We start from the raw sequence: 72,089 nt of genomic DNA, 5'->3' as shown, positions 1-72,089 counted from the left end.
GTGATCAGCAAAAATCAAGCAACATAGAGCAAGATTCATGGGTTGTCTAGTGAGGGCATAAAGGTCATTTTACCATGATGACTTGCTTAAGAAGATAAAGCAAAAAATATATATTTTAAGTAAATGAAAGAATATGTTAGCATAGTTAATTTTTAAATTTTCATAAGTTTTGAATAAATTTATCAAAAGCAATTAAATATATTCTATCTATTTCTGAGTTAGTGTTATAAGAAGGCTCTAGGAAAACTTTTAAATGTTGACCGTTAACTTTGAAAATGCTACCGTCATCGTCCTGGATGGTGATTGCGCCGTGTGGCAAAGTGTTGATGATGGTGTACGGTCCTTGCCATTTACTTCTTAGTTTTCCTTCACTGAAGAGTTTGACTCGAGAGTTGAACAGAAGAACCTTGTCTCCCTCCTTGAATTCTTTGTATTGGATTCGGTGATCGTGCCATCTCTTTGTTCTTTTCTTGTAGAGCTTGGCACTGTGGTACGCCTTTCTCTCTCCATTTTTCTAGCTCGACAATTTGTTTTTGACGATTTTGGCCGGCTAGCTTCACATTCATGCTCCAACTCTTTATGACCTAGGGAGCTCGGTGTTCAAGCTCAACTGGTAAATGGCAGCTTTCCCCATATATGAGCTAGAACGGCGACATGCTAATAGGAGTTTTATAAGCTGTCCTATATGCCCAAAGTGCATCAGGTAGCTTGTCTTTCCTCCCTTTTCCCATTGCATTGACCATTTTCTGCAGGATATTTTTGATCTATTTATTTGAAGTTTCTTCCTGACCGCTTGTTTGAGGATGGTACAGGGTGGCAATGTTGTGCTTGGCCCCAAGCTCTTTCAGGAAGGCTCTGAAGGTTTTGTCAATGAAGTGGGATCCTCCATGTCTTATCACCATTCGTGGTGTTCCAAAGTGGGGGAAGATTACTTCATGAAACATCTTCCTTGCATGCCAGGCATCAGCAGCTCTACAGGGTAAAGGTTCCACCCATTTTGACAAGTAGTCAACGGCGATGAGGATGTACTCATTGTCATGGGACTTTTGGAATGGCCCCATGAAGTCAATGCCCCAAACATCAAAGATCTCCACTTGTAGGTTGTAGTGGAGGGGCATTGCATTGCGAGCTGTAATGCCACCTTGCAGCTAGCATTTTCGGCACCTTTGGATGAACTCCTTGTTGTCTTCGTACATCGTTGGCCAGAAGAACCCGCATTGTCAGATTTTGGCTTGCATGCGGAATACTCCATAATGGCCTCATTATAGTGTTGTGTGGCACTTCTCGATGATTTGCAATCCTTTCGCCATTGATACACATCTCCTCAATAGGCCATCAGAGCATACCCTGTACAGGTATGGGTCATCCCAAAGGTGATGTCTGCTTTCTGCTTGTAGCTTCCTTTTGTTTTTGCCTAGTGGTATGTATCCTGAAACCATTAAGTTCACAATGTTTGCATACCATGGGTTTGAGTCCGTCACCTTGAGTAGCATGTCGTTGTGTAGGAAGTCATTTATTGGGAGTTCCTACATGTTAGTGACTTGCAAACGCGATAGATGATCGGCGATAGTGTTCTCTACTCCCTTTTTATCTTTTATTTCAAGGTCAAATTCTTGGAGTAAGAGAACCCATCGTATTAATCTTGGTTTAGCGTCATTCTTAGTGAGCAAATATTTAAGTGCAGCATGATCAGTATAAATCATAACTTTTGCACCCACTAAGTAAGACCTAAACTCGTCGATAGCAAAAACGACTGCTAAGAGCTCTTTTTTTGTGGTAGCGTAGTTAAGTTGTGCTCTCGTCAGCATTTTCCTAGCATATGCGATTGCATGAAGCTTCTTATCTTTGGTTTGGCCAAGGACCGCACCAACATCATAGTCACTAGCATCACACATGATCTCGAATGGTAGCGACCAATCGGGTGGTTGGATGATTGGCGCTGAGATGAGTGCTTTCTTGAGAGTGTGGAAAGCATTTAAGCACTCATCTATGAACTCAAAAGGTGCATCCTTAGCTAACAGGTTTGTGAGGGGTCTAGCAATTTGTGAAAATCCTTGATAAACCGCCTATAGAACCCTACATAACCTAGGAAGCTGCGGATCCCTTTTATGTTCACGGGGGTGGTAGTTGCTCAATGATCTCTATCTTGGCCTTATCGACCTCAATCCCCCTCTCGGACACAAGGTGCCCAAGAACGATGCCCTCACGGACCATGAAGTAGCACTTTTCCTAGTTAAGTACTAGGTCCTTCTCTTGGCATCTCTACAAGACTTTGTCTAGATTCTCCAGACAGTGGTTAAACATTTTGCCATAGACTAAAAAGTCATCCACGAAAACCTCTGTTGGCGGTCCTTAACTCCAATTTCTAGCTGCCAACTATCATATAAAAAACTACTAAAGGCCCTATTTGGTATAGCTTATCTGGAAAGCGCTTCCCAGATAAGCTGCACAAATAGAGTAAAAGCGGTGGTCAAAATAAGCTAGTCTGATCCAGCTTCTGCTTTTTAGTACAAATGGGAGATGCGGGAACAAGCGTGGCCAGAATAACCTGCTGAAAAGCGTGGCATTTGGCTATTGATTTTAGCTTATTTTGGCCATAAGCAACTTATATGTTGTACCAAACAGGCCCAAAATAAACACCAAACTTAGAATTAGGACTTATAACTAATCAATTCCACAAGTTTTGGTGATTATTCATTTGCAAAAGGACATGTCGGAATTCCACAAAAATGAGCCTAAAGTATACAAGAAATACAATATTATAGATGTCCGACACAAGCCCAAGGGGGAGGAGGCCCACAACCAGGCAAAATAGGACCCAGAAGAGAGGAGAACATGGACAAACCCAAATCAAATCACCTCATCTCTGTGGAATACCAACAAAGTCCCACTCTAGAAGCCCAAAGGAGGTCACTACCAAAGATGGGCCAATTTGGCCTAGTGGGGGGCGACCGACCCCCCACTGGCTCTGTTCGGCCCGAACTTTGGTCAGTTGGTTCCCACTGCCTCACCAACGTCGGTTGCATGGGTATTCATGAAGGATTTGGTCCGGAGGATGGCGGTTTGCTCAAAATAGGAAGGCATGCAAGGAAACACAACTCCACTCCATCACCACCATCCATCTTATGACGGTTTGATCCAAGGGCTATGGTGGAGAGGCACATGGATCGTTGACATGGCGCATTGAGTGGCCTCCATTCCTCCTCTCAACATATAAATACCCCCTCACTCCCTCTTATTGAAGACAACAACACACAAGAGCAAGAGCACTCCACCTTTGAGCTTCACTCCAAGGGCTTAGGCCCTAGATAGCTAGTAGAGTTGTAAGGGAGAGATGTGAGGGAGAGCTCAGAAGAGCCGGACTTGTCGATGTCTCCCCAACTTGTACCTCAACATGCATCTTCACTTCAATGGGTTCTCCCGCTAACTAAGAGTTCGTGTTTTCTATAGTGAAAAGTCTTTGATTAGTTAAACTTTACTCTTATTTGTTTGCGGGTTCGTCGTCCATCCCTATGGTGGATGCTCTAGTAGAAGGGCCCTGATAAAGACAGATAACCCTTGCCGGCATACTAGAGGAGTAGATAGTGTAGATGTGGTGTCAAGGCTAGAGGCTACCTTTATTTGCCTCGTTCCCCACAGTTGAGGGGTAGGCAACAGGTGGTGGCAGCCCTGTCCGTCCCTTGTAATCCCCCACGTTAGGGTTCGATGTAGAGCTATAGGCTGGCAATTCTTGGTAGACCAAGTATTCACCAGTGCCCAAAGTAAGCAAGTAGAAGTAGAGTTTATCTATCCATAGACCCTATAACCATAGGAATCCATCCCAACCTTTACCAACTCTACCTTGGTGTTGTCCTTGGACGAACTAGCTAAAAGAGTACCTCTGTTCCCTATGAAAAATACAATATCCTAAATACACTACTAGGAATATCCACTTCTATGATAAAAAGATTTCATCACTGAAGAAGCCAAATTCGTCATAATTTCAGTTTTGTGATGAATTTATGACAAAAACCGGTTCGTCATAGAAGTCACGTCACTCTTGCATATCTATGATGATTCTAGAAAATCATCATAGAATTGGATAGATCTATGATGAAAAACTGATCATCATAGCAGTGCTTTGGCATGCATGGCAGGGGGCAGCCACGCTGGCGGTTGCTTCCATTGGAGATGCTTTCCACGTGTACCTGCTATAGTCGGTTGCATTGGAGATGGTTTGGGTACATATCACCTTGTTATTGGACAACGTGGCCATCTCTAGTTCTTGCATGTTTTGGGTTATTAATGGACCACGTGTCGGGTCGCTGTTGTTCCACATGTCTGTTTTCTATTGGCACGCATGTCGTGTTGTGGTTGGGTCACGTGTCATTTCTTCATTGGACCATGTGTCGTATTTTTATTGGTCCACGTGGTCGTTTCATATTCGACCATGTGTCACAGTGCTGTCCATCCGTGTTTTTTTATTCGGGCACATGGCTTGCCCACTTCCTTCCACGTGTCAGATTTTTATTAGCCCACATGTCGTGCCATGGCTATTTCACGTGTCATCCACTAGTTCATCCATGTGTCGCATTTTTATTTGATCACGTGGCCTGCCCAGGTTCTACCACGTGCCCAACAATCAATTCATCATAAAAGTAATTCAAGATTGTCACTGCTGCAAAGATTGACTACATAATTATTCGACGATGTTTACATAATTATGTAGCATGATAATCAAATACAATAAATTACTGTTTCCACATCAGCAGCAACCCGTTGATAGTTTCACCACATCAAACCAACACACAAGTACACACATCAAACCACAAATGTTCACTGCATCAAGCCAACAGAGTTGGCGACTGAGAGTTACCAAAAGAAGAGCTAAAGCACATGATATCATCACATAGCTTATTGTGCTCCTCCTATTGTTGTATCTTGAACTCCTCAAACTCCCTTTCAGTCTTTTCTGTCTTGCTCTTTAGTTCATCCACTTATTCAATGAGGTTAGCAGAATTTTCCTGTTCAGCAACAAGCTATTGCCAAAGCATTCTCTCCGCCGACGTTTCTGTTCTAGCGAAGCTTGTCGGGATACTAGCATTCTTAAAAAAAGGGTGTTGCCACTGACCTAGGAGTGGACCTTGCCATGGGAGAGGCAAAGGACCATGGAAACAACATTAGCACTTATCATTAGTTCATGCCCATCAGCAACAGGTTTTGCTCGCATAGTTTCCATAGCTTCCTATGAAATTCAAGCAGTAAACATTACGTTACAAATAGTGGAAGTGGACTTTAATTAAAACCCCAAGAGATTAGTTCATAACAAGTAACATAGGTTTCATATTGATATGGATTATGAGGTTGTTTGGATCTTGGCCACATATAGCCATGCTGTCGTGAGTTGTGGCGGTGGCAGGGTTTTTGTCCGCCACACTCTTGTGGCTCATTCTCTACTGAGTAAAGTTATGGTAGCCTCATTTAAGTCAGCAACCAAACAGCTACTCCGGCTCCTATGGCGAGCCACAGTTTGTGGTGTGGTGGCCGGTGGCCCTCAACCAAACACCCTCTACATAAGCACAATGCATAGGTATTGATATGGATTACATACTATGAAATTCAAGCAGTAAACAATAGGCTACAGATATGGATTACATAAGCACAATGCACAGGTATTGCAACTTCAAAATTAAATGATGATGCCAAATTTAGGGCCCTTTTGGTTCATAGGACTTCCAAAGAAAAATGTAGTAATCAGTAATCCTATGGAATCAGCACCGTAGAGACCTTGGGTTCAAAGGAAGAAATGGGGGAAGGAAAACCATAGGAAAGTTTCCTATCCTTCAACTTTCATAGGAAAAACAAAGGAAAAAACATCCAGTGAAACCTCATTATATTGGTTTCCTATGTTTTTCCTATACAAAACCAAACACCCCTTCTATCAAAATTTCTTAGTTTTTCATTCCTCTATTTTTAACTTGCATTCCAATCATATTCCTTTATTTTCCTGTTCCTACATTTTTTGATCCTGCGTTCCAAAGGGGGCCTTAGGCTCCTACCAATATTGCTTCTATTAACATCTCACATGAGTTTTTGTTTATACAAAGGCTAGAGTAACAATAAAACACAACCATCACTTACAAATGATTGCAGCTGTATAGCATAGGAGCGAGATCCTGTAGCCTGGTGGCACTTCACTTTTGCACGGTTTTGCTTGTTTTTCTCAGATCCATGAGACAACTTTCCAAGTCATGTTGATTTCAGTCTCTTGGACTGCCTTCCTCTAGGGCTAATATCAGCGTTGCCTTTTGTCCTGCTGGCGGAGCCTCCTCTGTGGCTTCTTCGAACCGAATGCTGAAAATGGAGAAATAAATTTAAGCAGCAAGCATATACAAATTGCATTGCTATCCATACAGCAAAACATTGCATTGCTATCTGCACCCTCCCCACCCCTCGCCCAAACTCAATACAAGGTAGAACAAGCACCTCAACTACAAGGGCCACTGGCCCATCTTGTAAATCTGAATATGTTTCATCTGTATCACCAAATCTCTCAACAACCACCCCTGGTTCTTCCGTCTTCCTATGATTCTTTGTGACTTGTGCATCCCGCTCTCGTTCAAAAGCAGTTAGTGTCTGTTCATCTAGATTACAAAGATATTTATTAACTAAAGTTTCTAGCGAATGTCAACATAACAGAGAGCAAGAGTATGCAAATAAGAACCTAACTAGTAACAATAGCTTATATGGAAGTCATTGATCCAATAAAGCTCATGTCAGCTACACTCAACTATAGGAAATATGCAACCCCATTTCTATCTACATATCCTAGGTTGAACCACTACAATATAGCACACATCATAAAAGAAATTTGGGAACCTCTTCCTCCATGTACCCTGGCTACGCTTCGTCATTGGCACAGCTGTCTTGTCATCGTGGTCGTGGAATTGGTGCGGCCGACGTTGACGAAGGGGTACCAGATTCGGCTCTGGCTAGGGTTTAGATCCGGCTGGTCATGATAGGTGCCGAAGAAGGGGATCCAGATCTGACCTATACCATCATTGAGGCGGTCCTTCCGCCGTCAGATGACCTGGTATCGATGAATCGAAGGGGATCTGGCTCCGGCTAGGGTTTGGAAAGCTATGAGAGAGGGTGCGGCTAGAGAGTGGAGATTGATGAGTTGAGCTGCTGTGCCAATGGCGCCTAGGGTCCAGAGAGGGTGGCAGAGGGGCGGCTGATGGTGACTCCTTGCGCTTTTATGTGGCCATCACAGTACCACAAATGCCCTTGTCTGAAATTGATGGCATTGTAAACCTGATTTCTGAGTGGAGGGCAAAAGACAGATATCTAATTTTTGGTGCGTGTTGGCGGGACTGCTCGGCGCGGTGCGAAATTTTTGCCGAAAATCAAATTTTCGCGCAGGCAGATCTCCCCGTCTGTTCAGGGCCCACCAACACTACAAATTGGAATCCCAAGAAATGGACAAAAGAAACTCAAAAACTTATGGCTACTTTGGAATGGAGGAGAAACAGGAATTTTGAAGGATCCAAATCCTATAGGAAAAAACATATGAAGCTCTTTGGACCTGCAGCTCCGGCAGGAACCACGGCTCCACCGCACGTAAGTCCGCGTCTGAATGGAGGTGGGTGGTGGCTAGGGCTGATGCAGCCCCATGGTGAACGCCATGTGTCACTACCTCTCAGATCTGTGCTGGTAGAGCACGGATGTGCTTAAGGAAGTTCGGCCCCGCTGGCAGCACGGACGCGGCGTTCAGCTGCTCCATGACGGCTGAAAGAGCAAGAACGAAGAAAACCCTACCAATTAATAAGATGTGATGCCACACAAAACAAGAAGATACAGTAATGATAGTGCCTTACCAGCAAGCTACGCCTGCGCTTAACCCGTTGAGGCTTCAGTAGCAGCCATCTCCCTATCGGCTACGGTGAGTGCCATCTCCACAGTGAAGAGGCACGACCACAGCCGCTTCGCCTCCTGGTTCTCTATGCGACGAGCTTGCCTGGTCACATCCAGGTCCCACAACATTATCTCCTCCATTGGATGCTTCTCCACCGCCATGGTTCAAGCTTGAAGAACGAGGTGCTAGGGAGGAGGCGGCGAGCAGGAAAGGTGAGTTCGCAAGGTTACAAGGCAACTGTACTGACTCCCCTATTTTTCCTCTATTTTTATAGCAGGGGACATGCGCAGCCAATTGAGTTCCAGCAGATGCCGGGCGATAGCGGGAGGTAAGGTGAGGGCGCGAGGCCACATCTCCATGATCACTGAGGAGCATGCCTTCTGAGAAATATGCATCGAGGAACGAGGCCCGAAACGGAGCAAGCAGATAGATGTTCATATTTTATTGCACTCACAAGAAAGTTCAAATGCGGCACATTTGATCTTGTCAGACACTATACAGTACAGAGCTGTGAGTAAAACTATTGCCAACCAAGTGCACTCGGTTACAACATTTGTATCATTAGTAGTAGTAGTCATGAGTGGCTTTGATCTTTGTTGAACCCAACTCATCTTATTTTCATGTATTTGATAAGATTTGTTGAACTTGCAAGAACCATTCATCAAAGATAATTTTATTCAAAATTTGGTTTTTTTAATCTGATGCGTGCCTTTGCAAATCAAGAGAAATTGAAGCAAGTCCTGAGTCTAACCCTTGACTGTCGTGACTGCTTGGATTAGGCCGCACTATCTATACTTCATAGGATCACACAAGGTCTGGCCGTCTGAAATCTTCACTATCCGGATAGTGTAATTGATGAACGACGTGCTCCTGCATTCCCGCATAGGCGCGCACGTGGGTGGCGTCAACAGCCGGTTATAGTAGAGGACATTGCCTCAAGGCCCGTCACATTGTTTTCATTTTTAGTTTTTTTATATAGTTAAAAAAATTGATGAATGAAAACAAAATAAAAAGTTATCCTCATAATAAATATATATAGTTATAGTAATAATGTGTGATCTAAAAATAGAAACAAAATAAGAAAAGTGTCTATGATAGTTTGTTTTTAAGAACCAAATAAAATGAAGAGGACTCAGAATAATCTCTCGAATGGAAATGATGAATAGTTGCTCTGTTGTAATTCCTTTCAAGTACCTAGCTTTCAGCCTCGAATTCTCCCGAGTTTTGGATAAGATTGTTTTGACATAAGGGTTTACTCTGAACTTGAAACACGTGGGTAGCATATGCATGATCTAAGTCTAGGTAATTGATGGATATGATATGAGAAGGTCTGAGCTGTTGTTTATCTTGTTCCAAGTGACACTAAAGTTTTGGAGATTTATCTTTTGAAAAACACAAAAATACTACATTATGAATTCCTGTTTGACAAAGCTTGAATTCCTACTAGAGCCATACATGTTATTTAGGCTAGGAAAACTTCTACTCATATATGTTGCTTGCTTTGCATTGAGTTCAGCCCAGTTTTGTTGACCCTTATGAGAGGTTTGTCATGCTCTTAAAATCAAGATCATGTACACACCACCCACATATGCACTACTCCTACACTAGGGGTAGGCGTAAAAACATGCCTTCCATCTAAATCCACCCAAAAATGTTTTACTCCTACACTGGGAGTGAACACAAAAACATGCTTGATCTTGTTGCCATCTCTCTAAAGTTTTGTTGTAGAAAAGAGGCATGGGTCTATGCAAAAGTTATTCATAAAAAAGGGAAGATAAAGAAAAAAAAAGTTGAGAAAAAATAGACAAGTGTCCGAGATATCTAAAATAATGGGTACTTAGATGCCCGCCTAAAAAAAGAGATGAATAAGATAGCCCCTGCTCTCTAGCAATTGTTTCCAAGTTTCAACAGAGAGATAAGCTTTTAAGGAACAAAGTACAATTAGGATTAGCCACCATATATATCCACCATATATTCCACACACATGCACATCTTGATTTGATTATATGACTCAACTCTCTTTGGATCTGAGGTTTGACTTTACAATATATGCATTGCAAGTATGCCCTAACTTTCTCCCAACCTTTGAACTCCACATAAGCCTTAGTGGTAGGAAGAGAAAAAAAGGTATAACATCTTTATTGCCTTGGTGAGGATCCATAAGTACCATATATATTGAGAGACTTGAGAGTGTCAAACAATGGAATCTCTGAGATTTATTTTGAAAATTTATAAAAACTCTGGAATGATGGTTGAACAAAGAATTTGAGACATAGTGCTTGACTTGATCATTCTGTGTTTCAATTGCTCAAGGGCCAAGTGAAGGCTAAGAAGCCCCATGGTTGAAGATAACATGGGTAAGTTTGAAAGTCAGATCAGTTTATTCTAATCCGAAGGAGAATTTTTGATTGAACGCATGTGTACTTTTGAGGCATGAAAGCATTGTAGCAACTCCTGATCCAATTGCTGAGTTTAGCTTTGCTCGGGGACTGACAAAGGTTAAGCTTAGGGGAGCTTGTTGACGGTCACAAACATTAATTATAAACCATCGACATAACCTGTATTTATACTTAATTCCATCACCAAACATAGGTATAGGGGTTTAAACTAATAAATTCCATGAGTTTTGGTGAATCTGTGTTTTCAGTAGGGTTTATCTAGAAAACCATCAAGGTGAACCTACATGTCAGATTTAATCGCGCTTATCCACAGCGAAACAGATTCTAGAAGACTCTAGAAGACTCGAGAGGACTCCACGCTGAAGCAGAGGGGCAAAGGCTGCCAAGTGGGGCTGGCTGGCCCCACCTGCAGGCCGCCTGGCCCCCTGGGCCCACCTGTCAGCCCCTCCTTCAAATGTCGATTCTCCACCACCTCCTAGATTGCATCTATGCCATTCTTTCAAGTCAGTTTGATCCAAGGGTCCAGAATTGATGCTCCATCCCATATATACCAGCCCCTGCCCCCCTCCCTGAAGCCATCATGAAACCCTAATTAATGTTCTCCTCGTTAGGATTAGAGTCAGCTATTAAGAGAAGATTAGTCCTCTTTAGGATCTAGTCTTATAAATAATAGTGAGATAGAGAGTGAGGGAAGAGTTTGGAGGAGTGTTGGCCTGTCGGTGCTCTCTCTATGGCTTGTACCTTGGTGGATCTAAGTTCTATCTAAGCTTGCCTCTGAGATTTCTCTGGTAATCAACTTCTGATTCAAGTAAGCATCTTGTTTATATTGTTCATCAGGTTTGCGACTCTTTTGAGTGCTTTATTATCTTCCTATGGGGAGTAAAGTATTAATCATAAGTGTAAGCGTGGTGCTTAGACTTAGGTTAATCGTAGATGCATCTTGCATTCCGGATCGGTGGTAGCTCATGAGGGTGACTCTTATAGCCTCGTTGAATCCTCTGTAGTCCACCTCCCATTTGTAAGGGCATGTAGGACGCGGTTGCAAAGGAAAGCATCCTCTGCTGGTGTCTTGCTCTAGTAATGTCCCTAGTTGAATAGTAGAAGACATAGCTTACCCAAGTTAGAATTAGAGAACCTTAGTTTTCCTCTCTATGCTCCTATTTATTCTAACCTTGTTGCTACCCTTAGTTAAGTCAGACCTTAGTTAGTCTTACATGTTTCCCTGTGGATACGATACTTAGAATATTTTTGGGTGAAAGCTATGGCGGTATCCGTGCGCTTGCAGATTTATTTCTGTGCGTTAAAATATACCAACAGTAGTCATGGATGCTCTTGCAAATATGTGAACTCTTATGTTAACTTTTGTTGAACTTTGTATTAGGTGAGTTAAACTCTGTTGATCATGGTATAGCTCAGGTCCTTTGGTCATTTTGTAGCTAGTTTCTAGCCCCTGTTGGTTGCTTTTCGCTATAGATTTCTTTCTAGTTGTCTTTGATCTGATCTATAATATGTTAAACATTCATGAGTGCCTTTGATCACTATTGAAGCCAACTCGTGTCTTTCATAAATTTTGTTGACCTTGAAAGAACCATGCAGCGAGGAATTCATCTGAACAAGTCTCACCTCGATCTAATGCACAACACAGGAGCCATAGATGTTGACTTTTACTGCGAACACAAGAAAGTCTGCCCACTGAGTATTTGATCTCATAGGACAGAATAAAGTGTCGTATGGAGTAGCAATCAGTCTGCCCCTCAACTGTCATGGCTTCTTGGATTGGAGTGAAATAAGTACAGAAAATGCCTATCACAACCACACCAGGCATTAAGGTGTCAAGCATGTCATGGTGGCCAAAAGCTCTTTCTCTAGATTCATTTCTTGTGTCCAGCTTTCCTGCCACATTCGCTTCACTCTCATCAGCTGTGCAGGGTCTATAAGAAAGGAGTGTCCCCCTTCCCACATCCGATAGCATTTGCATCAATCGCCTACCTCCTGGCTCCCCCTCAATAGTTTGCATTTTCCCAATTACATTCGATGCTAGTTTGAGGATCTAAATAAAGGTAATGTGCTTGATATCAAACCGTACTATTTGTATGAACTTATTATTGCAGTCCATGCTGGTTTGAGGATCTTGGTTGACATTTATTCTAACTAAAATCATGCTTACAGAAGAAACTAGTTACCATACCATGGATGTTTACTCTACAACAAACGATCACAACTTTTCCCCTAACCACATCTGTCTATGATATTAGACAAAATGATGGTTACCTGTTTCTTGTAAACTGTATGTTCGCCTGATAGTCCGAGCAGCGTAAATTTGAACGGGCCGGACATGTAACTCTTGTACTTAGCTATGAGTAAAACTTTTACCTGATCAGCTGTGCTACAAATAGGACCTGCACTGTCTATGGCTGCATGCATGAAGTAGTAAGGTAGGAGTAGTTGGATTCCTAAAGCGGCAGCTTCAAACACAGCCAAGGGAGTGCAGACGATCAAAACCTATGAAACCATGTAGACATCTCTAGCTAGCTGCTGCCCCTCGGCTATTGCGAGCATGCGACTCCTTGGATTGGACTGCACCATACTTCATCAGATGACAGAAGGTCCGACCATCTAAAATATTCACTACTCAGATACTAGTAATGCTGAACGTGGTGCGCTCGCATCAAAAGCCTATTCTAGCCCTGGCGTCCCTGTTTGTACAAAGCATGGCCTCACTTCCATTGTTTTTTATGGTCACCTCACTCCCATTGTTTCACTCCCCTTGCATTGTGCGAAAGCCTTCACCTCGCACTGCCTCACAAAGTCCCCACCTCTGCCTCTCCATCGGTTGCCATGAAGGCCATCCCCATGAAGTGCTCTAGGTCCTTCTTGAGGAACCATGGGTGGGCTCTAGTCCACATGTCCTCCAATGCACTGTTGCACCCCACTTCGATGCCTGCTCGTACCCTTCTTGACTACTAGTACCCATCGCGGTCCCACACGCCATCTCCTAGGCTACCATTTGTCTCCCCGTCGCCCACAACGATACCGTTGATGCCTCTAGGACCGTTGGTTCCCTCACCACCGACACTCTCGATGCGGTCCACCTCGTTGTCATCGTAGGCCCCGTCGTAGGCCCGCACGCTGTCTCCTAGGCTGGCATTGGTCTCCCCATCACCCACAACGACAGCATTGACTCCACCAGCACTGTGGCTTCTGATGCGGTCCACCTCACCGTCGTTGGTGGCCCCGTCGTGGTCGAGCTCGCCATCACCGGATCCACTCCCAGTGCCCCACCATGGTAGCGGGTCTCCTGCGACATCGCAGTCCCTCTAGCTATATGTCGAGGACATGTCCAAGGGCTCTACGGTGGTGGCCCTGTCATGGTCCTACTCGCCTTCGCTGGATCTGCTCTAGGTGCACCACGGTGGGAGCAGGTGAAGTGATCCTCTGGTTTGACATGGCAGATATGTTTGCTGGTTGTTGCTTAGAGCTATGGGATGGCATGGCTCATTAAATTAATTAGTAGTATCAAGTCATGTAAACATTTGTAGTTAGGACGAGTACACTGCCTGGTGCTCATTACTACTAGGAATTCATGTTAATCATCTGTAGTTAGAACTAGTATGTTTATGTAGTAGTTGCATGACTTTGAGTAGTGTGGCACGTTTCTCCTCTTATTATGGTCGATGAAGGCATGGTTATGTAGTCTTAACTCATATCATTGTTGTACTCCACATATATATATGAAGTCTAGTTTGATGTTATGATATCTTTCTAGTAGCACTGCTCCCCTCTTATCATGCAAGTAGACATGCCTAGCTTTGCAAAACCAACTAAGACCTAGGAATAGGTGCCTAATCTTTTATGCCACCAAAGCACAGTCCAACCATGTTGTATTAGATGAGCCCAGGCCATATATTAGGTGTCCGGCCAGCTCTTTTATCTTGGACATGCAAAATCAATAACCAAAGGATAGTCTAACCCCCTTGTTTTGCCACAGGCCAAACATGCAAAAAAGGGTGCAGAAGCGGAAGGGCAACAAGATGAGTTTGGTGATGGTTTGAACTTAGTTAATTGTGTTATGTATCTGGATGTCAATAATGCTGTGTATCTCAATCTATAATTGGTAGTGTGCTAGTTTATTCAGTGTTTATAACAGTTAGTTCATTTCATCGCAGTGGTGTTCACTGTTCAAAGAAAGCCATTACCTATGCACGCTCATCAAAATCGCATTCCAAAATACATGAAAAGCACTAAAAATAGTTAAAACCGCCATTATATTGATTCCTAATATTTACTATCTGGGTACATGAGGCCATTTGAAACAGACCAAAGGTGCACTACAACGCACCCGCCATTGTACTACTACTAGTTCCTACTACACCTACTGCTACTGTACTAATTAACACGTACTGATCGATGCCGTTGCCCCCGCCGTTGCCGTTGTGGCTGCCCTCCTCATCGTCGTCCTACTCCGACGAGGACTCATCCTCGTCCTTCACGATTGTGTTGGGGGATGGAGCGTTGAGCCTACGCTTCTTGTAGCGCGGCATAGGGGCGAATCCCGGCGGAAATGGTCTTGGTGATGTTATCCACCTCTGTCGGCACCTCCTCCTCCTCCTCCTCCTCGCCATCCTTATCTTCATAGTCGGTGGAATACTTGCCGGATGACCATTGCCCCATTGCTCGCATGATGTTGTAGTCGCCATCGGTGAGTAGGGATCGGAGGAGGTGACATGATGGACTGGTAAGTTGAGTACATATGGGAGAATACCCTAATCGGTGGGGCTCTCTACAGCCTACTGGTCATTTTAAAGAGGAGAGCTGAGTGGTTGCTCTCCCATAGGACACAATGCTCGAGGCTTCGAGGTTGGTTGGCATCCCCCATTTCACATTTTGACTCCTGGGTTTGGAAATAGTGTACATTCAATCCATGCGGTAATCCGAACCGTGTCGTCGTTGCGAGTTCCCACGATAGTTCGCGAAGTGTATTTAAGAACTCCTACTATAACCCTGCTCGGCCGCCTCCCCCGCCTCCTCCTCAATCATTCTAAGTCGATCGCATTGCACCACCTCTCTAGCCCAATGTCTCGCCGCCATCCACATGCCATAGCTCCATCCACATCGGCATTCATGTCACTAATGGCACTCCCTACCGACATGCAAATTGAGATCACCGGCCACCTCGCTGCGGCCACTGATCGGCCCATAGATGACCTACACCGCCTATGGGCGACCTGCTCATCCATGCGCCGCATCTGCGGCCACCCCGCCATCGGTTGGTGTCTGGCACTAGATTGGTTCAGATGCGGGAGGACAGGGGCCGACCCCATCAACTACTACACCCTCCTTGCTAGCCTAACCCAAGTCAACAACCTAGAGGCTTGCTTCCTCAACAGGTTGCAAACCGTATTCATGGAAAAGCATAGCCCCCAGCCATGCCTCGACGATCTCACCCATGCCACCGATGGCGGGCACAATCTGGCGGCCTATCTGGTCACCATATTGCTCTATAGGCACAATGGCGGTGCCGGCAATGACAACACTGTAAGGCGGTGCATGAGACGGGTCGAGGGCAAGGAAGAATCATGGGCGGAGGTGGCGGGCGGCGGTAGCGGACCAACGAGGAGGTGGCTAAGCAACAATGGGTGTGTGTTGTGTCGCCGCCTGGCCATCAAGGTGGTCTACAATACGACGTGGGGACGATTGTCACTACCACCACCGGCATAGGTGCGCGACGATCTTCCTTGCGTTGGTGACGGTTGTGGCGATGCAGACGGATGGAAAGGAAAGGCTATGTATTGCACCGAGGACTGTAGGCTTCGTCAAGAAATTCATTTTTCGAATGGAAATTTGGAATAAGAGACTAGTAATTCACTCTTTTCATGCGAAAGTGAATTACTCCTTCCATCCTGAAATGTAGTGTATTATGGCATTTGAAATTTGTCCTCAAAAATAGTGTATTCTGCACTTTTGATTTCCTGATGCTTTTCCTTTTTTGTTGTTTTGTTTCAATTATATTTGTTTCCTTTAGGGATTCAACGAAAGTACTAGTACGAAACAGGTTTCCTTGTATAACATGAGATGTGTCTAGCTCAGTCAGATTAACAATGCTCGGACTTTCTTGCGTGTGTAGAAAAATTTGAATAGCTATGTGGCTCCTTCGTTAGGCACTAGATCGATGTGAGACTAGATCAGATGAATTCCGTTATGCATGTTTACCACACTACAGATCAGAAAGAGAACTAGAAAGAAACCTACGGGCAAAACCAACCAACAGGGGCTAGAAACTGGCTACCAAATGACCCTTGGTTCAGTAGTAGTAGTAATCACGAGTGGCTTTGACCTGTGTTGAACCCAACTCATCTTATTTTTGTGACTGCTTCAGTCTTCAATCTGTAACTCGTCAGTCTTCAGCCTTTAGTCTACCCCTTAACTATCATGACTGCTTACGTGCTCCTGCATTCCCACACAGACGCGCGTGCATGGGTGGCGTCAGTAGCCTATTGCAGCAGGGACATCGCGGTCATGGCCTGTCGCATTCACATGACGCGGCCAAGCCGCATCACCAAACCATGCAAACTTCTCATTACTCGTTGGTCGTGGGGTGTGGTACTTTGTATTAGGTGGGTTGAACTCTATTGAGCGTGGTATAGCTCAGGTAGTTTGGTTTCTGTTTGTTTTTTTTTGTTGCCTTGGTGTCTTTATCAATCTTTGTTGAACATGCAAGAACCTTGCAGCGAGGAGCAAGTCTCGCCTGAGTCTAATGCTGAGCTGAGTAGCCATTGGTGTTGAAATGTTATTACACACATAAGAAAGTCTGACCTTTGTACATTTCATCACGTCTGACATTATCCTCCATAGGTTTTTCCTTGTTCGGACACGTCTGACATGTAAGAAACTCCTAACTCCCAACATAATGAAGATACATCAAATGCAACATGATAGAACATCAAATGGAACTTTATTTACACCTCTGCTAATGACTCCGAGAACAAGGGAACATAGGGCTAAAGTATAACAGCAAAGATCCTAGGGTATTTGGTTTAGGTGACTAAAAGAGACTAAAGCAATTAAAAAAGACCAGAACGCCCATATTAATTGCCTAGGATCTTTGTTGTTGTCATAGTATTGAGGGGCAAGGGTATCTTTTTTGGCCCTCTACATTTCTGTGTTTGCTTTTGTTCAACTTTGTATTAGGTGGGTTAAACTCTGTAAAACATGGTGTAGATCAGGTCCTTTGGTCATTTGGTAGCTGATTTCTAGCCCCTGTTGGTTGGTTTTGCCTGCAGGTTTCTTTCTGGTTCTCTTTCTGATCTGTAGTATGGTAAACATGCATAACGAAATTCATCTGATCAAGTCTCACGGCGATCAAATGCCTAAAGGAGGAGCCACAAAGCTATTCAAATTTTACTACACACGCAAGAAAGTTCGAGCATAATAAATCTGACCGAGCCGGACACATCTCTTGTTATATAGGGAAACCTGTTTCGTATGAGTACTTCCGTTGAACCCCTAAAGAAAACAAATAAAATTGAAACAAAACAATAGAAAATTAAAAGCTGCAGAATACACTATATTTGAGGAGCTCAAACTACTTCAATAGTACTTTTCAGCGAATGCATAGTGTTTTCCTCTCACAACAAATCAGCATAAGCATCAGCATAAGCTAAATTTCAGTGAATAATTCACTCTCGCATGTAAAGAGTGAACTACTAGTTTCTTATTCTATGTTCCCATGCGAACAACTCAAATTCACAAAGAAGCCTACAGTCCTCACTGCAATACACAACCCTTCCTTCCTATCCGTCTACATCACCGTAAGCGCTGCCTGTGCAAGGAAGATCGCCGCGCACCTGTGCCGGCAGCGGCAGCAACAACTTGCCCTAGGCCCACCTCATTTCATGAATCACATCGATGGCTGCCTCGCGGTGGCTCAGCACACACCCCTTATTGCGTAGCCACCTACTCGTTGGTCCGCTGCCGCCGCCCACCACCGTCGCCCACAATTCTTCCTCACCCTCGACCCATCTCATGTACTGCCTCATAGTGTCATCGTCGCGGGCATCGCCATTGTGCCTATAGAGCAATATGGCGACCAGATAGGCCGCCATATTGTGCCTACCATCGGTGGCATGAGCGAGATCGTCGAGGCATGGACAGGGCCTGTGGGTTTCCTCCAATACCATTGGTATCCCGGTGAGGAAGCAAGCCTCCGGGTTGTCGAGTTGGGTCAGGCTAGAAAGGAGGGCGTAGTAGTCACCGACATCGTCCCACCCTAGCCCACATCGCACTAGTCTAGTGCCATGCACAGATCGACGGTGGTGATGCCACAAATGCGGCGCATGGATGAGCAGGTCGCCCGTAGGCTACAAAGGTTGTCCATGGGCTGCTCTGAGGTCGTAGCGAGGTGGCCAGTGATGTCAATGGCTAGCTCGTTAGGGAGCGCTAGCAACAGCGATGTGGGGTGTTGCCTCACCGCCATGATTGTCGGTGTCAATGTCACAGGATGCAGAGCGTGAGGAGGCCAACTAAGGGCTTGCGCGGCAGCATGGATGAAGCAATGATGTGTACGTGGATGAAACTATGGTGTGTGGACGGTGGCAAGATGGAGGGCTAGAGAGGCGGAGCGACATGATCAACTTACGTTGATTGCGGAGGAGGCGGGGGAGGCAGACAAGCGGGGGTTACAGTAGGAGTTCTTAAATACCCTCTACAAACTGGTGTGGGAACTCGCAACGATGACACGGTTTAGATTACCCAATGGGCGGGCGACTGGATGGACGAGACGGTTCAGATTACCAGGAAATGCAGAGTTTTTTGGTTCTCTTTCTGATCTGCATGTTTCTTTTTGTTCACATTTTAGTGCACATGCAAGAAAGTCCGAACGCCATTCATTTGATCTTGTCGGATAGCTGTGAGTAGAATTATTGCCAAGGTATGATGTCTTTTGATCTCATCGGACACATCTTAGTAGTAGTAGTAGTAGGATGAGTGGCTTTGGTCTAATGCAGCGAACCATGCAGCGATGATTTTATTTGGACAAGTCTCACCTCCATCAATTGCAGAACAGAGGAGGCATAGCTGTTGAATTTTTTACTACGAATGTAAGAAACTCCACCCACTGTATATTTCATCTCATAGGACAGTATATAGTGTCATCTGTACATTTGAAAGTCATAGCAAATTGAGTGCATTTGTTCATAGCTGACAAAAGTACTCCCAGCCCATGTCATACATTAAAAAACGTTAATTTTTTTATGTGAGTAGAACTTGCCTAATCGGCTATGCTACAAATAGCAGCTGCACTGGCTGTGGCTTCATGCATGAAGTAGTAAGGTACGCCGGTTGGATTCGTGAAGCGGCAGCATCAACCACAGCCTACGGAGTGCAGTCGATTATAACCTATGAAACCATGTCCAATAGCCATCTCTAGCTAGCTGCTGCCCCTTAGCTGCTGCGAGCGTGTGACTGCCGGGGTTAGAGTGCACTGTATACTACACCAGATGACAGAAGATCCGACCATCTAAAATATTCACTACTAGGATACTAGTAATGATAAACATCATGCGGTCACGTCATAAGCCTATTCTAGCCCTGGCATCCCTGTGTGTACAAAGCCTGGCCTCACTCCCATTGTATAGCCATCTCTAGCTAGCTGACTGGCTCTGCTCCTCTGACCAAGAGAAATTGCTTAATAGGGAAGCAACTCCTCTTCACTCTTCGGTCTGCCTGACTGCCCCTCGACTGATGTGAGTCCTCTTCACAACCGCACCAGGCTTTCAAGTCTCAAGTGTGTCATGGTGGTCAAAAGCTCTTCTTCTAACACTTCTTGTGTCTAGCTTTCCTGCGCATTCACTTCACTCTTAGCAACTGCGCAAGGTCTATATGGGAGGAGTGTCCCCCTTCCCTCAAAGATTCTGAATTTTGACCAAATATATATAGAGAAGTATTGATGATTATGATGCGTAATAAGTATCATTACATTGATCTTAAATTATACTATTTTCATAATAAGTATCATTACATTGATCTTAAGTCATACTATTTTCACAATCAAGCAAACACTTGACAATTAACAGGCCTAGTTGCACATAGGCATTTACAATAACAAAACTAAACATTTGCATAGACAATCAAACAATATTGATCCATTTAAACATGTCATGACAGAGAGATACATCATGGAACTTTATTTACTCCTCTACTAATGACTCCAACTCCAATTACAAGGGAACATAGGGAAGATAGTAAGGTATGCCATTGATTTGTAGTAGGATGCCACATTTCAAAAACACACTGTAACGCATAGGGATGACATGAACTTTTCTGCTGTCCATGTTATATGCGACGATGTCATTTTCGTCCCCAACCCCAACAAAGAGAAGCAAATTCCATTCCGGGTGAACCATTGAGTAGTAGTACTCATTAACATCACAGTACGAGTAATAACTAAATTCAATGTTAGTCTGTGCAAACACCTTCAAAATACTGATAGTATGCTTCAATGTCCATTTATTAGTACCATAGTCTTCAAGGATCCAGATTGAAAGTTTGGACATATTGTGACCATGAATAGTACATACACACAAGTGACCCTGAGCTTGATGGATGGAACCTTTGGAACCACGTGGGCAAAGAATTTTCCTCCATGTCTCTCCCTCCATATCCACAGCAAGTATCTGACAGCCCCACGAGTACCCCGTAATGTGCAGAAAACCGTTAAGATACACAGTTTTTTATGCTCCTATCTGATCCCTCAATTGTCACACAAACATTCCTGCCCCATTTAGATTTCTTACATATCCATGATGTAGCTTTAAATGAGTAGATGTCCACACCCCTACATCGATCAAACTACTCCACTTCTATATATTCAATCACATGGAAGTACGAGGAGGCTTTCGGATCAAACCCCAATCGAGCCACACCAACAGAACAGATGCTAGGCGGTAGTTCCTTGAACTCCTTGGTTGCCAAATTGTAGATAACATAGCAGTATGATCCATTAGCCCCTCGGTACCAGCATAGGATGAGGCCATTGCAGATATCTGAGATAGCTCCATTGGCCAAGGTGAAGGGCAAGAAGGACAAGGAGGAGTGTTCATCAGTGACTCTGGTGTAGCATCGATGGCCATTGCATTCCTCTTGTTGGGGGCCTCCTCCATTTCATCTGTAATGAGATCACTGAAGAGGAAAATAATCCAACAAAGAACCAACAGTGAAGTCCACAACTCATACAGAAGTGCAACTTTAACAACCATTAACAATTTTCATGGTACGACCTCAAACAAACTTAGAGTAGCACCACATAGATATATATAACTCAAACTAGAGTAGCAGTTAATGGAGCTATAACCATTACAATTCTAGCTAAATCAAGTCTATCCATCACACTTACAATCAGTACATGGGCTCAGAGCTTAGGAGGCAGACAAAGATTAAGAGGACGACAATTACAACAATTTTGAAGATAGAAGTAATGGGCCTATTTGTTTGCCTAGACAAATAGGTATAATCAAGCAAGCACTTGACAATTAACAGACCTAGTTGCGCACAGGCATTTACTGTAACAAAACTGAACACATGCAGAAAGCCAAGACATCACCAGAAAACCAACTAGTGCCACCTTCTAGTTCTTTTCATCATCATATCATTGGCCAAACTAGATCTCCAATGCTAGAATGTTTCTTGTATACCTCATGTTCAAGCAAGGACCAAAATAGTGAAGCGAACAAGAAAAGGCGAGAAAGGAGACCTATAGATCAGATCTGTCACCTCTGCTGCGGCACACAACAGACATAGACGCCAATGCCGCCATGCTCCACCAGCAAGCCCCACCGCCTAACCTCCAAAAGGACGCCGGAGCCACTATAGCACACCAGGGATCCTCCGTCGCCGCCGCTAGTCTAACGAGCATAGATTTGTTTCCACTTGAAGGGGAAATATCCAATATAGGTCAACCTATAGGCCACCCACATAGAGAATATAATAATATAATGACTCCAAAATCATGTCAATACAACCAGGCATCTAGCACAATGGTAAAGATCGTGCATTCCTTCCTCCAGGTCCTGGGTTCGACTCCCAAGCATTGAGGTTTTTTTAAATTTATTAGACCCCGACGGCACAAAAGGTACAAGTGCACACAAGCTGTCGGATCCCATAGGTCAGATGGAGATGGAGAATGGTCCCACAGGTACACGTGACACGTGAGCCGTTGGGTCCCATAGGTGGATGGTCCCACAGATACACATGACATGCAAGCCATCGGGTCCCACAGGTTGGATGGAGATGGAGAATGGTCCCACAGGTACACGTGACACATAAGCCATTGGGTCCCACAAGTCGAATGCTAAAGGGTCCCATAGGTACATGTCGAACAGAGAAAGGACCGAGCGGAGACTTTTATGATGAATTACAAGCATCACGGATAAGTAATTGTAGGTCCCACAAGTACACGTCGGACGGAGAAGGGTCCCACAGGTACATGTCGCATGGAGAAAGGATCGAGCGGAGACTTTTATGATGAATTGCAAGCGTCACGGATGAGTAACTGTAGGTCCCATAGGTACACGGATAGAGAAAGTACCATGTGGAGATCTATGACGAAGCCATTTGTTACAGATCGAATATTATTCATCACAGATGTGTAATTAGTTCAATGACAAAGCCATGTCAATCACAAATGAGTTGCGTGGGTGATCTATGTCGCAGAACCGACCAATTTATAAGAGTACAAGTACAATGCCAGCCCGCAAGCGGTCGCACTGTCATACTTGAACCCATATAAACCCGGTAGTCCATCGAGTACCACGACGGGTCTCGATAAACGATTTACAACAACCAAGATCGTATAGGATTCAACATACATGCCATATATTACATAAAGTTCACAGATACATTTCATCATCAGAGTACGAATAAAAGTTATTACAAACCGAGTTTGATAAATAAAGCGGAAGCAATTCAGTTCGAAAATAAAGTTTCCAACATAGTTTAATACAGTGCCAAGTCGGATCACGGTCCACAAAAGCAAGGATAGGAATTAATAAAGAAGCCTGCCCAAGGCTTACTCCTCATCCACGGTGGGATAGAAGCAACTCTTGTAATAACCATGATACACAGTGCCATCTGCAACAATGGGAAATAAAACCCTGAGTACGAGAAGGTACTCAGCTAGACTTACCCGTCATGAACCAGAAATAAAATGACTCCAAGGATTATGCAAGGCTGTATAAGTGGACGTAACTCAACAACATTTTTGCGTAAAAGCAATTGAATTATGGTACAGTTACAATTTCTTTATCAGATTAATTATAACTATCCATTTCTAGATTAGCAACTATCCTATGCCAAACATGTGGTATATCATTTAGAAGCATACAATAGTAACCATAGCAGGTATTGTAATTCCATATTCATTCGAACCATCATGTTTCATAACACAGTTACTACGATGTTGGGACTAGCCAAGTTTCTCACTATCCGGGAGAGATGGCGATTCGAATTGATTTCAACCAGCTGGGAATTTATTCCTAACACAAACCCAGGTCTACCAGCCACGATAGCCTTAGGTCACCTTTGGTACAACTCAGGTACACATTTCGCGGGTCCGTACCGCGCCGCACAATCTAGAACACCAGATGCCAGGATGCTTAGGCCAAGCCTGCCCTTGGGCTCAGTCTTATCGTTCCCCGGAAGGAGCGCACAACAGAACGGTTCCCGGCCTGAGTTGAATTACTCGGCTTCGCGGTCGGAACGAGTTATCCGGCCAGCTAAGTGAGAGGCATGCATTCAATCTTGTCAGAAGCGCCAACAACGGTACGGTCCTTAACCAACACAGACGGGGATAGATCCACACCCAAGACCTCCATGTCTTGCTGCTTCTCTATCGACTTCCCATCCGGTCTTGATTTTCTTTTACCCCATGGTTCTGTTCCACGATAGCAAATATAGCCAACCGTGCTCCGGTATCCACCTACATCTCGCAGGTGACAGGACATCACCCGACTTCTACCGGTCTAAGCATGGCTAAGCATATATTCGATCCTGGACCTATACCGGTTAAAGGTGTAATATCTGGACAAGGAATTTATATGCATCAAGTGGTTCCATTCAACTCTTATAACCTAATGCATCAATCATAAGTACTTAAGTAAACATTTGTAAATTACGGGGAGACTTATAATGCTTCGGGGCTTGCCTCGCAGAAAGGAAGTAGGGCGGTGGTTAGGACACTCTGGAAGCTCTTCAGGGTTCTGCTCTACGCCTTCGGGAGCTGCGGCTTACGGATTCTCCTACGGGGTCCCCTTCCTCTGCTTCTTCGAATTCCAGCAACGTGATCTCTTCCTCCAATCCTAGATGCATGAATGTGGCATAAGTATTACAAATGCATATATGCTAACAAGTGCATCATGTTTATTGAGTAGGTACATATCTCTTCTCGATTATTAATTAACTACTTCTACAATGCATCGACTACGCCCCAAAACAGTAGCTACTTGTTTCACTCATAACTGGAGTTCTACTAATCCAAACACAGTGATCCTGGACTTTCTGGAAAGCTTATCAAATTTTCTACAACTTTGTTATTAACCATTCTTATAGTACACATCATTTTCAACATGCAACTTATCAAACTCCAGAATCTGTCTGGAAACTATTCAATATGCAATACCAAGTAACAATACTTCTAATTCATGTAATCATTCAAAATTTGACAACATAAAATCTACCAACAGTTTAAGCATACCAAATACATTTAAGATAATATAATGGTGAAGCCCAAACTATTTATTTAAATGCCTTTATTATTTTATTTAGATATCTAGGTTAAATAATAAACATATACCAGATTTGTTTCAAAAATTCTTAAAAATTTACAGTGCCTTACTAATGCTATCAAAGGACTAGTATAAAAATTTGATGTAATTTTACCTAGTAGAACACCCTATACAAAAATGATAAGGCAGCAAGGCTTGAAATAGCATAAATGGAAAACCCTATTGAAAAGTGTCAAGCAATAGATTTCCTATTTTTCTTAGCATCCATATGGTACTAGTATTACCTCTAAAAAGTTTCATGAATTTTGGATTCATAAATAATTTATAAAAATTTACACAGTGATTAACTATTCATAAAAGAAAAATCTATAACTATAAATCTACACATGCACTGGTCCTCAAATTTTTTCCAGAGTTCATATATGCTAAGACTAGCTTACCACAAAAATTTCATAATTTTTGGAGCACAAGAACTCTAGATATAAAATAAACAAATTTGAATGTATTCAAAAGCACATTTCAAATCCCTATTTAAATCTCCAAAAATTTCTACTGTAAATGTTAAAACATATTTTTCCTAAATACTACACTTCCTAAGGAGCACTACCAAATTTATTTCACAATTTTTGAAGCTACCAAACTGAAGATACAAAATTCACAAAAGAATTCAAAAACTGGATCAAATGAACTATCACACATTCTAACAGTCGCTGGCCGGTGGGACCCGCTGGTCAGGGGACCCCATGAGTCAGTGACTCGAAACAGGGCAGCGGCGCTGCACAGCGCTGGCGTGGCTAGAGCTCATCGCCGGTGAGTTCTCCGGCGAAACCACGGGCACCATCGTGATCTACTACTCAAGACGCGTCGGATGGTTTAGGTGGTGACAGTGCTAGTGCGGCAGAGCATGATCGTCGCCGGCCATGGTGGCACGGCGGCGCTGCGCAACTCTATGCCGGCCGTATCCGGCCATGGGAAAGCTAGGAGAGGCACACAATAGTACCACGGCGTCCTAGTGACCTTATTTCAGCAACAAACGCTTCACGCAAAGCTCCGACGATGCTTGACCACGGCGCGGTGGTGTGGGGGTTAGAACGCGATGGCGCGGGTTGTCGCATTCCACGCCGGCGGGATCACTAATGAAGGTAACGTCTTAGCACCGGCTAATAAACGTCCTGACCAAACGCTAACGCTCAAAATTGAAGGAAAAACGCAGATGAGCCGAGCCATGGCCAGCTTGCCATGGAGGCGGCCATGGCGACCGAGAACTTCGGCGAGAAAGGAAACGACGAATATGCCCTCACCGAAGCGTGACAGCTGCTGCAATCAAGACGAGGGGTGGAGGGAGGTGTGGCGTAGCTATGGGTGAGATGGAGGTGGTGGTTGTGCGACGTAGCGCACGTGAGGCGATGGTGGAGGCGGTGCTGTGCTTGGTGGCGTTGCCTGATTCCGTGGCGAGAGCAAGGGAGGGCGCTGGAGAGGGAGAGAGCTGGTGTGAGCAAGTGGAAATGGAGCGGGCGCACGCTGGGGAGTTGAAGGCGCGCGTCTGCCTGCCTTGGCCACACTGGGTAGAGCGCCGGCGACGCGTGGCCAGACTCGCGTCCACGCGGCGGCCAAGACCTGAACTAGTCGGCCACTGAAGATTGCGATTCAGTTCATTCAGCCGAGTGAGGAGCAGCCTGACAGCGCGTTTTCGAGTCGATCAAACTCCTAATCCATGGACTTCTAGCCAAAACTTCCTAAACCAAAGTTGAAGACCGAAGTACCAGCTACAATTCTTGTTTAAAGAACTAGTTCTAATTCACAACAGAAATGGAGTAAAATCACCCTAAACATTGGCTGTCAGTCAGTCAAGGTTCATGACTTAGCAAAAATTTGCTAAGTGTTGCAAATGTTGATTTCTCTGATTTTTGTGATCCAAATTCACACATGTTAGGAGCTGAATCAGTCAAAGACCCAAAAATAAAAGTTGTTCCTTATGTCAAACACTACAACTTTGCTTTAGTGATCTCCTCCATGCAAGGTCTCTAACACCTAGTTCAAACTTGGTCAAACAAGCTACATTCAAATGATGATACATACTCAAACTATGACTTAATGACCTAATTAGACCTAGCCATGAATACCAAAGTTGTTCATGATGATATTCTAAACATGTTTAAGCTATTTGTAAGGTCACGCAATCATCTACATGTTTACACTCATGATCAAATGCACATACACATGGAAACATGAAATAATAAGAATGTTGCATACGTTTCAATCAAATGTTTCAAGTGTCAAAGCTTATATATATGAATGCTTTATGATCATGCTCATGCTATGCAAGTCAAGTTATGCAAGGCTAACACCCGAGGTGTTACAGCCCCTCCCCCTTATAAAAATCTCGTCCCGAGATTTGCAAGACCTACCATTCTTGGAAAAAGGCGGGATAAACTTCTCGTAGATAATCTTCTCTTTTCCACATAGCATCTTGTTCACTATGATTGTTCCACACCACCTTATAGAATTTAATAATCTTACTCCTTATTACTCTCTCCATCTCCTCTAATACTCGAATTGGCTTTTCTTCATAGGTCAAATCCGATTGAAGCTGCACGTTGGTGGGTGCAATAGCTTCTTTAGGTACTCGAAGACATTTCTTCAACTGAGAAATATGGAACACATCAAAGATTGCACTCATCTCTGGTGGAAGTTGTAACTTATATGCAACATTTCCTTTTCGTTCCAAAATTTTGTATGGCCCTACATATCTTGGCGAAAGCTTCTTTTTCATCCCAAATCTTTTCACACCTTTCATGGGTGATACTCTCAAGTATACATAGTCACCCACTTCAAAAGTTAGTGGTCTTCTTCTTTTGTCGACACAACTCTTTTGTCTTGATTGAGCTGCCTTCATATGTTGTTGGATGATACGTACTTGCTCTTCGGCTTCATTGACAAAATCAATACCAAAGTATCTCCTTTCACCGGGCTCAATCCAATTCAATGGAGTTCTACATTTTTTGCCATACAAGGCTTCAAATGGAGCCATTTTGATACTCGCTTGATAACTATTGTTATAGGAGAACTCAGCTAAAGGTAACCACTTCTCCCATGAACCTTTTGAAGATATAACACAAGCTCTAAGTAAATCTTCTAGGATTTGGTTCACTCGCTCTGTCTGTCCTGAAGTTTGCGGATGATATGCCGAACTTCTGATTAGCTTGGTTCCCAAAGCCTAGTGTAAGTGCTCCTAGAAACGAGCTATGAACTGTGGTCCTCAATCTGAGATTATAGTCCTAGGTACTCCATGCAGTCTCACGATCTGGGAAACATATATCTCAGCGTATTTTCCAACTATATACCGTGTGTTCACGGGTATAAAGTGTGCTGACTTGGTGAGACGATCAACAATAACCCAGATTGAATCATGACCTTGTGGCGTCATTGGAAGGCCTATGATAAAATCCATGCTGATTTCCTCCCATTTCCATCCTGGAATCGGCAATGGCTGAAGTAATCCAGTAGTTTTCATATGGACAGCTTTTACTCTACTACAGTTATCACACCTAGCAACATAGGCTGCAATCTCTTTCTTCATCTTAGTCCACCAAAAATGGGTTTTCAAATCTTGGTACATCTTACAACTACCTGAATGGATAGACAATTTGGATGAGTGAGCTTCATCTAAAATTTGATTCCTTAGCTCACGATCTTTTGGTACCACTAGTCGGTCCTCAAACCATAATACACCTCTTTCGTCCAATCTAAAATGTTTGGTTTCTTGCTCTTGCATTTTTCTCTTGATGTGACTTATTCCTACATCTGTCTATTGTAGCTCTATGATTTTGCTCTCAAGTCAACAACTGATCGTGATATTGTGTAGTACAGCAGGATGTAACAAGTTGAATCCCTCTTCCAACAATGCTTCCACAGTGTTGCAATGGGACTTCTGACTGAGTGCATCGGCTACTACATTAGCTTTACCCGGATAGTAATGCACTTCTAAATTGTAGTCCTTAATCAATTCTAACCATCTTCGTTGTCTCATGTTCAGCTCAGGCTGGGTAAAGATATACTTGAGGCTTTTGTGGTCAGTATAGATATGACATACATTGCCCAACAAGTAATGTCTCCATATCTTTAATGCATGGACAACGGCTGCAAGTTCCAAATCATGTGTATGGTAGTTGACTTCATGTTTTCTCAATTGCTGAGAAGCATATGCAATTACTCTTCCTTCTTGCATAAGCACACATCCTAAACCTATTCCCGATGCATCACAAAATACATCAAAAGGCTTTTCAATGTCTGGTTGTGCTAGCACAGGTGCTGTAGTAAACAAAGTTCTGAGGGTGTGAAAAGTTGTTTCACATTCTGGTGTCCATTTGTACTTCTCATCTTTCTGAAGTAGTCTGGTCATAGGCTTAGCTATCTTTGAGAAATCTGGAATAAACCGACGATAGTATCCTGCTAACCCGAGAAAACTCCGAACTTCATGAACCGAAGTTGGGGCTTTCCAATCCATGACCTCTTGTACTTTTGATGGGTCTATAGAGATTCCATCTTTTGATAAAATGTGACCTAAGAAAGGTACTTTGCTCAACCAAAATTCACATTTGCTAAACTTGGCATATAGCTGATGCTCCCTCAATCTGGATAGGACAACCCTCAGATGTTCTTCATGATCTGACTCATTTTCTGAATAAATCAATATATCATCAATAAACACGACCACGAACTTGTCAAGTTCGGGCATGAATACCGAGTTCATCAGGTACATGAAGTAGGCTGGAGCATTTGTTAGTCCGAAAGACATAACCAAATACTCATATAAGCCGTACCTAGTAGAGAAAGCAGTTTTAGGTATATCCTCCGGTCTGATCTTTATCTGATGGTAACCTGATCTCAAGTCAATTTTGGAGAATACCTTTGCCTTCGCTAGCTGATCGAACAAGATGTCGATGCGGGGCAACGGATATTTGTTCTTGATGGTCACAGCATTGAGTGGTCTGTAATCTACACACATTCTCAGTGACTTATCCTTCTTTTTCACAAACAAGGCTGGACATCCCCACGGAGATGAGCTAGGTTGGATAAGACCCTTGTCCAATAGATCTTGCAATTGAACCTTAAATTCCGCTAACTCATTGGGTGGCATTCTATAGGGCCTTCTGGATATGGGTGCCGTACCTGGCACTAATTCAATCTTAAATTCCACGTCCCTATCCAATGGTAGACCGGGTAATTCTTCTGGAAATACATCCAGAAACTCACAAACCACGAGGATATCACATATTGTGGTGGTTTGGATAGCACAGGCTAAATGTTGGGGTTTGAAATCGTGGGAGAGTGGTACTAGAAAAGCATTCCCTCCCGTGGGTTCTCTCAACATAATAGTACGGGTGCTAGTGTCAATAAGAACACCATGATCCTTCATCCAATTCATGCCTAAGATTACACTTATCGATAACCCCGGCAATATTATGAAATCTGTTGTGTACTCCCTCCCTTGTATAGAGATGAGTACATTTTTTACTATCTTTTTGGTAGTAATAGTTCCCCCTGCTGAACTTATGTTAAAACCCCCTTTGCTTACTTCAATTATTTCTTGATCATGTCTAGATGCAAATGCTTGACTCATAAATGAATGAGAAGCTCCTGAATCAAATAAAACAACAGCGGGATGCTTGTTGATGAGAAACATACCAGCCATGACAACTTCTCCGGCGGGCACTTCCTCCACAGCGGTATAATGCACTTGTCCCTGACGTGCCCTGGCATTCGCCTGTCTCTGATTGTTCTGATTCTGGTTGCTATTCTTCTTGGGGTGGGGGCATTCCTTGCACCAATGACCCAGTTGGTTGTAGTTGAAACATGGTTGATTACTTCTGAATCCGGTGGAGCTGTCCTGATTGCCATTTCCTTTTGGTAAGGCAATAGTAAACGCCTTATAGAATGGTTTCTGTGGCCTATTATTCTGAGCTATCGGTGGTGGAGGCCTAAACTTGGGTGCAGGTGGACGGAATTGTGACCTAGTTGTGATAGGCGCTTTCGACTAGAAAGATCCGGAGGCACCGACCTCATATGCCCTCTTGCGACCCTTGGCAACTGCATGCATATTGTTGTGGTTCTCTTGGGTCAAGGTGGCATCACTAATAAACTCATTGTACGTTGCACACCTAGAATTGGCCATGGTCTTCATAAGTTTGGTACCCAGACCTCGCTTGAAACTCTCTATCTTTTTCTCTTCAGTATCCACGAAACTTGGAGCATATCTGGACAAGTTGTTGAATGCGTGCATATATTCTGTGAGTGACTTTGTTCCTTGAGTGAGCCTCATAAATTCGGCCGCTTTCATGCGCATCAGGCCCGAGGGAATATGGTGTCCCCTAAAAGCCAGCTTGAACTGTTCCCAGGTAACTCGCGCATTAGCAGGCAAGGACGATAGGAAATGTGTCCACCAGATCCCTGCTGGTCCTTGCAATTGATGAGAAGCATACTCTGCTTTCAGATGCTCCGTGACCCTCAGCATACGAAATTTCTGTTCAATGGTATTCAGCCACTCATCGGCCTGCAATGGTTCCTCAGCCACCTTGAAGATTGGAGGCTTCGTATCTAGAAACTCCTTGAATGTACTATGCTGATTTGGCTCAGCCCCTAGTTGATGTGGGTGGCCACGAGCAGTGTTTTGCGCGATAAGGCGCAAAGCTTCCTCTATTGTCCTCTGTCTCCCTAGGAACTGGGTAAAGAACTCCTGAGCAGACGGCGGCAGTGGGGGTGGCAAGTCATCATGGTTGCCATCCTGGCTGCCACCAGCTCCAGCACGGGTGCGCGTCATCTGCGAAGTTGCAACAATAAGCAATTATTGGTTGATGTCAAGAGATTGCAGATGAATTAGGTACTCATGCCAAACTAAAATTACTGGAGAAAATTCTCAAAATCACAATAAAAACAGAGGCATAACAATTCATTCTCGCAACATGACATCCCCAATTTGACCACTCATCGCGCTCATAACGCATGCAATTTAAATCGTGATTACCGATAAGGGACTGGAATTGCATTGATGTTCAACCGAACGTGCGATTAATCAACATTACATGATAGTCGGGTCACTAATGCCAAACTCGAACTACAGGTCCATTACATGAATAAAGGTGATACATTAGACCTTCCACTAAGTACTAAGCGATCTAATCCTCATCATGATCACTATCGAGGTCAGATGTAGGATCATCTCCTTCCTCAGGCTCCACTTCTTCTTCAAGCTCTACTTCTTCTTCTTCCTCGTCCTCTTCTAGATCTATCTCTACGGCTCCAGGTGGGACATAAGGGTGGAGCTGGTTGTTCAGTAGATGAACCTCTTCATGTAGGTGATCGTTGTATTCTTCCGCATGGGCCAGCTACTGCCCCAGTTCGAACTGCCGAGCTCTCAGAACATCTTCCCTAGACCAGGCTGCATTCCGCTGGTGAGTTAACCGAGTCATCTCTACCGTGAGCCTCTCAATCTCGGTGTTGTGCTCCCTCTGAAGCTGACGTCGGTCCTCACGGGCATGACCAAGAGCACCAGACACACGTCTGAGGCTACCTTCTACTCCATCTAACACTCTCATCATTGCGAACATGGCACTCATGGAAGGGTTATCACTGTTCTACCCTTCTACTGCACCAATCTCCAAAGATCTTCCTCTTGCCTGCTGCCATGAGTCAGTGGAGGGGTTACCCCTCAGAAAGACTCCAACCAAAGCGGCTGCCAGCTCCTAAGGAAAACGATCCATGATATCCCTCAGGATCCCAAAGGCTGCTCTACAAGCTGCTTCTTCAGCAGTCCTACCAGTTGACTCATAACACCAACCTGTCCACTCAGAATCGTCACCTCGGGGATGAATAACGGCCTCCACAGTAACTAAGAGACCTTCTCCCAACTGCTCATTCGCCCAGAAGTAGCGGGGTTCCATTCCATCAGGATAGCCTACATAGCTGAGTACTCTCCACAAGAGTGTAGGCATCCCAAACTCTCCAAGGAACGTGTGACGTTGACGGGAACGTGGAGCAAGCTGACGGCTAGGAGCTCTGCCTCTGGTGGACTTGCGAGCAGTCTGCTTGGTGCATGCCATCTGCACCATTAACATGTACCCTTTGGTGAGACAATGCCATAATGGATAAGAGTTACATAACCGAGTAAGAATTCTATAAGGGGAGGAACAATGTAATTATGTGAATGATAATTATCATGATGCATGCTCGTCCCGTACGTCCTCACAAACTTAGGAAAAAATTTGTTTCTAACGGTAGATACGGTGGCATACATACGTTTTCTCATAAATAGCGTAACTAGTCGAGCTACATGTTTCGTTGTTAGTGTACCTGCATAAGATTTCATTTCAGCCCTAAACCCATAATGAATATGCATAATGTAATTGTAAATACTTCCATATATGTATACCCATACATATACTTCCATATCAATCTACCCGACAATAATTTAAACCCACAATTAAATACGTACCATATACACATGCAAGCATGCCTACATAGCCGTACCAAAGCTAACTCTCTCCGACCACACGCTCACATCTTGCGGTCATACACTCATCATCTTACCTTGGCGTAGAGGCATTTGATCCATACATTACCACTCAAGTGAATGGCATCCATACAATAGCACGCCGTATGGACGACGAAGTAGAAACCCCCATGTTAGTACTTAAATAGCCACCTAATAGTCCTTAATTTGGGCATAAGGAAAGTGATCATTGGCACACTTTAGATTTCAAATACCTATTATATAACTATTAGTTGCTAGAGGAGGGTTTTTGGAAAACAAAACTTTTTGTTTTAAATACACTTGTGACAAATAACGTTGAATCTTGCTCTAATGTCAGCTGTCGCAGAACCGACCAATTTATAAGAGTACAAGTACAATGGCAGCCCGCAAGCGGTCGCACTGTCATACTTGAACCCATATAAACCCGGTAGTCCATCGAGTACCACGATGGGTCTCGATAAACGTTTTACAACAACCAAGATCGTACAGGATTCAACATACATACATAAAGTTCACAGATACATTTCGTCATCAGAGTACGAATAAAAGTTATTACAAACCGAGTTTGATAAATAAAGCGGAAGCAATTAAGTTCAAAAATAAAGTTTCCAACATAGTTTAATATAGTGCCAAGTCGGATCACGGTCCACAAAAGCAAGGATAGGAATTAATAAAGAAGCCTGCCCAAGGCTTACTCCTCATCCACGGTGGGATAGAAGCAACTCTTGCAATAACCATGATACACAGTGCCATCTGCAATAATGGGAAATAAAACCCTGAGTACAAGAAGGTACTCAGCTAGACTTACCCATCATGAACCAGAAATAAAATGACTCCAAGGATTATGCAAGGCTGTATAAGTGGACGTAACTCGACAACATTTTTGCGTAAAAGCAATTGAATTATGGTACAGTTACAATTTCTTTATCAGATTAATTATAACTATCCATTTCTAGATTAGCAACTATCCTATGCCAAACATGTGGTATATCATTTAGAAGCATACAATAGTAACCATAGCAGGTATTGTAATTCCATATTCATTCGAACCATCATGTTTCATAACACAGTTACTACGATGTTGGGACTAGCCAAGTTTCTCACTATCCGGGAGAGACGGCGATTCGAATCGATTTCAACCAGCTGGGAATTTATTCCTAACACAAACCCAGGTCTACCAGCCACGATAGCCTTAGGTCACCTTTGGTACAACTCAGGTACACATTTCGCGGGTCCGTACTACGCCGCACAATCTAGAACACCAGATGCTAGGATGCTCAGGCCAAGCCTGCCCTTGGGCTCAGTCTGATCATTCCCCGGAAGGAGCGCACAACAGAACGGTTCCCGGCCTGAGTTGAATTACTCGGCTTCGCGGTCGGAATGAGTTATCCGGCCAGCTAAGTGAGAGGCATGTGTTCAATCTTGTCAGAAGCACCAACAACGGTATGGTCCTTAACCGACACAGACAGGGATAGATCCACACCCAAGACCTCCATGTCTTGCTGCTTCTCTATCGACTTCCCGTCCGGTCTCGATTTTCTTTTACCCCATGGTTCTGTTCCACGATAGCGAATATAGCCAACCGTGCTCCGGCATCCACCTACATCTCGCAGGTGACAGGACATCACCCGACTTCTACCGGTCTAAGCATGGCTAAGCATATATTCGATCCTGGACCTATACCGGTTAAAGGTGTAATATCTGGACAAGGAATTTATATGCATCAAGTGGTTCCATTCAACTCTTATAACCTAATGCATCAATCATAAGTACTTAAGTAAATATTTGTAAATTACGGGGAGACTTATAATGCTCCGGGGCTTGCCTCGCAGAAAGGAAGTAGGGCGGTGGTCAGGACACTCTGGAAACTCTTCAGGGTTCTGCTCTACGCCTTCGGGAGCTGCGGCTTACGGATTCTCCTACGGGGTCCCCTTCCTCTGCTTCTTCGAATTCCAGCAACGTGATCTCTTCCTCCAATCCTAGATGCATGAATGTGGCATAAGTATTACAAATGCATATATGCTAACAAGTGCATCATGTTTATTGAGTAGGTACATATCTCTTCTCGATTATTAATTAACTACTTCTACAATGCATCGACTACGCCCCAAAACAGTAGCTACTTGTTTCACTCATAACTGGAGTTCTACTAATCCAAACACAGTGATCCTGGACTTTCTGGAAAGCTTATCAAATTTTCTACAACTTTGTTATTAACCATTCTTATAGTACACATCATTTTCAACATGCAACTTATCAAACTCCAGAATCTGTCTGGAAACTATTCAATATGCAATACCAAGTAACAATACTTCTAATTCATGTAATCATTCAAAATTTGACAACATAAAATCTACCAACAGTTTAAGCATACCAAATACATTTAAGATAATATAATGGTGAAGCCCAAACTATTTATTTAAATGCCTTTATTATTTTATTTAGATATCTAGGTTAAATAATAAACATATACCAGATTTGTTTCAAAAATTCTTAAAAATTTACAGTGCCTTACTAATGCTATCAAAGGACTAGTATAAAAATTTGATGTAATTTTACCTAGTAGAACACCCTATACAAAAATGATAAGGCAGCAAGGCTTGAAATAGCATAAATGGAAAACCCTATTGAAAAGTGTCAAGCAATAGATTTCCTATTTTTCTTAGCATCCATATGGTACTAGTATTACCTCTAAAAAGTTTCATGAATTTTGGATTCATAAATAATTTATAAAAATTTACACAGTGATTAACTATTCATAAAAGAAAAATCTATAACTATAAATCTACACATGCACTGGTCCTCAAATTTTTTCCAGAGTTCATATATGCTAAGACTAGCTTACCACAAAAATTTCATAATTTTTGGAGCACAAGAACTCTAGATATAAAATAAACAAATTTGAATGTATTCAAAAGCACATTTCAAATCCCTATTTAAATCTCCAAAAATTTCTACTGTAAATGTTAAAAACATATTTTTCCTAAATACTACACTTCCTAAGGAGCACTACCAAATTTATTTCACAATTTTTGAAGCTACCAAACTGAAGATACAAAATTCACAAAAGAATTCAAAAACTGGATCAAATGAACTATCACACATTCTAACAGTCGCTGGCCGGTGGGACCCGCTGGTCAGGGGACCCCATGAGTCAGTGACTCGAAACAGGGCAGCGGCGCTGCACAGCGCTGGCGTGGCTAGAGCTCATCGCCGGTGAGTTCTCCGGCGAAACCACGGGCACCATCGTGATCTACTACTCAAGACGCGTCGGATGGTTTAGGTGGTGACAGTGCTAGTGCGGCAGAGCATGATCGTCGTCGGCCATGGTGGCACGGCGGCGCTGCGCAACTCTATGCCGGCCGTATCCGGCCATGGGAAAGCTAGGAGAGGCGCACAACAGTACCACGGCGTCCTAGTGACCTTATTTCAGCAACAAACGCTTCACGCAAAGCTCCGACGATGCTTGACCACGGCGCGGTGGTGTGGGGGTTAGAACGCGATGGCGCGGGTTGTCGCATTCCACGCCGGCGGGATCACTAATGAAGGTAACGTCTTAGCACCGGCTAATAAACGTCCTGACCAAACGCTAATGCTCAAAATCGAAGGAAAAACGTAGATGAGCTGAGCCATGGCCAGCTTGCCATGGAGGCGGCCATGGCGACCGAGAACTTCGGTGAGAAAGGAAACGACGAATATGCCCTCACCGAAGCGTGACAGCTGCTGCAATCAAGACGAGGGGTGGAGGGAGGTGTGGCGTAGCTATGGGTGAGATGGAGGTGGTGGTTGTGCGACGTAGCGCACTTGAGGCGATGGTGGAGGCGGTGCTGTGCTTGGCGGTGATGCCTGATTCCGTGGCGAGAGCAAGGGAGGGCGCTGGAGAGGGAGAGAGCTGGCGTGAGCAAGTGGAAATGGAGTGGGCGCACGCTGGGGAGTTGAAGGCGCGCGTCTGCCTACCTTGGCCACACTGGGCAGAGCGCCGGCGACGCGCGTCCACGCGGCGGCCAAGACCTGAACCAGTCGGCCACTGAAGATTGCGATTCAGTTCATTCAGCCGAGTGAGGAGCAGCCTGACAGCGCGTTTTCAAGTCGATCAAACTCCTAATCCATGGACTTCTAGCCAAAACTTCCTAAACCAAAGTTGAAGACCGAAGTACCAGCTACAATTCTTGTTTAAAGAACTAGTTCTAATTCACAACAGAAATGGAGTAAAATCACCCTAAACATTGGCTGTCAGTCAGTCAAGGTTCATGACTTAGCAAAAATTTGCTAAGTGTTGCAAATGTTGATTTCTCTGATTTTTGTGATCCAAATTCACACATGTTAGGAGCTGAATCAGTCAAAGACCCAAAAATAAAAGTTGTTCCTTATGTCAAACACTACAACTTTGCTTTAGTGATCTCCTCCATGCAAGGTCTCTAACACCTAGTTCAAACTTGGTCAAACAAGCTACATTCAAATGATGATACATACTCAAACTATGACTTAATGACCTAATTAGCCCTAGCCATGAATACCAAAGTTGTTCATGATGATATTCTAAACATGTTTAAGCTATTTGTAAGGTCACACAATCATCTACATGTTTACACTCATGATCATATGCACATACACATGGAAACATGAAATAATAAGAATGTTGCATACGTTTCAATCAAATGTTTCAAGTGTCAAAGCTTATATATATGAATGCTTTATGATCATGCTCATGCTATGCAAGTCAAGTTATGCAAGGCTAACACCCAAGGTGTTACAATCTATAACGAAACCATATGCTCTTCTATGATGTTTTTTGTGACGATGCCTGATTTCATCACAGAAATGGAGGGTTGCAGGATTTCATAAAAAGCGCTCTTCTATGACGGTTTTGGATTCATCATTCAAATTTTCATCATAGAAGTGGATATTTCTAGTAGTGATACTCCCGGGTCAAGTGCTACAATGGTACTTCCATGCGCTTGCAGATTATTTCTGTTTGCGTTAAGAAATACCAACAAGCATTTCTGGCGCCGTTGCCGGGGAACGGTTGCCATATTTTCTTTGAACCTAGTTCGTCCTCGTATTTGTATATTTTCTTTTTTTTAAACATAAAATAATATTTTCACCATGAAAACCACTCCTATCCAATATTGGTCTGCTTCAAAGGTTGAGTTCTCCGAGCCACCACCAAAACCAAAACTTTCATTTGGCTGTGAACTCCACCCTGGCTTAATAGCCATGGTTCGGGCACAACCCTTCTTGGGGCACGATAATGAAAACCCCTGCCACCACCTGCAAGAGTTTGAGGAGATGTGTTCGTGCCTGAGCATCTCAAGCATGACACAAGAAACTCTAAAGTGGAAAAGGTTTTCTTTCTCTCTCACGGGGAAGGCGAAGCAATGGTAAACATATGCCGTAGAAAGTACGAATGGGGATTGGGATGAACTTAAAGACAAGTTTCACCTTGCATTCTTTCCTATGTCCCATATTGACTCTCTACCAAGGGCAATCCTCGACTTTGAGCAGCGTGAGAAGGAATCTATAGGTGCAGCCTAGGCCAGGTTTTCAGTGTTAATACACACTAGCCTAGACTTGTCTTTACCTGACAGCATATTGCTATGACTCTTTTGTTTGGGTATTGACATATAAGCTGACCTATGCCTAGATGTGACTGTCGGAGGTCATTTCACATATAAACCTATGACGGAACAAGTAAAATTCTTTAAAAACTTCCTAGAAAGACACACTTCCTCCATCATGAAAACTAGAACCCTCCAGGAAAAAGTCATGTCGAGTGTTGAGGAGTCCTCATTAGTCAAATCCGAACCTGTAGCATCCTTAGATTTGACTTATGAGCCCTCACCCGAACCATGAACATCGACATAAACATTGATCCATCCTTCGGAGTTTCCTATCGAATTCGAGGATTATGGCAATACCTCGAATCATTATTGGCACGAAAAGCACACAAAAGAAGCTTCCCCCATGGTAGTACCACCAAAAAAATGGTTAATGGAAGTGAAACGTTCTTCCGAAGCAATTTGGATTCTTTCACCTTCCATGACCATGCCTTGTTCATTAAGGGGAACTATTGTAGAAGCCATGTATAACCCCATAGTCGGGACCATCATCATGTTAGAATTTCTGGCAAAAAAATCTTTTGGGCAACATATCGCTAATCCCTACCAACAAACTTTTCAAAAGTCCCTCGAGACTCATTTTCGAGTGTTGTGGAATCGTCAGGGACGTGCCAATTGAAATTAACGATATCAAGGTTTTCATAGATTTCCACATCTTTGCCATCCTTGAGTTTGAGCTTCTCATAGGCCACGCCTTGGACAATCTTTTTCAAGAAAAAACCTTCCCATGGGAGCCTTAGTGAAGAGTTTGGGAAAACTACTTTTGCCACTCACTTAGATATCCCAATGGCAGAGCATCATCCCAACAATGACCCGTTCGAGGAGGTAAAGTTCGTAACCCCATTCGTTTCACCATCACCCTCGCTCAAACCCAAGCCATGTCCCTCTGGGCATCCAAACTTTGTTCTCGGTGATGGTCAAAATTCAAAGTTAATCCTACACGATAAATCCCTTAGGAACAAAAATCTTGTGCCATGGACACGTTGCTTAGTACCCCGCGCTCCTATGAGGAACAAAACCACCTATCACTCCTGGTTTACAAACTTTTTGGAAGGATGGTTGTGGATGCATATGTTTATCATAAATATTGCAAATCTTGTAGAAGCACTATGGTACTAACCTTGCAGCTTGGATGACAATGTTAAATGCTTGGTGGCGAAGCTAGGAACTACACCACCATTGATAGTTGCAGGATGAGTTCCCAAGGTCAAGCTTATGACCATAAACAAAGCACTGCCAGGAGATACCCCGAATTATCATAAATATATAATCATAAAAAAAGTTCACCATAAAAAACAACAAAACACAATTTACTTTTCAATAAAAAGCAAGAATGTGTTGTCAGGATAGTATGCACCTTCAGGTATTCTTGTTTGCTAACCATTTTAGGTTAAAGATCAAGAAGAACAGGGGACATATTATGCCTGAAATCATGGGAGCTGCATCAACTACATACGTTGATGATCTTTGATAATGGAACACACTCAAAACGAGACCCCGATCCCGCACACTTGACTTTCATACAAAAGTTCAAGTGTGGGGGAGGATGGTGAGAGTCCAAAAGTTCCATACTAACCAAAGACCATACTAAAAAATGATGTTAGCTCCATCTTGATATATATATATTTATATATATATATATATAATTTACCAACTCCTTTAACTCATGTTTGTCTCCATGTGATTTTACTCATACAATTTCATGCTTCCGTCATTTGTGTCATATGCCTTGTTTTGTTTTGGATGTATTCATGTGGTACATCCATAGGTGCTTTTAAATTAAGCATGGTGCTTAGGTTAAAATGGCCTCCATTAATCAAAATTAGACATGGTGTTTAATCTTGGTAAATGAACTTTGAGTTACTATTTTCATAAACAATGGAAGTAATCTAGAATGGGGATAAACGAAGGCCTGATTTGCACTACATCTTTGCCATATGCCTTGTTTGAGTTATTCTAAAAAGATAAAAAGTTTGTTAAACCAATAAATAAACAAATAAAAAGTAATAAATGCATAAGCTAAAAACTAAATATAACAATCATAATAATAATTATAATAAAATTAAGGCCCCCTAGTGTTCCAACTAGTAGAGCCCCTGTCTGTTTTTTTTTGTTTTTCTTTATTAAAATAAAAGCAGGTACAACAATAAGTGTGGGGGAGATCTCTCAAGCATGACAAACACACATTCAAGATCTTCTACCAACATGTTGCACAAACATCGATCGGTCCAACATGTAGAAGGACAGGACAAATGGCTCAAGAGAGGATTGGCTGAACTCTTGGTTTAGACAAGCCACCTCTGACTCAACTCCTTCTCTTCAACGGTGGTTTGTGCAATGCTACCCTTAACCTCTCCAAAAATTTGGAAATTTAAAATTGAACAGTCTAAAAATGCAAAACAAATGTCTCTCCACCTCCATGCAATTTTGTAAACCACACTTCGTTCAGAATTCCAAAAGTGACATGTTCATAATATCTCTAAGATAGAAGCATGCATAAAGTTTGTTCCACATACATAAACTTATGCTTGTGAGAAAATATTCTAATAGGACAATCATGTGGACTAAGTTGTTGTGAAGTGTGATATAGTTCTGAGTTAGAAATCCTACCATTTCTATTCAAAGCACTTGGAGAATTTGTTTTGATAAAAATGTTATAAAACCATAGTATCACATACTCCTCAATTGGTGAACAATTCCTACCAAAGACAAATATGATATCTTGCAAGATTCAAGCTGTCTACATACGCTGCCTGTTATTATGTTGAGTTTGGTCAAGTCTTATTGACCCTTGTTGAGAGATTTATCATGCTCCCAAGATCAAGATCACGTACACCCACATACACATGCTACTCTTACACTGGGAGTACGCAAAAAACATGCTTCCATCTAGATCTACTAAAAATTCTACTCCTACACTAGGAGTAGACAAAATTTGTTTGTTAGGCAAATACTCCATGTTCTAAAAAGATAAAGAGCTCTCTCTAAATATGTGGTTTAGAAGAAGAAACATGGGCTATGAAAAAAGGTTTCAAAAAAATTGGGCACATGAAGGTCCAAATATATATATAAAAAAGAAAAAAATATGGACACATGAAGGTCCAAGTACAAAAGAAAAAAATGATGAGCACATGAAGGCTGATGTATTGAAAAAAAGAGAGAACAAAGAGAGTTAGCCATGTTTCAAAATAATAACTTATAGAGAGAGATCATACCTACAAAAGGAGTATAGTTTTAGTTTCCCTTTTTCCACACACATGCACATCTTGATCTAAGAGTATGGCACTTCTCCCCTTGGATCCTCGATTTGACTTTACAACATATGCAATACAAGTATGCTATGTTGTTTATCCCTACCTAAAGCCCCACATAAACCTTTTTAGAGATAGGAGAAAACAAAAGAAGGCAAAACATTACTATGCCTTGGTAAGGATTTATACACCATTAAGTGATTCGAGAGTGCCATTTGAGGAGTATAAAGTGAACTATGCTTTTTCTTGAGAAAAACTTCCAAAACTCCAAGTTACTAAGATATGAAATTGGGAAGATGACTTTGTTTCGAAAACTGTTCCACTTTTCAACAACCCAAGGAAACATGTTAGCTAACACCACAAATCCCACTTGTATAAAGAATGTGTTAGAATAACTTTCATGTAAGCCATATGTCTTAAGATGTTACGATTACCTTTAACACTAAGCTTTGCTCAAGGATGAGCAAAGGGCTAAGTGTGGGGGAGCTTGTTTGTGGTCCTTAACTCTAATTTCTAACCGCCAACTTTCATATAAAAACTGCTAAAATAAACACCAAACTTAGAATTAGGACTTATAATTAATTAATTTCATGAGTTTTGGTGATTATTCATTTGCAGGAGGACATGTCAGGATTGCACAAAAACAAACCTAAAGTATATAAGAAATACAACATTATAGACGTCCGACACAAGCCCAAGGGGGAGGAGGCCCACGACCAGGCAAAACAGGACCCAGAAGAGAGGAGAATATGGACAAACCCAAATCAAATCACCTCATCTCTGCGGAATACCTACAAAGTCCCACTCTAGAAGCCCAAAGGAGGTCACCTACCGAAGATGGGCCAATTTACCCCTAGTAGGGGGTGGCCGACCCTCCATTGACTCCGTTCGGCCCGAACTTTGGTCGGTTAGTTCCTACCGCCTCACCAACGTCGGTTGCACGGGTATTCGTGAAGGATTTGGTCCGGAGGATGCCGGTTTGCTCAAGATAGGAAGGCATGCAAGGAAACACAACTCCACTCCATCACCACCATCCATCTTATGATGATTTGATCCAAGGCTATGGTGGAGAGGCACGCGGAACGCTAACATGGCACATTGAGTGGCCTCCATTCCTCCTCTCAACATATAAATACCCCCTCACTCCCTCTCATTCAAGACAACAACACACAAGAGCAAGAGCACTCCACCTTTGAGCTTCACTTCAAGGGCTTAGGCCCTAGATAGCTAGTAGAGTTGTAAGGGAGAGATGTCAGGGAGAACTCGGGGAAGCACCGGACTTGTCGGTGTCTCTCCAACTTGTACCTCAATGAGCATCTTCACTTTAATGGGTTCTCCTGCTAAGTGAGTGTTCATGTTTTCTATAGTGAAAAGTCTTTGATTAGTTAAACTTTACTCTTATTTGTTTGTGGGTTCATCGTCCGTCCCAGTGGCGGATGCTCCAGTAGAAGGGCCCTGATAAAGACGGACAACCCTTGTTGGTACACTAGAGTAGTAGTCGATAGTGTAGACATGGTGTCTAGGCTAGAGGCTACCTTTGTTTGCCTCGTTCCCTACGGTTAAGGGGTAGGTGGCAGGTGGTGATAGCCCTGTCCATCCCTTGTAATGCCTCACGTTTGGGTTCAACGTAGAGCTACAGGCTGGCAATTCTTGGCAGACCAAGTATTCACCAGTGCCTGAAGTAAGCAAGTATAAGTAGAGTTTATCTATCCATAGACCCTATAACCATAGGAATCCATCTCAACCTTTACTAACTCTACCTTGGTGTTGTCCTTGGATAAAATAGCTAGAAGAGTACCTCCATTCCCTATGGAAAATACGATACCCTAAATACTTTCGGGTGAAGTGCTACAACGGTACTTCCGTGCACTTGCGGATTATTTCTATTTGCTTTAAGAAATACCAACAACCTCCATGATTTCTTCTATCATGTCTAAGAAAATAAACATCATGCACCATTGGAATGACATGGGCACATTACACAATCCGAATGACATTCTGCAATATGCGTATGTTCCATACGGGCATGTAAATATCATCTTGCTCTGATCATCGGGGTGGATGGAAATCTGATGATACCCTGAATACCCATCGAGAAAATAGAGGAAAGAATGCTTCGCCAACCGCTCTAACATTTCATCAATGAAAGGCAGTGGAAAGTGGTCTTTCTTTGTTGCCGCGTTGAGTTTCCGATAATCAATGCACATTCTCCACTGCATGACAGTACGTTAGGGAATCAACTCATTTTTATTATTTTAAACGACCGTCATGCCTCCCAATTTTGGAACCACTTGGATAGGACTAACCCAGTCACTATGTGGTACGGGATAGATTATCCCAGCGTGAAGAAGTTTGAGGACTTCCTTCTTCATGACTTCCCGCATTGCATTATTGAGCCTACGCTGAGGCTCTCGAGATGGTGTACTTGAAGGGTCTATCGGAATGCGATGGGTACAGAGAGTTGAGCTAATCCCCTTGAGATCTTGCAAAGAATACCCAAAGACTGGCCTATGTTTCTCTAAAATGGCAATGAGTTTGGATGTCTCCTTATCAGAAAGCTTTTCGTTGATGATTATAGGAATTTCTTTGTCGCCATTTAGGAAAGCATAACATAGGCCAGTAGGTAGGGTTTTAGCTCAACTAGAGGTCGTGCTAGCACTTCCTCTTGGGGAAGATCAATGGTTTCTCCTAAATTGTCCTTTTCTTCTATGAAGAGTGTTGCATCCTTTTCTAAGGACGACTTAGGAGAATCAAAAGGTAAAACCGACATAACTTCCTTGGGCAGGTCAAAATGGGGGAGAGATTCTGCCACCAAGTTTTTAGCTCGAGTGATAGGAATGGAAAAAGTATCTCTCCCCAACTTTACGTCCAAATCCCCTATTTTTGGTGGGTCCATGAAGAATTTTTCTAGGGGATGCCCTATTAAGATGTTGAAGTCCTGAATATCAGAGACATGGAAATCAAGAGCCATTACAGCATCATCATGATGAATTGTGGTGTTGTGCAGAATTCCATGTCCTTTTAGGATTGACCGTGGATTATTTCTAAGAGATTTGTTTGTTGGAGCAAGGGGTTCATTGCCAAAATCGGTAGATACGAAAGATACAAACATCAAATTTGCTCCTACAGTGGGTGAGTAAAGCACATCCACCATTGTTCCAAGAACTTTGCAGCGGATTGTTGAAGGAGGGATGTGAATATGAATTTCTTTAGAAGAACATTCTGCCTCTTCCACCCATTCACTACTCAAGTTAGCGGTCAACTCCTTGATAGACTCTCTAAGAGATTCTTTGTCTAATGGTTCAAGAGGAGTGAGTAGAACTGGTGGCCTCTTTTGGCATGAGTACTCTGAGGTATTTCTGAATTCTTTGAAAAGGTCATCCTCAAAAAATGGAAGGTCCGAAGGTTGGAAACCTTCCTCCGGATCTTCTAGTTCGGGTGAGGGTCTCCCTATGGATGCTATGGGTTCGGCCTTAGCCGAAGAGACTTTCTCATGGCTTAGATCGGGCTCTACATGGAGGGGTTCTAATGGAGGAGAGTTCTCTAGAATGCGGTCTAGGAGAGCTTCTCCTTCTGCCATGGTTTTATGGGTAAACGAGCCTCCGGGAGCTATATCAAGCTTAGGGCAGATTCCTTGCTAAGCCCTAACAAAAAATGCTGTAAAAGCACATGGTTGGGTATAGACAAGTCTAGGCCAGATCTCGTTAAAATTGAGAATCTGTCCCAAGCTGCTCCTATGGTTTCCTTCTCTTTTTGTTGGAAGTAGAGTATCTCTTGTCGTAGGGCAGCGATTCGGGATATAGGGAAGAACGCAAGACAAAATCTATTCCTTAGCTCTTCCCCATCGCCAGCTACCTTCCCTACATTGTGGGCATACTATTGCTTCACCCTCTCATCAAGTAAGAAAGGAAACAACTTCCATCGAAGTGTTTCTTATGACATGCCTGAAATGGTCAGGCAAGCACAGAGCACCTCATACTCCCTTAGGTGATGATAGGGGTTTTCATAATCTAACCCTGAGAAGGCTTGTTCCCGAACCAAGGCTATAAAGCCAGGGTGAAGTTCGTAACTAGAACATGTGATTGGCTTCGAGGATTGTGGTGGTTCTACGAACTCATCCTTAGGAGCAGAAAGGTTTTGAATGGTAGGTTGCTCCATTGGAGAAGAATAAAAAGAAAAGAAGGTAAAAACAAAGGATACATGGGCAAACTAGGTTCGAAGACTAAAACGGCAACTGTTCCCTAGCAATGGCACTAGAAATGCTTGTTGGTACTTCTTAGCGTAAGCATAAAAGTCCATGAGCACACGAAAGTACCGTTGTAGCACTTCACCCGGTGGTATTTAGGGTATCGTATTTCCACGAGGAATAGAGGTGTAAGTAGTCTCTTGACTAGTTTACCTAACAAGAATTGGAAGAGGGGTAACTTGGGTAGTGAGGTTCTTCTAATGATTTGGGATCTTAAGAGAAGATAAATTTGCTACTATAGACTTGCTTCGGTCACCGGTGAACACTTGATCTGCCAAGCATTGCCGGCCTATAGCTCTATGCCATATCCGAACATGGGGGATTACAAAAGATGGACAGAGTTGTCACCACCTGCCGCCTACCCCTCAATCGGGGGATATGAGGCAAATGAAGGTAACATGTAGCTTAGACACCACGTCTATGCTAACCGTTACTACTCTAGTGTTGGCCAGGAACTTTCATCTTTATCAGGAGTCATCTACTAGAGTATTCGCTTTAGGGATGAACGACGAACCCACAAGCTTGTAAGAACAAAGATAACTTACTTAAGTGCTCAATATCAAAAGATGAACACGAACTTCTCACTCCAAGTAGTAAGACAAACGTAGAGGTATAAGTGTAGAGGGAGCCAACAAGTTTGGCACTCCAACCACTCGATGTACTAGGCTCGCCGAGTACAAGAAGTAGAGGGCACCGCTACTCTGCTATTCCTCTAACTCTTTCCTCTCTCACTCCCTACTCTAGTCTAGCTAGAAGCTAATAGAATGTGTGTAACCCTTCTTCTTCTTCTTCAATGTGTATATTGATACAAATGTGAAGAGGGGGCCTCCTTTTATAGCTTGAGGATGGTCGGTTTGCTCAGGTATTTTAGGAAGCACCGCATGCAACCGCCTCCCCGTGCATTGAATGCACTGCCAGAGAAAGGTAGGGCTAGGCAGAGCTTGGGGTGGTGCGGCCGCACCATGGGCTGTGCGGCTGGCCATCGTCTTTGGCGTTGGGCTCTTGGCTGGACCTAGTCTTCTCCTACACTTGTGCTCGGCCCTGATGTGGAGTATGAATGGGCTTTTGCTTCTGTTTTGCTTGAATACGCCTTCTTGGTTGCGCATTTTGGTGTGTTTTCACGTATTGCTCTACAAAACATGTATATACCAAAACTAGTGGAAAATATGAGTTGTAAACCGTAATTCTAAGTTTTGGCATTCATATTTGTTTTATTTTGTTTAAATGTTGGCGGAAGAAATATGAGTTAAGCACCGCCAACATGGACCTCGCTTTGTCGCTTAAGGAGGAGTCGGCAGAGCCGCAACCACCTCCTAGTGCTGATGCCACCATTCTGGCCCTTGACCATTAGGAGTTGTCTGCTATGGCACGGCCTCCCCCTGGTGAACCTTCTCGAGGCTTCCTTGGCTATCAAGGAGCCACCATCTGGAGGGGCTAACGAGTGGGCCCTGAAGACCTTTGCCCTTGGATTTGGTGAAGCCTCTTGTCCTGTTGTGTCACGTCGGTTGCATAACCCTGTTGAAGGAGCAGCCTACAGAGCCTCACGCCCATTGAACGAGCAGACAATAGGTGTGCGTGAGCATACCTGATAGGTATAGCCCCCGGGGGATCTGTGAGATCGGTCAGGGGGAGGGGCATTGGTCAGCTCCTCCTTCCGAAGGACTTAGCATACCCCTATGTTTGACTCTCGTTAGGAGCCCCTAGGCCCTTCGTGACCTTCTAGGTCGAACTTGAGAAGGCGACGAGGGTTTGAATCTGACCTTTGGTGATCGGGTTGACCGGGATGGACATAGTCTCTGCTATCTTAGGTCAGACGCCCTTCTTGGTGGGCCTGAGCCTTTGGGCGTGCATGTGGCTTCTAGGCCGAACAATGTTGAGGTCAAACATTCTATGAGGAGGCCCGAACGAGGCCCTGGCTGAACCATCGGGGAGTCGCCAGCTCTAGGCCCACGTGGTGTGCCATGCATATCGTCGCCTACCATGGGTCAAGTGACTATGGCGTCAAGCCCTGGCTCGATGCCAATCCATCAATAGGTGTCCAATGCCCGTGTGAGGGTTCGGTGATAGGCCTCCTAGGCTCAGCCTGCCCTTTGCGATGGCTGGGTGCATTCTATGCCTTGGCCTCGGGTGGCCCGTTAGGCCCATTGCTCAGTGCCCTCTGCTCTGATCCTTGTTGTGCTCGGGGAGCAATAACGGGGCACCCAATGGTCGGGTCCTAGAATTCTTGGCAGAGGGGCTGGTGTAGCCCCCGAGGCCATCATGGGGCTTGCTTGTTAGTGGGTAGGGTGGTTTCTCCATGCGCCCTTCCAACTAATGCTCGGTGCAGTCTTTTGGTGACCCTTGGTCGACACACCGATGGGTCCAGTTAATGCGCACACGTGCAGCGCTGCTCCGTGCCCCGTGATCGAGGGGAGAACCACCATGCCATGCGACACTGATCTAATGGATGACTGACCGTGGTGCTTTGGATGCATGGATCTGGTCCGAAGGTCCTACGCGAAGGGCTCGAGGGGAGGCATGTCCCCTTGAATCCTATGCTAGGATGAGCATGCGGAAGATGCTGCGTCATCACATAGTGGCATGAATTGTGAGGCGGGATGTGACCCGTCATGGGCGTTGATGAGAGTCAAACATAGGGGAATGTTAAGTCTCTGGGAGAAAGGCTCCTGACCGATAGATGCCCAACTGATCTCTCTAGGATCACTAGGGGCCTTGGGGGCTATAACCATCGGGTACACTCATGCGTATCCTTTGGTCAATGTGCGGTAGAGCCCGAGCTTGCCCACCGCTGACTCTCAGGGCTCGGGGGCATGGCAAGGTCCCAAGCTCCCAACCGACGGAAGCCCAAGCCTGACCATAGCTCGATCCCAGCCTAAGCTAGTGGCCAAGCCAATGACCGATGTCCTGATCATTAGCCAACAGCTAAGCGCTGGCTAGCCCGCCAAGCATCTGAGCCCTAAGAGTCTACCAACAGGAACGGGGCGCTGTTGGCCACTCCTCTGACAAAGTCACGCAAATGGCATCACACAACAAGACAAGCCACTCCACCGGCTCTAGGGGCGTGGGGCTCCTAGGCCCGCTTGTTATCTCCCATGAGCTAGGATGCCTTCACCGCCAAGGAAGCCTCGAGAAGGCTGGCCTGGTGGAGACTGATACACAGCAGACAGCCCATAGCGATCAAGCGCCAGGGCTGTAGCGACATCAGGAGGTGCCCACGACTCCCCTAACTACATGACAACATTGAGGTCCATCCACACAACAGCAACACCCTCCTAGACCTTGGTGCATGAAGGCTATAGATTATAGCCTCCAAACCACCTTGTACCCGACCTTCCTCAGAATATAAGAGGAAGGTCGGCTCCCATAGTAGGGAGGATCTTCTCCTTTCCCTCATTCACTAGGAGGCTGAGCAGTCGAGTTGGGCCGAGAACAGGGCAACAGAGATGAACAGCAGAGTGTTCCTCCCTACCAGCAACCTAGTAAGAGAGAGGAGTGTTTCCCTTACTCGCTAGGGAAGAAATCTCATCGCCGACGAGCCATAGCATAGCACAGAGCGATCCCCTACCAAACTTTCTTTCTCCTTCATTGTAACCCCCTGATTTGGGTGCTCTCAAATACAAAGAACTACTCACTGATGGACGTAGGGCCTCTAAAGCCTGAACCAGGATACATTGTCGTGTCTTCTCTCGTGTTCTTAGTACCTAAGCCACCGGAGACCCACACTCTTGACCTTCGACAAACAACAATGCTTGCCATAGTGACAAACTGACGATAGCTAGCGTGCTAGGTAAGGGAGCACGTCAAGTGTGATTATGGCTCTACGGTGCTCGAAGCCACCCGCCTCGTCACTAGAGGAGGCAGCGCCGCCCTAGAAGACGGTGTCCCCCTCCCTAGCGAGATCTTCATCACAACAATGCGATCATGCACCTGGCTAGTGAGGGCTTCTCGGGATTAAAACATTTTTTCTATTTTTTTCTAATTTTAGTATTTCTAGAAATCCTCGTCACTATAGGTTGGTAATATTAACTGGTTCTGGTTGTGATAATTTATTATCCCCACCGATAATTCATTACCGAGAGCCAAAACCGATAGTGATATGGGGTTTATAACCGGCTATGATGACCTTTCTATAGTAGCGATGTGTTTGTCAATCCACTACTCCCTTTGTCCTGTAATATACTACATTATAGAAATTTTAAGACAAATTAAGAGAGAACATAAAAGGCACGTGTACCCTCATTTTATTTCCTAATCAGATGCTATCATTAACATGATTAATGGTGATTGGTTGATAAATGAAAAGTATTTAATGCAAAATTGGTTTTTGTCCTCTAGAATGCATTATATTTGAGGATAAATTTTGAATGCTAGAATGAACTATATTACAGGATGGAGGGAGTAGAGCACATGCCCACTGTACATTGGAATTTGGTTTCCTCAACATGATTTATGTCCCTAGGATTCCTTATATTTGAGTTTAATTTTTAAATGATTATATGCACTTTATTACCGGATAGAGGGAGTATGGAAAACTTATACAGGCCAATGTATGTTCTAAATTTGCCTAGTGACAACCAGGTTTGTCTTGCTAGATGCGCCATGCCCCACTACTAAATGTAGCGTCCCTCGCCACTGTGAACCGATTATCAGGGAAGGAAAGAGCGTTTTCAATTGGAAGAGAGGGGCCATTGGCTCTTAAAGAGAGCGTTGAGAAAGAGTAAGGAGGGACCCTCGGCCGCTCGGATGGAAGCGCAGCGTCAAGCTGCAAATGGTGTGGGTCGAGGCGACCCTTTTGTTGACCCGCCGCCCCGTGGCAATCATTAGCAGGGTTAGGGTCGAACCGCACCTCTCCTTTTGTTCGCTCCTGTGACCCGTGGGTGAACCGCCCCTTATTCGAGTACCTAGAAGCTGCCAAAGCTGCTGTCCTGCTAAACCACTGATCAGTACACGATGTTCTAGCACTAATCATATATCATCAGCCCACAACGTTGTCACTGAAGAGCTTGAACTCGCCAGCATCGAGATCGAGCACGAGCTTCCGCACGGACGCTACGGCGCCGACGATGCCGACGCCGATGAAGACGACCATGATGGCGACGTTGGCCAGGTACACGGGCGAGCACCTGGGCATCACGAGCGCCACGTTGTACATGACGACGGGGAGGACGAAGTCGAGCGGGATGAATCCCACGGTGCCCACCACGCCGACGATGTCGCCGAAGAAGGGCAGCGCCGCAGCCATGAGTGCGCACGCCGCGACGTACGCTGGGCGCAGCGTGAACTGGGACGCCATGTTCTGGCATGAGAACCGGCCCCGCACAGCGTCCACTGAGCTCTTCTCCATGATCTCGTACGTGTACACCAGCGCAACGACGAGGAGCTAGAGGAGGGCGAGGACGACGGCGAGGCCGAGCAGTCACGTGGGCGCCAGCCATCAGGGATGGGTCCATGTCCGGCATTAGGCTCTGCAGCACGTTGGACGTAAGTGCAGCGCTGTCGTCGGATCATGTCCATGAGGTCTGTGGTGGAGTCCTCGACTTTGAGGTCATTGCAATAGTTAGCGAATGGCAGCGAGGTTCGGTTCGGGTCGACCCAGGGTCGATGGCATCGTGACCCTAGCGTAACCTTTTTTGTTTGGGGTCGATCCGCCACTACTGCAGACGGGCTCTTTGCCGAGTGCTTAGGGCACTCAGCAAAGCCCCTGTTGTACTCGGCAAAGGCTTTGACGAGTGCCGCACTCGGCAAAGAGCAGTCGGCAAAGAACCCGTCGGCAAAGGTTTCTTTGCCGAGTGCCACATATCGGGCACTCGGTAAAGCCTTTGCCGAGTGTCACATCAGCACTCGGCAAAAAAAATCCGACGTCAACTCTGACGGCCTCTTTGTCGAGTGTCACCTTAGCGGCACTCGGCAAAGAATTTTTTTTTTTGAAAATTCTTTGCCCAGTGCCATACTCTTGCACTCGGCAAAGAATTTTTTTCTTTTTTAAAAAAAATCTTTGCCGAGTGCCATGGCTCTAGCACTTGGCAAAGCTAGGAAATTGGGTCTCTGCTTCCCAGCTTTGCCGAGTGCCATGGTCACGGCACTCAGCAAAGAGGGGAAAAATGCTATTTTTTTGGTTTTTTGCTTTCCATCAGCACAAACAAAGAAATCACATATATATCAACACACAGCACAGGATATATCACATACACATCCATATTCCATCACATACACATCCATAACCCATCACATACACATCCACCATCCATAATACATCACATACAAATCCATTGTCCATAATCCATCACATATATTCGCATCATCCATGATAATATCCATCACAATATATATGTCTCTAGTAGTAGTCCAACATAAGGCTAAGTGTAACACAAGTCTATGCAACATGAAAAGAAACAAATAAACGGTACCTACTACCAGCCTCCCCACCCGAAGTGTGAACTGCCACCTTGAGGAGGGCCAGTTGGCCACCCGGCCTGTGGAGAAGGGCCACCTTGAGGAGTCGGGTTCGAACCCGCCGACTGTGGCTGCACAAAGGAGAAGCGAATTCATGAGTATCTTAGGAGGGCCGCACAAACTAAAGGAATAAACAACTATATATACTCACCGGAGTCCCTACAGGAGGCGGAGGAGCCACAACTGGAGCGAGCAGCGACTGGGGCACGACCACACCTGGCAAGGCCTGAAGGTTCGCCATGAAGCTGAACATGTCCTGCAGCCTCTACGCCTCGGCCGCCCTCTGGGCTTGTACAGCCTCCATCTCCAGCCGATGGGCCTCCGCCTGGGCCGCCTGTTGGGCCTCCAACCTCCGCAAGTCGGCCTGCAACATTCCACCCGCAATGTTTAAATAATGCAAAGGCAAGGTAGATGTGTAAAAGCAATGAACGACGAATAAAACAGTACTAACCTAGAGTTCCGCCATCTGCTGCTGTGAGCTCTGCTACTGAGAGCGTATGGGGAGGGAGGAGCTCGTGCTCCTTGCTCGAATCTCGGCGAGGATGGGAACATAGGCAGCACCTCCCCGCTGTTCTCCCGATACACGTCTTATAAGGGAGAGTGTGTATCCGGAGAACAACAGGGAGGTGATGCCGAAAGTCTGTCTCGGACCAAAGCGAACCATAGAAACTAATCTCATCTACGCATCCGCGGGCTGTCCAAAATACGTGGATAATCCACGGGTACGTGGACAATCCGAAAGAGATACGGTCGCAGATATGCAAAGATCTACATACCTCCGACCGTATCTCTTTCGAATGGGAGACGCCTAACTGGGCTACGTGACCATATAAAACATGCATGCAAAGGAGGAGGGGGTATACCTAGGGTGGCAGTGGAGTCAGGCTAGCGGGGCAGTGGCGTGTTGGTGCAGTGGTGAGGCGATGCGGTGCAGGCAGACTAGCAGCGCCAACGAAGACGATCGGGGTCGCCGAGTCCCTCCCACGGGTCCTTCTCCTACATAAAAAGGCAATAGGTTAGAATCCATTAAAAGTTGCCATATGCAGATGTCCTGGTTTGTGAGCATCGTACATGACAACGTGGTCGAAACTTTTTCAAATTTTTTCCACGGCATACGCATACGATTTGGCGATAACTCGACAAGTTTCATGATTTTCGGAATTCGTTCGCATTTTATACAATTAAAAAACCACTCCCACGCAAGTTGACGGCGTTGCCCCGTGAGCACGTTGATCGAAAATTCGAGATAGTTCCTGGATTTAGCCTAAATTTACACTAAGAAACAAGGATAACATTTTTTGAACGAATGTAATCCATTATTCGATGCACCTACAGTTCAAATTTACATTTTCTGAAAAAATTCAACAAAACAAAATAAACTATAGAAATATGCCAAAAGGCAATAAAAATATCCCAAATTTAAACATGTTGTTTGTGGTAGTGTACTAAAGTTTCAAAAAAAATTGGTGGCAAAAAACCAAAAAAAAAATATTTTGTCGAGTGCCAAACGGGGGGCACTCGACAAAGAGGACGTCGCTGGATGTCGTTAGGCCCCTACCAATCTTTACTAAGTGTCTGCCTTTGCCGAGTGTAGGTCTTTACCGAGTGCGGCACTCGGCAAAGCAGATCTTTATCAAGTATCTAAAATTTAGCACTTAGCAAAGATTTTTGCACTCGGCAAATCACGTGTTTCCCATAGAATGCTCCAACCCTTTGCAAATTTTTAGGAGCGGAGCGTGTTCGCTGCAGGTTCGATCCGCACGCCTTGCAGATATAGCGCAGCGTTGGCTCTCTCATGGGGCACACCGCACATATTATTCTAAAGATGATAATTCAGGCAATTCATGCCGAGTATCGTAACGAAAGAAAGATAGCTAGGTCTCTCTAGAAAGATTTTCAGGTAGACCGTATGGACAAGTATACCCGATATTAGCCATCGGGCAATGACTTAGTGTGCGTTCTAAGCTTGCCCATGCACGTTTGATTCCAAGGCACAGTATGCTGCAGTTGCGGCTCGTGATTCTCGTTGTTGGAGCGCTCCACGAGTCCACATATCCAGTAGTAGTCGCTGCCGTGCATAAACAAGGTGGTGTTTAAATCCAAGAGCTAAAGTTTAAAGTTTAAGGGTATCGTATCGGGTTCGGATAGTAATAATAAAATAAATTGCATAAGTTCTCAATAATCCGCAAGACAAATTTATTAAGCCTAGAGACCAATTTATTAAGCCTAATTAATCCGTCATTAGCACATGTTATTGTAGCACCACATTGTCAAATCATAGGCTAATTAGGCTTAAAAAATTCGTCTCACAAAGTAGTCGTAATTTGTGCAATTAGTTATTTTTGAGTCTATATTTAATACTCCATGCATGTGTCCAAACATCCGATTTGATAGGGACTAAACTTTAGGAGAGGACGCCTGCAACTAATGAGATCCCTCTTAATAATTAATAGTATGACATTCTAAACTCAAATGGTTCAAATAAATTTGTAAACAAACCAAACTTCTTTCACCAAACTTTTCACATTAATATATAACTAAAGTGCATGAAACATCTTTATCTTTTTTATATACATTGTCATTATATATATCACCAAAACCCACAAATAGGATTGCTGCACCTACAAGTTTTTTTTATCGTGCAGGTATGTATATGGTGAAATTTTGACCATATTAATTGTTCTTTGGCTTTTAGCATAATTGTTTTTTTTTTGGTTTTGGAGTGGGTATGCTTGCACCCTCTAGTTTATACGTTGATCCCCCTTCAAAGACTCCAACAAGGGTGTCATGCAGCACTCAAAAAGCTACGCGTACACTAAGCATCCCTACTGTACAAACTTGGCGCCTTATGAATGATGACGTCCGCGTAGCTTGACGGTCCGAGATGTGGCAACGATCTGTGTACCTTCCGCGGGTGGGAGTTGAGAAAAACTGAAACGCCTTCGCATTTAATCAGTTCATCTAAAGCCGCCAATTAAGGACCTCTTTGGCATGGCTTATGTCGGCTTCGGCTTCATCTATTTTACGTAAATCGAGACACGGTAGCGTGAAGCCATTTTATAAGCCGGAGTTAAAATAAACTAGAAACAAAAAAAAAACCAGCTTTTCTACCAGCTTTGCCAAATGAGGCTTAAGTCAGCCAACGTGCATCGGGCGGGCCTCCCGCCTCCCTCCCGTACCACTGCGTCTGCGTGATCCGGCTTGTTCCACTAGCAGGTGGGTTCACTCCCTTGTAGGCCCAGTAGGCTGCTGCTTGTTGCTCTCATCTTTTTCTCCCTCCCCTCCCCTCCCCTCCCCTTCCTCCCGAATCCAACCAGTAGACACTCGTTAAATTTGCTCAAAGAAAATGTAAATACTCATTAAATAATAATAATAGTAATAATAACGACGACGACGACGACAATAATAATAATAATAATAACAATAATAATAAATAAATAATTATCGGTGCGAAAAGTGATCAACTAGTAAATATTTGTTGTTTTGGCGTACGTTGTGATTGGATGTGGCCTAGTACTCAATGACACAGAGTGTATACTGGTTCAGGCAACGTGCCCTACGTCCAGTTTGAGTCGGTCGGTGACTTTATTCCTGAGCCTAGGTTGTTGTGGGGTTACAAACGAGAGGGAGTAAGATGGGGGTATCAGAGGTCTGGTCGGACTCCAGACCGAAGGCCCAAGAGTGGCGGGAGCTCCAACCTGCGCTAGGTGTTCGAACGTACGCTCTATTTGGCTTTAGAGTTCTAGAGCCAGACAGAGAGAATCAGAATCAGTTGTCTGAATCGCCCGAATCGTTGTCTATGTGAAAAATGAATCCTCCTCCTTTGGAGAGAGAGCATCCCTTTTTATAGATGAAGGGGGTGGCTTTATAAGAGAGAGTGTGAGTGCTACCTAGTCTTATTGCCCACGCCGTTGGGTATAAGGCGGTTTGTCAGCGTCCACAATACTGTTGACGCCTAGATGCAAGTGTTAGGCTCCATCGTGTTCTTCTGGTATGGCCAATATCAGCGTCTACCATAGTGTAGGACAAATGTCGACACCCATAACACTGTTCGTGTTCTGACACGTCTGGAAGATTATAAAGTACCCTTCTGACATGACCTGACAGTACTGTCCTGCAGGCGTGCAGGATACGGTCCTTGGTACTGCGATTTGACTTCAGCGCCCTGCCTTACTTGCTCCGCCTGACTTTTTGGGTTCTTACCGAGCGGGCGTCGCCGTTAGGTTGTTTCCCAGTCGGCTCCGACCGCGTTGGTCGGAGAAGAGCTATAAGCAGAGGTTCGGTGTACTCCCGGTCAGAGAAGCGAGTCAGAGTCAGAAGCGAGCGTCGTCCTTTCCATGGCCAGGCCTTCCGGTCGGAGAGGCGGGCTAGAGTCGGAAGCGAGCGTCGTTCCTCCTTGGCCAGGCCTTCCGGTCGGAGACTGGATCGCCCTTCTAGCCTGTCGTTAGGTTTTTTGGCCGGCCTAAGAGTTACGTGTCGTTTGCAACGTTGTCTGCTAGGCCGAGTTTTTGCTGGAAAACAGGTCCACGAGAGACCCCGGGTTTATGAACCCGACAATAATAATAAAGAGTAGAAAGTGTAGGAGAGGGCCTCATTGGCTGTGGTAAAGTAGCAACTACTGCAAATGGCTGCAGCAACTGTTTTTTATAGCAGTCGAACAGGCCCAAAGCTTTGCCATCACCCACGATTGCTCTCTGGCACATGTGTCGCTCATCGCCGCTTGGGAGGATCTTGGCCGCATTGCGCTTCTCCGGCGAATTGGCTACCGTTCTCGCTATTTCGAGGAGCGATGATGAAGTTGTTGGGTGGTTGGCGCTTTCTCCCTGTGGTTTCTCCTCCTCCCGTGGGAGAGGTTTGCCTGAGCTGGGAGCCTCATCCCCTTGGGGATCGACCGAGTCCTGCTGCTCGCTATGCGCTCCAGAGTGGTTGAGGTGAGAGCTCTTCTTGCCTATGCTTTGGTTTGATGTGTGCTCAAAGAGTGTGTGGTTCCCAAGCTTAATCTTGTAACGCACGGCATGCCTTGAGAAATAGATTTTGTGAAAAAGGCCATCATAATCGTGCACAAAAAAAGGCACACCAATTTTATGTCTTCCCTTTTGCAGGGCTGATGGCTTTTTTTTTGTACAACAAGTGGAGTAGTTTTTTTGGCTTCAGCTTGTGGAACAACTGCAGAAGTGGAATTGTTTTGTTTTGGTAAAATGTTTGATAAAACAATTTCTCATAATATACAAGAACGAGGAATGTGAAATGTCTATAATACCCTTATTTTTTCTTTTTCTTTTTCCTTCTCTATTTTCTTATTTTATTTATTTTTCACCCTCCCTTGTCCCGTTGCTCCTCTCCCCACTTGCAGCTCTAGCCACACTTTTTCTTCGCGCTTACTTCTCCTGCTTGGCCTCCAACAACAACACCACCCCCTCTCACCGCGCCTCCTGCTTCGTTGCCCTGCCACTCTCTCCACACCTCTCGCAATGACGCGCCTCCTCCTCCACCGCCCCGCGCCTCTCTCTATGCCTCCTGCGTCACCTCACCCCGCCTATCATCGCTCGGGCTTCTTCTCCGCCGCAGGTTGCGTATCGGTGTTCATCCCGCGTGAAAAGGGAAGAGCCGATGAAAGCTATTTTTTAGCTCCTCAATCTCTTGCGTCTCTGGCTTGGCATGTTTTGGCGAGGTTCACCCAATGAGCTAGTTGCCGGAGCTCATTTGGTAGCCTCATGTCCAGAACAACTTCTTAAAGCTGCTCAAGAATCTCTACCAAACATAGCCTTTCTCTCTATTTTCTGATATGGTGATGCATTAGCGAATCTATAGTGGGTGTCCCGATATTCCGAGATATACCCAATGATTTTGCCAACAGTACACATTATATACATATAATAATATATTTATAGAGAGAGTATGGTTTTTTGACAAGAGAGAGAGAGAGAGTGTGAGAGTATATGGTTAAGCGTTAATCTTCATCTCAGCTGCTCATATGGGTTTTCCAATGGCTGGCCCAATGGCCCATCTCCCAGACGTTGAGCATTGGTCCTATTCTCTCCTCTCCCTGACGCGCGACCGCAACCAGCCTGACTCCGGACCGTCTCCACTCTCCCGTCCGCCCGTCGCAGAGACGCAGACGCCGCGCCACACAGCCCGCCGCCCCGCCGAGGCACCGACGGTGGCCGCCTACCCCAGCACGGCTTCGCCCCGACCGGATCCGGCCTTGCTCGTGCCTCGTGCTGGCTTGGCCGTTGGTCGTCGCCCTCCCCCTCCACCCTCGGTGCTCGGCCGTCCAGCGGGAACGGCGCAGCCGCGCAGGCGCAACGGGCGCTCGCCGCTCGGCAAGGGCGGCCTCCGGGGCAGCGCCAGCGAGGCCGGGGCGCAGCACAGGAGCCCGCCGCCGGCCGGCTGCTCAAGCGCCAGTGGCGGATCTACAGCCGGCGCCGAGAGAGGTAAAGATCTCAAATTCCTCATTCCCCTTTTGTAATTTCTCTTTGTTATGAAAAATCTCTAGTCTGAACTATATGTACCTTTTACTTGTGTGAACTTTTCGTATCTTTCAACTAAGTACTTTCTTTGCCTTGAGAATACCCAACATTGAAATCCTGGATCCGCCACTGCGGTGATGCCTCTATCGAATGCTTCGTGGACTTACTGTTGTTGTCAACTTGGCATCAGTTTAATTTCTTCCAGTGCGGGTATTACATTGGTCAAATTGTCCTGGACCAGAAACTGTGTACCATCTTAAGATCTACCAGCCTCTATTGACTATTGCTCATAATGTTTGGTTTCCTAACTAGCCATCCATTCAGTAAAGCGTTTTGCTCGTGGGAGTAGCTGTTGGGGGCGGAGTTCTTGAGCATGACCTTGCCATCGTTCTCAGCTCATCGACCTAGAAACGAAGTCAAATGGCTAGGGAGGACGAAGAGGACTTATTGTTTTGTTTCGGTGTTATGTGGGGTTGGGATATTTTGTTTTTTCTAGGGAAGCACTTGGGGGATAAAGATTTTTTTCTCTGAAAATATCGAAGCCTATCCTTGTTCTTATGCATCAAATCAACAAGCAAATTTGAACTAGGTGGCTGTGGATTTGCTCGTGCTGCTTACTATTAATGCCACAATTGTGCTCCTTGTGACCTGCTGTGTTCTTCTTTTTGGGGTCTGACCACTGTAACAAGCTATGAGATTGTTCTATGGATCTTTTCTGAATAAAGGGCGTACCAAGTGCAGAGAGCTCCCGCTCTGTGCTGGGTCTGGGGAAGGGTGTTAGTGGCAGGCCTTACCCTCGCCAGTGCAATGCGAGGAGACCGCGACTCGAACCCGGGATCTTCCGGTCACAAGCGGTAAGACTCTACCACTTGCACTAGGCCCGCCCTTCATGGATCTTTTCTGAATCACGAACTAAATAATAGCAGCAGGACTAGTGTCTGAGTTATAATCGCAGTTTAATAACCAACCTTTATAATTAAGTCATGTTGTAGCAAAAATGACATATATTAAGTCCTCTGTGTTAAGTCTCGTGCTTGTTTGGGACTTAAAGGCTTTGTTGTTGTTGTTAAGTCTCGTGCTCCATCTTGTGTGTATTCTTTATATATATTTTCATCATCATATAGTTTCAAGGCATCACAGTTTTTTTTCCATTAATATATGCAGGCGCCAAGCCCTTCCTCCAGCTGATGTAGCAATATTTACTCACATTTGATCCTCACTATACTGATACTTCAAGATGGAACAAATTTCAGTGAGTTGCTTGATGTTGTTAATTAATAATTACAATCGCACTAGTTTCAATATCGGTATTTTGTCAGAACTGAAGCTCTGAAAAATCTATGCTTGTCAATAATTTTCTCGAATTTATGTAGCTTGGCAACAGATACAAGGAGTGCAGGCCACGAAGAACTAGCAGCTGTCAAACAAAAATACTTGTTGGAAAGGACGTATTGCACGAACTAGAGCAAAGGCGTTCATCACCAAGTGTAATTGCAAAACTGATGGGAATTGATGTGTTGCCACCTTCTAATGTGGTCAATAGTCGGCATCAAGAATTTAAGGATGTTTTTGAAGTGTCAGAGGAGCCACCAGAGGCTGTCACAAAAGAGAGGTCCCATCATTTTCCAAAAGGCTTGCCAAGCTTGAAACAAAGAGCGCTAAGATTAAAAAAGCTTATGCCATCAAAAACACTCTACGGAGATGATACACATAATTGTCATGTGGATTGCACAGATGGCTTGGGTCGCTTGAACTCAGTGGAAATAAATAATCCTTTATTTGAGAAGCGCCCTCATGACATGAACTATTCTGCAAATTATCAGTATGGGAAAGATACATCAAGTGTTTGCAGGACTTGCCCTGTGGGTTTAGCCAATTCTTCACTCAGCAATTTCAGCCTTTTCTCAAGAGGAAAAAACAAAGATTTCAACAGCATTGTAGTTCTGGAACCACCATGCTTGGAAAAAGGGCATGATCCAGAAAATGTTTTTTCCATTCCATACCTTTCTCCTGTCAATAAGAACTGCAGGAGAGGCATGAAACATAAGCAATCTGAGTTTCCTGTAATGAAGAATGGAAGAGATTGGCAACATATATTAAGTACTGAAAATAATAATGTGCCTCGAATTAGAAAAGAAAGATTCTTGACTAGTGACCCCATTGATCCACTGCAAATTGGACAGGAAGCATCAGTTCATCAGTTTGGCAATACTGATGCGAGTTGTCTTGGATCATCTCAGAGGTATTCTTGTGGTAATGATAACTTTAGGCAAACTAACAGGTCATCATCAAACAGCGCGCTGTTGAAAATACGCCGGAATGCAGAATCTGCTGTTGGTTCGAAAACTCTTGCAGAAATGTTTGCTCTGTCTGATTCTGAAAGACTGAAGCTAAATTCAGATTCACGTGCTCCAATTCGACGTAATATGATTGACCGCGATAATGGTCATAGCAAGGATGGATGCTTTATAGTTTTACCAAAGCATGCACCTCTGCAATCTATCCGAAGCTCAACGGACAGAAATTCTTGCTCGGAAGGCTCCTCTCAGGGTAAAAATAATTCAAATATATCCAATATTTACAACAATGGGAAGTGTCGGTTTGATTCTTTCCGGGATAAACCAAGACTGCTGAAGCAAATTGGCAGTGGCAGTGAAGCTCACTTGAGCAATGCTTGCTGTTTCCAAAATCTGACAGCAGACAACTTTTCAACTCCTGATTGCTTAAATGAGAAAGTATTGTTCACAACAGATGAAGACTTAATGCAACAACCAGCTGAATCTGAAGCTTCTGGGTTCAACTTGCAGGTTTCTAGGAAACAACGGGTATGTGTCTTTGCATCCATCAATTTAGAGAACCAAAAAGGAAGGGAGTGTACCTGAGGATAATTTACTTGTATGCTCACTTAATTATAGTTACCATTAGAAGTTGAAATCATCTACTATAAACTCACATACAAATCTTGCATTTTCAATCTGTAGATATGCTTCATGTTCTGATAATTTTTAATGGTAGTAAGTTTTCATGCTTTGCTCTTTTATTAATTCTGATGAAGCTGATGTGATGCCTTTTTTGTTTTTGTTTTTTATGCTGGAGAGTAGTTGGTAATGTTTATTTTTTGAGGACGTGCGGTTCTTATCTATTAACTAGATGAATACCTGTGCGTTGCCACAGGACAATAATCATATATGCACTTTGATGATGCTATTATGAATTAACTTGATCAAAAACACTTTATTCAAATTTTCAGTAGTCAAGCGTTGCCGCGGGACAATAATCATATATGCACTTTGATGATGCTGTTATGAATTAACTTGATCAAAAACACTTTATTCAAATTTTCAGTAGTCATTTTGGTGCAATGCATACATTCATTCAATAATCCCCTTCCTCAAAGTTTTATCTTTTTAACATCAAACAAATCAATTCGTTCGTAATAAAGACACAAAAGGTAATACCATTGGTTGAATTCAGAGCATAATTAAGCATGTACAAAAATAGAATGACTGCACGTGTAAACAAATAAGTTTTTGCATGTAGATATGGTCATGCTGACCATATACAAAGATAATATGAGTTTCTACAATATTCAATGCACGGCTTCATCATGTAATCCTGCAACCAATGGCCCATAGTAGCTCTTGCCCTTTTGAACTCACTTGTATTCAAAATCGTCATACCAATAATCTCTGTAAGAACAAGTGCTGTTGCTGAAAACCTGAAATGGTGGAATATGTTAATGTCCCTCACAAGAATATACTTAGATTTCCATTCTAGTTAGTAATCAGCACAATCTTGACTTTATTCTGGGATAGCAGATCGCAGTATTATGGTTATATGTATTAGCGAACAAAAACAGGGTCTCAAAGACTGAAGAGACATGCATTAATGTTAATTACCTTGATTCCTTCCCATACACCAGCTGAAACTCGCATTAGAGGGAGGGAGGGAGGGTTACCTTGATTCCTTTCCCATCCACCATCTGAAACTCAGGAGGGAGGGGCGGCTCTGCTCGCCTCGGATGAATTGCTGCCTCCTAGATTATCATCAGTGCCCTTTTACACAGTTTTGTTTTTCGTTTTTTTTTGTCTTAGCTGACAGAATATGACAGGTTAAGTAAAACTTTGTGCTGAAATTTCAGAAACTGCATGTGTGTGAAGTGAGGTCAATGTGTGAAGTGAGCTCAAGATCTGCATTTACAGATGTTACTTAGGCCTGTCTCAATAGGGTTTCAGAGGAGTTTCATTCTCATTTAATGTTGTGACACATCAACAAATTTGCTGAGTTGGCAGATTAATTATGAAGAGAGAGATAGAGTTTCATCTAGATGAAACCTGTTGTCAGAGTTGCTAACACAAAAGCTGATGTGGTACGTGGTAGTCTTGGTAACTGTGTCATGAAACTCCCCAATCCCCATTGAGACTGGCCTTAGCCCTCAGCAAACTGCTGATGCTAGCCTCACTCAACAAATATCTGTGAGGAGAGAATCTGGATCCCAAAATCAAAACCACCATTTAAAGAGAGCATCTGCTGAGGGCTAAACAACAGCTGTAGCTCTTCGACCATTGGCAAGGCTCTGGCCTCAAAAATCAGTCCAATCCCACAGCAGTTACAAGCCAAACGCAGCACCCTAAGGCACTGGAATTTGGTCAGAGATTCTGTCCATATGCATTCCAGCCAAAGCAACACCAAGGAACTCAAAAGGTATTCATGTGCAATCCTATTAATCAGACAAAGCAACACGAACGGGGAAATGAATTTATTCAAGTCCCCAACCAACCTCTTGATGCCTCATCTCCCAGGCCTCGATGAGCTTGTTGCCATGTCTCCTTCGTCACCACCGGCCCTTGATGAGTCCACCCGAGCGATGGATCCTGATGCGGAGTTCGCCGCCAACACCGATGGCGCGGTGCTCCAAGATGAACCCGTACCCGAACGGTTGGTTTGTGCCTGCAACTGCAATCACGGAGAGGAGAGGTTGATTTTACCCTCAGATGGAGAGATCCGGCAGCCGGCGAAGGGCCCGACGAAGACCTATCGAAGGGACTGACGAAGACCTCAGCACACCTGGCATTTGATGGTGGCGGCGGCTTGAAGTAGCGGCTGCGGGATGCGGGGTTGCGGAGGGCAGCGGCGTTAGCCGGGAGGACAGGGAGGGAGTGAGGCAAGTCTGGGAGGAGGCGTGGCGGTCTGGCGGCGTCGACTGTAGAGGGACATGGAGGCGGCGGGGGCAGGGCAGGTCATCGGATGGGGCCGGGCTCGGCGGGAATCTGGTAGCTTGAGGATGGGCGAGGCCCACATGTCGGTGCAAAAAAGAACAGCGAGATGCAGAGTGACGCGCTCGGCTTCACCACGTGTAGTGGACGGGTCCAGTTCGGTCTTTTTAGTAGTAGAGATATGTTTGGAACCTTAAACATAAAAGATAACCTATTTTAGGTCTTATTAGTTCATTGTTTATTGTGCTCATGTTAAATTTCGAAGTATCCGCTGTATACTCGATTACTCATCCAATTGTTTCCCAATGTGTTTTAGGTGACAACATTGCCTTTCCGTTGTCACGAGGATGAATCAATATCTGTTTCGGATCATACTGATGGTACAAAATCTTGTAAAGGCTCAAAAGAGGTTGAGCAACCAAGCCCAGTGTCCATCCTTGAGCCTCCAATTGATGATGATATTTGTTTTCCAGGATGTTTGAATTATGATGACTTGCAAGGGATGGCTAGTAAGTGAGGCAAACTTAACCTTTCCCAGTAAAACCTGCACTGCAGTCATATGTACTTTTAAGGTTAAATAATTTCTGAATCAAGGTTATAATTTTTGCACCTTACCCACTCATTGTAGGTAACAAGAATATTTAGATAGTGATTTTTCAATCCTAATCTGTAACTGACGGTAAAATAAAACATTCTAAACAAATTTAGGATGTGCCAAAACTGGAGAGTACAGTGTGTGACAGAAGTCCTAAAACAGATCTTTCATAAGTTTTCAGCTTCATGATTTTCTTAACGGAAGCTTCCTTTTCCTTTGATGTAGAGAAACAAAGAGATGGCCATCAATATCACAATGAATCTGAAGTTACCATGTCAAGTGATGATGAAGACCATTCATTTTACCAATCTTTGGAAGCATTTCAGGTCGAGGAAAACTGGGACTTCTCATATCTCCTTGACATACTTATATGCTCTGGTATCATAGTTGCTGACTGGCAGCTCATCTGCAAGTCATGGTACTTGCCTGGTTGCCCTGTTGGCCCTCGTGTCTTTGATAGGCTTGAGAGGAAGTACAACAAAATCACCACATGGGCAAAACCTGAGAGGAGGCTTCTGTTCGACCTCGTGAATTCAATCCTTTCCGAGGTCCTTGCACCATGTGTTGATGTGCACCTGTGGGTGCAGCCTAGTAGACACCGTGTAGCTCTTTGCGGCCCTGAAGGACCTGTTGAGAAGGTTTGGCAGACAATTGTTAGGCAGCGGGAAGATTGTGTCACAGGGAATCCTGATGAGATGGTTCTTGATACAAACTGGCTGGAAGTAGGCAACGACAGCAATATGATGGGGAAGCAGATATCTAGGATGTTACATGGCGACCTCTTGGAAGAAGTCATAGTGGACTTCCTGGGATGAGTTGGTAGTTTCATGAGGACCTAACTAAGAACTTCGCAATGGTAGCAGAATACTATGGCAACATGGGGTTCGCCCAAACTTCAAGCAAATTATGCTGAAGTATGTAACGGCTTTTCAAGTGCACATATGCTGCATTTTTCTTCTGGTTATAATAGGAGCTATGTATCATGCCATTACACTGGAGTGCATAATATACAGGCCAAAAAACAAAACTGCAGGTATTTCTGGATTCTGTACTGATAAGCTGTACTATCTGATCCTTTGATGTGTGTAGTAATGTAAGCTAGAAAAAGACCTATCCGCCATCCAGGTTTGAGGATGTTAGTAAATATTTAGGATTCAATATTTGCTAACGGGCAGCACATATTAGAGGGTTCTAACATCTTAAGCCTATAGGAATTCGACATGTAATGTAATCGACAGTTGCAGAGTACATACTTGGGATCTGAGTTAATTGTCCAGTTTCTGTCTCACCAGTCAAATGCCCTATGGCGCACAAAACATACCTACATGCATATATAATATACAGCTCATGTGTATGATTATGATAGAGTAAAGTCAAATAATACAAATACAAAAGTAGATAAGTATTGTCGTGTGGAGGATGGGTTTATGTTCAGTGGCAGAGTTGCACATGCACTTGCACATATAAAGCAATACTCCTTCCATCCTAAAAAAGTCATTCTCGGTTTCCAAATAGTCAACTAATTTTAACTTTGACCAAATATATTTAACAAAATATTAATATTTATGGTACTTAATTGGTATCATTAGGTAGATCGTCAGTGGCGGATCTAGAAACATAAACGGGGGCTCGTTGTACACAGTACACTAATAGATATAGGAAAGATTGATATCGATTCAAAGTGCTCAATGATACATAGAACTATGATGAGGATAGAAAAGTACCAAATACAAAGAGCCTTCCATAATAAAAAAAATCCATGTCTGATTCTTCTGTCTTCACGAATTCACACCACTTGAACCACCACGCTTAACGCTACATAATTTTTAAAATTTCATACTTCTTCATATATCAAGATAGCATTATAAAATGAAATGTACTAAAACAATACGCACCTCAGGCCCTCGCGTGGCAAATTTATCTTACGGTTTCTTAAGCCTTGAAAGCGCTTCAAAATGTTTTCATCTTCAATGGATGCAAACAAATCCCACTCAATATAGCATATCATGCTATTATTCATCCAATCATCATTCATTTATTCCTCCATTTGGTCTTGATAATATTCATAGCGGAGAAGGCTCTTTCAACTGTTGTTGTTGCCACTGGCAAAATCAATGCAAGTTCAATGAGACGATACACCAAAGGAAAATGTGTATGTCTATCACTTTGAACCATCTTCTCAGCAAGGTTACCAAGATCAGTACAAGTGCCAAAATCTTTATCATTTTTGACTTCATCAATGAATACAAGAAGGTCACCCCTTAGCTTTACACAATCATAATCACTGAAGTCATCTTTATAGATCACAGCAAGCTCAACTAATTTCTCTATCTCAAAGTTGGCAAAAGAACCATTCGGATCAAGACAAGCAACCCATCTCAAGAGTTGAGTTGATCTTTCTAGAAACCGATTGTTTAACTCACAAAGAATCTGATCAATCACAACATTGAAAATCCCATGATGAAAATGATGGTAGCGTGTCACTAATTTGGCACCACGGAATTTGGAACGACCTCTAACTGGTATCATATCTTCCATATTAGGAATGTCTATCTTCTTTTCGACACAAAAGCTTTTTACCTCTTCAAAAAGATCATCCCAACCATTTTCCCTCATGGCATTCATATTTCTCATCACAGAACCTATCAATCCTATTGCACGAACAATGTTCTGATTTTTCTTTTGCAAACATTGTGACAGTTCTTGAGTCACCCCCAATACTCTAATCATAAGATGTAATATGAACACAAATTCAAATGACTCCATTCTTGTTATCAATCCATATGCAATAGTTTTCTTTTCCCCATCAGTTCCATCTTCACTAATATTCTCTAACACCTCAAGTACAGAACCCCACATGAGCATAAGACGTGCCAATGTTTTTGTGATGTGTTCCCCACCATGTATCACCAGGCCTAGCAAGACTAGTTTCTTGGTTTTTCCCTTTCCCAGGAAAAATAGCACCACTATCTAATTGTTGAACAAGATGCTCATTGTGATTTTGGAGGAGTTGATCTTTTCTTTTGCAAGAAGCACTAACAGTAGTGACAATTGAAGTGATATAATTAGAGAAATCTAGCAATGCCTAACATACTAGTTAAACGAGCTTTATATGCCTCCTCTTCTGCTGCGCTTGTCACAGTCCACACATGTTCAACACTTTCTCTGATTTTTGAAATCAAGTGCACGCTTCCTTGCATTACTATGAAAGCCATCAATTGATTGAGCATGCTCCTTGAAAGAATCCTTGTGCATTCTTCTAATTTCTGAACCCAACTCCTTGAAAGATTCACCGGGCGCCGTCGCGCTGCCGCGGCTTCGCTCGCGACTCGTGATCGCGAGGGAGTCAACGAGTCGGGGCAAAGAACGAGGCGCGAAGTTAAAGAGACGAGCATGCCAAGGGTCACGCTGCTCACTTGCTGCGGGCTGCGGCCAGGGCTGTATTCCTATCAGAGGGGGCTATTGGGCTGCTAGGCCTTTTTACGTGTTTTTTTGTGAAACTTGTTTCCAGAGCTGTTGAGCCTCGCCCCGGGCTGCAGCCCGGGGCCCAAATCCACCTATGTAGATCGTTGAATATACTTTCATAATAAACTTATTTGGAGATACAAATGTTGCACGCATTTTCTACAAACCTATTCAAAGTTGAGAATTTTCAACCAGTATGATTCTCATAGCGACTTTTTTTTAGGGATGGAGGGAGCATGAAGAGGTACAATGGTGATGGTGGCAGGCATACCATCGTCACCCACACCATCGAACAGCTATCGAACAAGTATACCATGGCTTTGGTACGAGATCTGTAGCCGCTGGTACCTACTACTAGGTAACATGCTCTAGGCCCATCCACACGGATCTTTCAGGGGTCAAAACAGCTGCCCCACCGTCATCACCAAAATTGTGCTGGAACTGCTCTTCAGCATTGCTAGCATAAGGTAAGTATAAGTAAAGATTAGAAGACACATTCACTAATCACTATCCTTTTAGCAAGTGCCGACACCGTGCTGTTTTGGTTGGTTCATTTTTTGACGCAATCCGATCATGGCGCCATTAGATTACGTTAGTTTTTGTTTGTTTGACGTACCATGCGAACTGATGCCACGGTGTTTGTTTGACGTACCATGCGAACTGATGCCATGGAAATAGATCCAGACCTTTAGGGAGTCGTCCACTCTCAATCAACGACGGTAGCCGATTGCATTTGCATCTAGTAACTGCTTTCCCATTTCTACCGGTGGACCAAACCAAAAGCAAAATAGTTAATTCCCTTCCCGTTGCTGCTGGTAGTTGTTTCCTCAGCGTTAACGTTGCTGGCGGTGCAACCAAACAGCACCCGTCCTATTCGATCCACCAGCTAAACTTTAGCCGGCTAAATTTAGCTATGGAGGATCAAGTAGTCCAAACTAAAACAAACTAAAAGTCCTGTTAATGGGAACCCCATTATCCCACATTAGCTGTTCTAACCTAGCTAATGGCAGCTAAAAGTGGCTAATGATGAAATTACCCATCATTATTTTTTGGCATCGCGCCCGTTTCGCACCACAAGTTTGGCATCACGCCCGTTCCCCTCCGCGAGTTCGGCATCGCGCTTGTTCTCTTCCTCCGCCTATTCTCGTCGGCCGCGCGCGCCAGGCCCCGGCGGCCACGCGCCTCCTCCGCCTAGCCCCGTGCGGCCGCGCCGGCTGGCCCACCATGGCCACGACCTCCTCCTTCGCTGGCTGCGCCCGCTGGCCCTGCCATCACCGTGACCTCCTCCTACACCGACCGCGCTCGCTAACCCCGCCGTGGCCGTGACCTCCTCTTGCGCCATGGCTGCGACCTCCTCCTGCGCCGGCCGCGCCCACTGGCCCCGCCGTGCACGTACCTCCTTCTGCACGTGAGCGGGTCGAGAGGATGAAGACCCGTGCCTTTTTTTTGCATTTTTTATTATTCTCTCCAAATAGGCCATGAGGGGTAACCTGGTCTAAGGTCTTTAATTGGGTAGAGGATTCAAATACCCTAGCTAAAGTTGAGCTAGCTAAACTTTAGTTAGGGTGAATCCAAACAAGGCCCACAGGTAACTACAGTTTGAGATGCTCGGCTTAAAATTGGTTTCATAATTTTTTACTGAGTTGCAAATAGGCCTAGCTAAGGGTAGAAACTGGAATGTTAATTTTGGCATGCGGACGATATGCTTGCAATAATTTTGTGATGTGATGTTCGAATTTTGTGACATGAGGGCCCTAATTTTTTATTAGTGATATAGTGCCATACAAAAGTATTGCACGCACATCACATCACATGTTATCTAGTCAGAAACTATTAGTGGACATCGTCGTGCATCTGAGATTTGTTTTCATAGAAACGTGTTGACAAAATCTTGACAGTATCCGCTTTTTTGTTCTGTGGCCATTCTTACACATAGTAACATACTAACAGTTTATAGGATCGCGATTCTTGCTTTGCTTGTCTGAACTCCAGATTTCAAGTAGCTATCGCGTCGTGCAATGCGTGCTCGCCAACAACGAGCCAGTGATCACCGCCCAATGTCGATCGTCTTCGTCTATAGACTATACGCAAGTTCTTGTATGCAGCCAAAAACGAGTTTATCCCACAAGCTGCTGGGTACCATACATTCATATGTAATATTATCTATCTGATCTGTCGGGGAATGTTGGCACGCAAGATCCACGCCACGCGGTCCAGCTTTACATCCATGCTGCTTGGCTGGATGGCTGCTTGCTCGCTGGTAGGGCCTGTTTACATATCTATCCTGCTTCAAACGAACTGCTAGCATCAGGCCTCACTGCTGCGAAGTGTTCAATTTTTTTTTTCATCGGGTACAACTTGGACGTACAAAATCCACACACTCCACACTCACACCACACGCACACAGGAGCGGATGGAAGCAGGATATGCATGCCTGGCTGGCGGATGGCTTTGGTCCAGGACTGCATCCAAACTAGTCCATAATATTTGCGTCCTACCTGTTACACTACTCCAAAAACACATCATTGCTGGCACGTAGATATTGACTATCGATTCGCAACAGTGATACACGTAGATGTTGATCATCAGTTCGTGGTTAAAATCGGTAGTGATATAGTGAGGACCTACCGTACCTACCACTGTCAGTTCGTAGCTTCGTATCACTTGGTCTGTATCAAAAAATTAATAATATTTTCAAGTAAAGTCAGATCAAGAGAAATTTTATACCAGAACTGTCGGGGTATCAATGAGAATTGAAATTGTGTAGTTAATTTTTTAATTTGAGATGGTTTATATGTGAAAATATTCAATATGAGTCTCGGACCTGTTAAACAATGTCAAATGGAGATAAAATCAACATCAAAGTTATATTAAATTACGTGATCTGCGCAACTATGCTGTTAACAACATTTTCATTTGAGATCGTTAAGAGCGTTAAATATACAATACAATATTCATAAATATGTAGTTAAATGAAAAGCATCGGTTCTTTAGTCATAAATATAACTATTGTGTAGCTGAGATATTATGAATATTTAAGTGAATGAAAGCTGATGTCAAGGGTTCAATTCCCAGAAACACACATTTATCCTTTATTTTATCGTATTGTTTTTTAAAAATGGCATTGATTCAATTTTGAGGGTCGGGAGCAGGAGGTGCATGTCCGGCGAATGCTCGA

General features: G+C 44.1%; 3 protein-coding genes across 6 annotated transcripts; 1 reads left to right on the top strand and 2 right to left on the bottom strand.

Moving 5' to 3' along the window:
* Positions 1 to 51,687: 51,687 nt before the first annotated feature.
* On the bottom strand, positions 51,688 to 52,056 carry LOC136507416 (probable GABA transporter 2). Its single transcript, XM_066502145.1, has one exon. It carries the CDS (start codon positions 52,054 to 52,056, stop codon positions 51,688 to 51,690), a length of 369 nt encoding a protein of 122 aa, XP_066358242.1.
* Positions 52,057 to 59,190: 7,134 nt separating this feature from the next.
* Positions 59,191 to 66,473, top strand: LOC136508294 (uncharacterized). Of its 4 annotated transcripts, none has more exons than XM_066502954.1 (6): positions 59,191 to 59,599; positions 60,377 to 60,489; positions 60,800 to 60,887; positions 61,009 to 62,460; positions 65,168 to 65,360; positions 65,672 to 66,473. In XM_066502954.1, exons 3-6 carry the CDS (start codon positions 60,873 to 60,875, stop codon positions 66,259 to 66,261), a joined length of 2,250 nt encoding a protein of 749 aa, XP_066359051.1. In that variant the 5' UTR covers positions 59,191 to 59,599; positions 60,377 to 60,489; positions 60,800 to 60,872; the 3' UTR covers positions 66,262 to 66,473. The 4 variants fall into 4 exon arrangements, with proteins under 4 accessions (XP_066359051.1, XP_066359048.1, XP_066359049.1 ...); XM_066502951.1 differs by having other exon boundaries at positions 60,361 to 60,489; XM_066502952.1 differs by having other exon boundaries at positions 60,325 to 60,489.
* A 1,004-nt stretch (positions 66,474 to 67,477) lies between these two features.
* Positions 67,478 to 68,305, bottom strand: LOC136507415 (uncharacterized). The gene has a single exon (XM_066502144.1). It carries the CDS (start codon positions 68,303 to 68,305, stop codon positions 67,478 to 67,480), a length of 828 nt encoding a protein of 275 aa, XP_066358241.1.
* Positions 68,306 to 72,089: the final 3,784 nt, after the last annotated feature.

This window comes from Miscanthus floridulus, chromosome 15, assembly GCF_019320115.1.
Source record: "Miscanthus floridulus cultivar M001 chromosome 15, ASM1932011v1, whole genome shotgun sequence".
Classification (NCBI taxonomy): domain Eukaryota; kingdom Viridiplantae; phylum Streptophyta; class Magnoliopsida; order Poales; family Poaceae; genus Miscanthus; species Miscanthus floridulus.
Note: the sequence above shows the minus strand (reverse complement) of the source record. Positions and strands in the feature narration are given on the sequence as shown.

What these genes read in the sequence shown, in the direction of transcription:
- LOC136507416 (XM_066502145.1), bottom strand. Translation starts at nt 52,056, where the DNA reads ATGGAGAAGAGCTCAGTGGACGCTGTGCGGGGCCGGTTCTCATGCCAG.
- LOC136508294 (XM_066502953.1), top strand. An exon ending in AGGTTTCTAGGAAACAACGG is followed by an intron (nt 62,461 to 65,167) that starts GTATGTGTCTTT and finishes AATGTGTTTTAG; the next exon opens with GTGACAACATTGCCTTTCCG. An exon ending in TGACTTGCAAGGGATGGCTA is followed by an intron (nt 65,361 to 65,671) that starts GTAAGTGAGGCA and finishes CCTTTGATGTAG; the next exon opens with AGAAACAAAGAGATGGCCAT.
- LOC136507415 (XM_066502144.1), bottom strand. Translation starts at nt 68,305, where the DNA reads ATGTGGGGTTCTGTACTTGAGGTGTTAGAGAATATTAGTGAAGATGGA.